Raw genomic sequence first — 72,089 nt, forward strand, 5'->3', positions numbered from 1 at the left:
GTGCCCCTCCTAGGCCTCCATCTTCTCATCTTTCAGACCGAAGAAATTGGTTTTTGGTGTCTCTCAGGCTTTGCATTCTAAATAGGGATAGAAGCCTTTTTTCTCCACACTAAACAAAAACAGCTACGTAGATACTTGATGCAGAAATGGTACGTGTCAAATATGTAAAACTCCAAGATTCAAAATATTGAGAAATTTCCCTTCAAGTTTTCTTGCACAAATGAGTAAAATCATGTAGATTTCGATATTTTGCTAATAATGATGCTCAGTGACTTGAATGTGTAAAGAGATTTTAAGAAATGCTCACAAACAACTGATAAAGGCTTTGCATCGCTGAGTGACTCAGTGAGCCTTTGTAGGACAGTGACGTTTCTATTGTTTTCCTGAACTCATTAGCAAAGGCGTATGGAAATTTTGTGTTCACAGAGTTCTGTCTTTTTTCTCCCTAAAACCATTGCATTTGTTTTAACTCTCTGTGTGACTAAATTTTGGAGATACAAAGCCCCTTTCAAAAGTGCGGGCCTTCTTGACTTGAGAACACTTGTAGATCCAGTCTTCACTTCATGACCAAGTAGAGGGGCAGAACCGTGGAAATGTTTTTTGCCCACTGGTATGGGCAATGCCAGGGGGAGAATCAGGAGAGGGGGCCGTGGGAGGGGTGTCGATGCTCACTGCTGAAGGTTTGGCCTTCCCATATCGACTCGGCCACCGTGTGGTTGAATAATTATGATGGCATCATTTTCCTGCATTCGGCAAAAATTGCACGCAGAGCAATCTGACAATGCACATTGGTCTAGACCATTTTTCTTTCTAAAAGCTACTGCCTTTGTCTCCTCGTACAAATGACTCTGTGACTCATTTCAGAGGCAGATAACTTACTTCTAAGGGACGGATGCTCCCCTTTTCAAAATCCTTGGGAAATTTCTCCTCAAGTTTTCCTTTCCTGCACCTAGCAAAGTGTCCTGCATATAACGGACAGTCAATAAATATCTGTTGTGGCTGATGATGATGGGGAGTGAAATCGAGGAAGCCTTTCATGTGTTTATAATGGCGATGCTGTGCAATAGATTGGTGTGAGGGGTTGCAGAAACATCCGGTGATTACTGCTACAGCCCCATCTCCCTGCACGGACTTGGTGAGCCTTTGATTGAATGGTGATAAAGGTATCATTTTGCTGCATTAGGAGGGAAAGGTATATGGAGATTTGACGTGCGTGGTGTTTCATAACTTTCGATAAAATAGCGACATTTGTCTTCTTTCATCTAAGGCAGAATCATTTCTGAAATGGAGACCTAAATTTTAAGGTATGGAACATTTCAAGTTAAGCATCCTTGAGAAAGCTTGCTTCATGTTTTTCTGCCCAAATGGGGAGTAAGACTATGGAAACCCGTTACCTTTTGATAATGGCAGTTCTGAGTCGGAGCATGGGGAGCGCCTCTGCAGACAGCTGCCTGGCGTTGCTGGCTTGTTATGCTTCTGTTTCATGTTAAGTGCTATATGTAGCTAAGTTGGTGGAAACTGCTGAGGGTGAATGGTAAATGGGGAGCCAGGGGGTGGTTTTGAGGAGTGAGGATAAAGGAAAATCCTCTTGGATATCCATCAAGTACCAGGCACTATACCAGGCAGTGGGGATCCAAAGGCGAATGTGGTCTCTGTCCCCAAGGAGCTCCTGGGTAAGTGAGGGAAATGACGACAAAGCAGGAGTTTGTAGCACAGAGAGGTCCAGGCTGAGACAGAGGGAGCGTGCTGGACACAGCGGAAGGACAGGGTATGGGGACCTCATCCAGCTCTGGGGAGTCAGGGCAGCTTCCCGGGGGAGGCGCTGTTTGCATTGGGTCCATGAGAGATGCTAGGAGTTAGCCGGGCAAAGGTGGTGTGGGGCTCGAAGGGGGTCTCAACAGAGAGAGAAGCATGTGTGGGGGATAGAGGCAGGAGAGGTCTTGGCAAAGGGATTTGGCATCTGGGAAGGAGAGGTCCTGAAGAGGAGAAGTTGGACGAGGAAGAAGTCAGATCTAGAAGTGAAATAGTAAATAGAATAGGTTGGGGCGCCTGGGAGACTCAATGGGTTAAGCGTCCGACTTCGGCTCAGGTCCTGATCTTACAGTTCGTGGGTTCGAGCCCCGCACTGGGCTCTCTGCTGTCAGTGCAGAGCCTGCTTCAGATCCTCTGTAACCCCCTCTCTCTGCCCCTCCCCCCCCAAATAAATAAACATTTAAAAAAGTAAAAAACAACCAGATAAATAGAAAAGGACAGCCTGTCTCAAATACTCCATTCTGCTGGCAGCTTAATGCCGTGCTGGTCTTCCACCCTCGTGCCCACATCCAGTCAGACACCTAGTCCTGTTGGTGTTTCCTCCACAATGTCTCTGCAGCCCGCCCCTCCCCCTCCTCCCCCTCCTCCCTGCCATGGCCTCGGACTCTTCCTTCTGGCCCACACCCTTCCAGTGGAGAGATCACAAATAACAACAGCGTAAACGTGAGAATTTATTTCTCTTTCACAAGTAGCAGTCTGAGCACGAGCGGTCCTGGGACAGCACTGCAACTCCGTGGTGTCAGGGATGCAGGTGTCTTCTGTTGCTGCTCTGTTGTTCTTATGGTGGCACCAACCATACATCTCACCAGCTCGTCTGCAGTCCAGCCAGTGGGAAGAGGCAGAGGAGGAAGGGAAGGCCTGCTCCTTCCTTTAAAACCATCACCCGGAAGTTGTTTCCATAGGCTCTGCTCACATCCCTTGGCCGTGGGTCACATCTGTCAGCAAGGAAGGCTGGGAAATGTAGCTTTTATTTAGAATGGCCAAGAACTAAGACAAAAACCAAGGGTCCTATTATCATAGAGGGAACGATCAGCCACCCCTAGTCTTACCCTCTTCACCCTCCGTCTGCAAATCTCTGCAAGTGTAGGTCATGCCACCTCCCGCTACTACAAAATCATGCTCCCAAAGCTTTGTTTTGGCCTGTCGGGAAACACTCTCATTCCTGAGTGTGCCAACACTTCCACGCCCTTACGTGTTGGCTCAACGCTCTGCCTTCTGCTGGAGAAGCAACAGAATACAGTGCAAGGGACATGAGACCAGGTTCAAATAGCCCTCCAGCTGGGGGAACTGGGGCAAACTACTCTAATGCTCTGAAGCTCTATCATCTGATAATAGTTTAACTTCAGGATAATAATTAAATTTCAGGGCTAGGATGAAGGTAGAAGGTAATGTAGGTCAAGACCGTGCTCAGTAGATGACAGCCATTGCCGCCAGCCTCCACACTGTTTTCCCTTGGGTGAAACGTCTCACCCATCGGCATAGACTGACTACTGTCCCCACAGAGCCTCCCTCTAGTGGCTTCCAGATTGCTGTCCCCATAAGGTCTTGGTTCAGAACCCCGAGTACTCTACTGTGGTGAGTAGACTTCTCTGTGGTTCCCATTGCTCCTGGCACGGTACCTGCTAAAGCTAAAGTCAGTATTGGTTAAAGTGGGTTGAACTGGGGCCAAGAAACAAGTCAAGCTGACCCAGAGGAGCAGAAGCTCAGAAACAGGCATCCCAGGGCCTTGAAGCTGGTGGTCACAGCTGGGCCTCTGGGGCCAGGTCAGCCCTTACCCAAGGTCAGAGCCTTCTTTGGGCGAGGAGATCATACTGACAGGCAGATGGCAGGGATGGTGTCTGGATAAGGAGACCGGGGAGAAGGGGTCACAGTGCAGTGGAGGCCCAGTAGCATCAGGGGCAGGGTGCCAGCCACATGGAAGGATCTGGACACGAAGCCAGGCAGTACTGAGTGCTGGGGTCAGAAAGGAGCCGGTCCTCATCTGTAGGAAGAGGTAAAAGGAGTGGGAGTTGGGAGCAGAGAGCAGATTCACCGGCCTTCATACAGACACAGCAGTCTGTGGGAAAAAGCAAAGGTCAGAGGGGGGTGGGAAGACAAGTGATTTCTGTATTTGGACCGAGCAGGGATGTGGTTGCACTGCTGCAGTCTGTCCACCAGAGGGAAGGAGAGGCCCGCGCATGAGGCTCGTAGTGGCACCGGTGGCAGAGCTTCCGGGAAGGTCGCTGGCCTTGGCTGGGGGCTGGGTGGTCAGGAAGATGCCGAGAGGATGGGGGAGGAAAGTCTAGGCTCTAGTCTTCTTGTTCTCCCTAAGATGGATTCTTTAGGTGGATGCTTCCCAGTCCCTGGGGTATACAGAACGATGCAGAAGTCGTGGTATGGGGTGACATTTAAAGGGTGACCCCAGGCAGCACCAGTGAGGACCTGGTTCTGGATGTCTGGTTCAGGCAGCCTCACCTGTCCAGTCTGCTTCTAGCCCGTTGCTCAGAAACAGGCATTATCTGTGCCCCCCCTTCCCAGTCTGGGGTGCTCTTTGGAGAGGACACATGGTTTGTGAGAAGCACTCATGTGGACAGAAAGCCCCACACCCTACAGCTGCATCCTCAGGCCTGAGGACCGCAACCAGTGGTCCTGTCCCTGTCTGGGGACTCATCAGACCCTACTCATGCCTGGGACCGGTGGAAGAACCTTGCCTTGCCATGCAGGGGTGGGTGGTAGAGTGCAAGAGCGTTGGGCAGAAGTCTTGGGGTCAGGCTCTGGTTGCTCAGTCTCATCTCTGTGAGACTGTTTCCTCCTCTGTGAAGCAGAGATTCGAAAGCCAGCTCTTACCCAGGGCCGTTAGATATCTGAAATGAGATAATTACATAAATACTCTTCTGCACAGTTCTGTGAGAAATGCGGCTTTTTGGTTATTGGTCAGCTCTTTCAAGCAGGGAGGTTTTGTGAAGGACAAGGGTGGGGGTCTTACCTCCCTGCCCCCATGGGGCTGAGCACAGTTTCAGCATGGAGGGTGGTCCCTGAGAGCAGGCAGGTGAGTCGGCACCACTGGGTCAGCACCGGCTCTCGCCGGACAGGTTGAGGAGGTGTGACAGAGGAGGCCATGAGGGACAGGGCTACCCGGCCTGACCTGCTCTGAGACTGCCTGCTCTGAGGCTGGGCGGTAATGACCCAGCATCCCTACAGAGGCAGCACCTCCTGGGAGGTTTTCTTGGAGGTTTGGCCCCTATGCAAGCTGCCATGACCCTACTCACCCTGAGGCGGCACGGAGGGTCAGGGATGGTCAGCAAGGACGGCGGCTGGAAGTGAGCCCCAGAGCAGCCAGGACTGAGGGCAGCAGTGGGCGGTGGGCTTCATCTTCTCCTCTGGTAGCTCCCCTTTCTAGCTGGGGAAAGCGTCTGATTGGAGCCCCTGCTTGGGTGCACATTTTATTTCCGGAGAGATTGCTCCATAGCTCACCAGGGGTCTTGGATTCCTTAACTTGTCTTTCTTCTTCCTTGAGAGCAGACATGTGTGGGGGCGTTCATAGGCTCCGACAAGTCCCATTTCCTTACTAATAAATATTCCTCCTCTCTTCTCTAAGCATTAAAAAAAATCCAGAGGAAGTACAAGTTGCCCATTTGTCACCTGCTCCTCGGTCCAGAGCAGGGGACGCATTTTGCTGTTGCCTGTGGCTGACTCAGAGAAGCAAGGATGAGGGATATGCTTGGAAGTTTAATCCTGCTTGGAAGGGCCAGTGGTGCCCTTGACCCTGGCTGTAGTCTGGGGGAGGGAAGGAGGGGGGCAGCACAGGGCAGTGGCTAGGGCAGTGGCTGTGGGAGACCAAAAAGAAACAGGGAGGATGGAGCAGAAGGTGGATAGTTTGGGGACACTGAGCCGGGCATAATCTGTCGCCAGCGGAGAAGAGGAACAAGGTTTCCAAACCACAGAGGATGTGGGCTTGTGGTGAGCTCAGAGCCTCCAACTGCCTTTATCTAAGGCCTTGGCTTCTCCTTGGTGATGGCCTTGCTGGTCACTTGCTGGAAGCAGCAGGGTCATGGTGTTAAGCAAACCAATCATATGAGCTGCAGCTGTGTGGTGGCTAGCCCAGCATGTAAGCATCCTGGGGACCGTCTACCTGTTGTGCTGGGAGGGGGGGCGGTCTCCATGTTCCCAGATGCTCTGTTTTCTCGGACCTCTGCTCATCTCTGTTTAGTGTGCTTTTCAGCCTATGACAGAGAACACAGATGGTGGCCAGACCCAGCCTCTCCCAGACCATGTCTGGCTGTTGCCAAACGACGGGTCAGGTCTAGGGTTGGGGGGCATGTGCTTTTTTCAGTACAAGGTCTTGTGATTGCAGACTTTGTGGGATGTCACAGGGGACCAGAAACACGTGTTTAACATTGTATGTCAGAGTCCTGGACAAGGAAGGCAGACCCTGTGTTGTGGGTCTTATTCCACGCCAGGCTGTGTGACTGTGGGCGAGGGACACCAACCCTTCGGGCCTCTACCTTTCTCTTCTGCAAAACGGAAGGAACCCATACCTTCCCTGCCATGCCTTTTGGGGTTGTCCTGTTTGACACGGTGTCCAGTGTGTTGGAGTGGGACAACTCTCTATCTTTGCAGGATAGAGAGAAGGATGGTGTAAACAGAAGGGGCTGTTGTTAAGGTCATCCCTCGGGAGGTTGGTGAGCTTCCTTCTTTCTGCTCTCCTCTTCCTCTCTCATCTTCTGTGCTGTTCTCCCTGCAAGCTGGCTGACTCTCCTGGGTGTGGCCAGTTTTATGGCCCCGTGGGAAGGGCCAATCCTGTGTGTCCCCCAGTGGAAGGATGAGTGCAAGGAGGGAGGATGCCCTTCTGGCCTGTTCGGCCTTCTCTTTGGCATCGGCCTGGAATATTTGGAAGCTGCCAGCAGAGGGCAGTAGCACCTCATGCCTCAATTTGTCCCTTGTGCTTCCTGGCCTTGGCCGGAAGGCCACCCTCAGTGAGCTGGTGGTGTAGGTGCGGCAGGCAGGTCGGGGATGTCTTAATGACCTGTGCTGTGTGCGGTGGGTTAACTGAGGGCCTGATGTGGCAGGGCCACCTTGAGAGCCAAACCTGGCTCAGCCAGTGCTGATTTGCTTCCGGGAGCCCAGGTGGAGGAGGGTGATGTTCGGGATCGATGCTGACTAATGCTGAGGATCCCGTCAGGGGCTGCTTGCATCCACCAAGCTTCCTGCACAGAGGGAGGGGCCACGGATGTGGCTCAGATGGGCACTGAGGGTGGGGTGGGGAGCAGGCAGGTGGCTCTTACCTGGCCAGGCCCTCTAGGGTACCCTGTTGAGCCCAGGTGGTGCAAACAGCAAGGGGGCACCATCCCAGTAGGTCCCCTGGCATGGACCCTTGCCCTCAGCCTCCACTCCTGGTATGAACCCTGGCCCCCTCCTGGCCCAGCTCCTGGAAGTGCCAGCTGCTTCCTACACTCAGCCATTCTCCATTTCTCTGGATTCCTGGGGACCACTGACCTGAGCCTGAAGGCGGGTACCAGCTTTCATTCACAGCAGTTATTCCCCCTTGCCCAGTGTTTGGGTGCATTGCAGGATGATGTTGCAGGATGAGCTTACTGATCACAAAGGACTGGCCCAGGGTTTCTAGGGAGTTAGAGCTCCCTGAGGAAAGACAGAATGACAAGAATCTTGTGTTCCTGTTGTGGTTTACCCAGAGGGAGTTTTGAGGGCACAGGGGACTTTAAGGCAGGTGGAGTCATTGCTCCCGCAGGGTCATCGTTCTCTCCCCCATCTGAAACAACTCAGGCTTCCCCTGGGTGATGGCATGACCTCTCTTGCAGGATCCCTCTCCCCAGAAAGTAGGAATCTTCCACACTGTGTGCTCATACCTGAGAAATACTCTGTGCTGCAGAATATTCTAGGATGAGTGGCACCTGGGTGGCTCAGTTGGTTGAGTGTCCGACTCTTGATCTTGGCTCAGGTCATGATCTCACAGTTTGTGGGATCAAGTCCCATGTTGGGCTCTGTGCTGACAGTGAGGGGCCTGCTTGGGATTCTCTCTCTCCTCTCTCTCTGCCCCTCCCCTGCTTGTACTTTCTCTCTCTCTCTCTCAAAATAAATACATAAAACCATTTAAAAACTTAAAAAAAGAAAAAGACTATGCTGGATTGAGGATGTCAGGTGTCCTCTCCACTCCTGTGCTTTCCAGTGTTATTGTTACCACATTACTTATTCAGTACTACTCATTCATGCACTCACTGGTTTATTGGTATTTACCGAGCACCTGTGATGTACCAGGTACATTTTTTAATGTTAGGAAGGGGGATTGACCTCCCATTTCAGTCCCCATGAATAGTCTCACCCCTCTCCCTCCTAATGAGAACCCGATGTGGCTCCAGATGTGGGATAGAGGAGTGAGCAGGATGGAGCCAGAGGACAGAGTAACAGCCCCAAAGACCGAGTAGGGGCACATAGCAAGGCAGAACTGAGTGGGAGAAGTGTTGTGACAGATCTGGGGGAGAAGAAGGACAGATCAGGTAGGAGGGAGTGCAGACTGGGGAAGGGGACAAGACAGATGGGCAGGCCTGGAGAGGGAAAGAGACAGGAGCAGGGAGGAGGACAGCAGGGGTCTTCATGGGGCAGAGGCAGGGAGAGATGCTGGACAGATGTGGGCTGGAGGGGTAGAGGGTGGTGAGAGGACAGGCTGGTCTTGGAGAGATTCTGCAGTTCAGATTTGGGACTGAAAGCCGTGGGGCAGGAAGTGATGAAGAACAACCTAGACAGAGGCCCCTGGGACCTGGAGGTCACAGCTGCAGCTGCAGAGCTGGCCTTGTGTGCCTAGCAGCACATGTGAGAGTGTGCCCACATGGGGGTGGGCGTGCACTCTTACAGACCAAGGAATAAAGTCATACAGACCAAGTCCCCGCCTTCCCGGAGCTGCCCTGAGTGGACAGAGCTTGCTGAAAGCAGGGTGAGTGGAAGATTGCGGGGATGAGGTTTGTCTTCTGGCCCCTCTCTGCTCCAAGCAGAGCTCCCTCCAGGGCTGCCAGGCCCCTTCCCTGTTGGTCTGCAGCCAGGTGGTTCCCTGCCTTTCTTTTGTTTAAGTTTCACAACATACCTGTTCTGTGTCCCTTTCCTGGGTATTTCACTGGTTGGCAGGAGCTCGTTTAATGAGTCATAGTGTTAAAGACCTAATGACTCAACAGATAATGTCTTGGGGGTAGCATTTATCCTCTGGAGCCATAAATGGCTTAACACAACATAATGCGTAAAACTGGACCCTGGGGACAGCCAGACAGGGCCAGTGTAGAAGATTATGTGGAAATTTGAACTCACGGGCATCAAAGTCCACCATACTGGTGGCCAAGCTTTTGCTTAGAAGACCAGCTCCTCCTTGTCCATGTGTTGGTATCCCGTGTTCTATGACCCCCAAGGAAATCTCTAGGGAAAGGGTTCTACTCCTCTCTCACTGGCTCCAAGATTCCCAATAGCCATGCAGACGCCCCCATGCCTAATCGGTCCTCCTGTCCCCAGCTGGGGTCAGGGTGGCGCCCCTTCCAGCCATGGACAATGGCTGAGTTTTCTCCTTACTTCCCGAAGGTTCCAAGCCTCTCAGCTTTTTCCTCCTCGAGTTCATAGAAAATCGGTTCCTTTAACCTTTCTCAAGCATCTTGCTTTTTAACTCTTTTTTTTTTTTTAATTTTTTTTTTTTCAACGTTTATTTATTTTTGGGACAGAGAGAGACAGAGCATGAACGGGGGAGGGGCAGAGAGAGAGGGAGACACAGAACCGGAAACAGGCTCCAGGCTCCGAGCCATCAGCCCAGAGCCTGACGCGGGGCTCGAACTCACGGACCGCGAGATCGTGACCTGGCTGAAGTCGGACGCTTAACCGACTGCGCCACCCAGGCGCCCCATCTTGCTTTTTAACTCTTAATGATTTTTACAATTTGTATCCTCTAAATCTTTTCCTATTCTTCTCAAGTGAAATCTTAAATCGGACGTGTTAGGAATTTGGGGACTTTAGTGGGATAACTGTTCTTTGCTTCCCATATGTTTTTTAATATTACAACATAATAATGATAAATAAAATGCTTTTCATTCTTTTTCCCTATGTTAGGTTCTGTTTTTAGGACTTCTTTTATTCATCTTAATTTAATCTTCTTAACAGCAAGTCTATGAGGAAGGCATTATTATTCCATTTCATATCCCTAAATTAGGCTTAGAGAAGGTAAGTAACTTGTCCAAAGCCACACAGTGGGTTATGAAAGAGCCAGGTAGGGGTGGGGGGAGGGTGCTATAGAGCTCTAAGTTGACTTTTTAAAAAAAAAATTAAAAAAAAATTTTAGAGAGCGAGAGTGAGCGCGCGAGAGAGCAAGTAGTGGAGAGGGGCAGGGGGCAAGAGAGTGAGAATGGGCATGGAACCTGATGTGTGGCTTGATCCCATGACCCTCTTAAATCAAGAGTTGGACACTCAGCAGAGTGAGCCATCCAGGTGCCCCTTTAAACTGACTTCTAAAATTTGGAAATTCCTATAAATATGGAAAAACCCACATTTGTTTTAGTATAAGAATAACACCTTTTATTTCTATGAACCTCAGGACAGAATCAGTGCTCTGGGGAGCCATGCCATATGTATGCTGGCTGTGGCCTCGGGTCTCCCAGGCACATCCTACATACTCCTAGGCGTCAAATACCCCAGTGGGAAAATTTCTGTGCTGAGTCATGAGATCTGTCTTCTGGCATTACCACATAGCTGTGTGGCTTTGGGGCCATCATTTCTTCTCCTGGAGCACCAGTTCCTCACCTTCTAAGATGGAATGACTTCTTTCTTAGAGTTGTTATGAAGATAATGTGAAATAATAGACCCAAAAGGGGCTGCAGAGTGCAAAAGCATGACGTCCTTGGTTAACAGTTACCTTTTGACATCAGGAGGCCATTTGAACCTCACTGAGCTTCTGATTTACTCTGGCCCCAGATTTATTTTACTGCATTTTGAAAGATTCATTTTACTTAGAGTGTCTAGCTTCTCAGGGTTTAATTGAAGTCTGGGTCTCCCTGACTCGATTTCTCTGTCTGATTAATGGAATTTCTCTTCAAGTGAGGAAGTGGTCGTGGTGGTTGCAGGGCAAGGGATGTCCCCGCCCATGAGAAGAGACAAGGCTGTGGCAGCCCTTGAAGTTGGAGCTTTCACAGACCACCCCCCCCCCCCCCCCCAAGCACCAGCACCTTTCAAGTACCCGAATGAAGGTGTGATGTAGGGATGCTGCTTCTAGAAATGAGGGCTAAATGGAATACTACTCGGTGATGAAAAAGAATGAAATCTTGCCTTTTGCAATAATGTGGATGGAACTGGAGAGTATTATGCTAAGCAAAATAAGTCAGAAAAAGATATCATATGATTTCACTCATATGTGGAATTTGAGAAACTTAACAGATGAACATAGGAGAAGGGAAGGTAAAATTAAGATGAAAAGAGACAGGGAGGCAAACCATAAGAGACTCTTAAATATAGGGAACAAACTGAGGGTTGATGGAAGTGGGTTAAGCAGGTGACAGGCATTAAGGAAGGAGGGCACTTGTTGCGTTGAATCACTGGGTTCTACTCCTGAAGACGGCTATACCGAAGTCTTGAAGTCAAGACTATGCAGTGTGTTAACTAACTTGAGAATAAAAAAACAAATGAGGGCTCATTCCAAGTTGATGCAACCATCAGTAGATATTTATGCGGTGCCTGCCCTGAGCCAGACCCTGATCTAGGGCTTTGGAGAGATCAGTGAGCCCAGCAGGCAAAGATTCTTGCCCTTGGGAGCTCGGATTCCAGGGGAATATATATACATATACATACATATATATATGTGTATATAAGAATGAGCAGATTATAGAGTCTGTTAGAGAAAAGTGATCTGTTACAAGCAAAGAGTGAGGGGCATCAGGAATGCTGAGCTGATGGTGTGTGGCAGCAGTAAAGGGGGGCTCAAGATAAGCCTTGCTGAAAAAGTGAGATTTGCACAAACTCCTTTAGGTCTCCATCTGGAGTCAGTCAAATGGATGTCTGAGGGAAGGGTGGTCTGGCAGAGGGACCAGATAGAGTAAGGGCATTAAGATGAGATTATCCCTGGCAAGTCCGAAGAATCAAAGCAGCCAGTGTGGCTGACGTATACAGGAAAAGAAAAGGTCAAAAAGGAAGGGAAGGCAAGATCTGTCCAGAGCTTTCTAGGCTTCTCCTTTAAATGAAACGGGAGCCGTTTTAGGGTTTTAGGTAGAGAAATGACATGGTGTGACTTTCTTCCAGTTTAGCCATTCCCCAAATTCCACACAAGTTCCTTGGCTGAGGCATGCAGGCTATGTGAGCCAGGGTGGGAGTTAGTTTTACTAGAACCACCTAGCCAGAGAACGGAGAACGAATCCTCAATTAGCTGGTGGTGGAAGTAGGACTTGGGCATAAATAACATTCCAATAAAAGACTCTGGGAGTTAAAAGAAGGATGAGACTAATACGAATTCTGAGGATTCGAGGTTTAATTATGGAAGATGCCATTTAATCTGAGACTTAGATAATAGGGTTTGGGCAGGTGAATATGGGAGTAGGGGTCCCCTGCATGCTGAAATACGGTCTGGGGTGGAAAAGTAGAGCAACAGTCAGTGAAAAGCAGGGTAACAAGCAATGGTAACTAGTTCTACTTTGCTGGATTGTGAGCGGAAGGGTAGGAAAGTTGAGACTGGTTCATGAGGTCCTCAGATACCATTTTGGATGCTATGAGGAAAGAAATATAGCAGTGTTATTCTCTGTTACAAGGATCAAGGTATAGGCTGCCTGGCTGGCTCAGCTGGAAGAGCATACAACTCTTGATCCTCAGGTTGTGAGTTCAAGCCCCACGTTGAATGTACAGATAACTTAAATAAAAGGAACAGGATGTAAACTTGTTAGAATTCTAGAAAAGTGTCACTTGGTAAGGAGGGAGAGGTTAAGAAAACTAAATTCAGCGGTGCCTGGCTGGCTCAGTTGGTGGAGCATGTGACTCTTGATCTCAGGGTTGTAAATTTGAGCCCCCATTGGGTGTAGAGATTACTTAAAAATAAAATCCTAAAAAAAAAAGAAAAATAAATTCAGAGAAGTGGGTGGAATTAAGGGCCTAGTTGGGAAATGATCACGCTATTATTAGGGTTCAGGTATGTGAGTTATCTCAGGAAACAAGACCACATGACCAAACATGGAGAAAAAAATCAGATAATAGAGATAAACTTGTAGAAGACACAGATGTTAGAAAGAGCATAACTGAGCTTTAAAACAAATAACGTATTCAGGAAGTTTCATGAGAACATGGAGGATTTCAACATAGAACTGGAATCTATAAACAAAAAAGAGGGAAATTCTAGAACCCACAAATCTACAACAGTAGATTTGACACACCTGAAGAGAATAGTGATCTGGAAGATAGAAGAAAATATCCAGGCTAAAGATGAAAATGTAAACTTCAAAAAAGAGTATAACAAAAAGCATGATGAAGAAGTCTAACTTACATGCATGGAGAATCCCAGAAGGCGAGAAGAGAGACAAGGGGACAAAAACAGTATTTGAAGAGACAACCAATGATTTTTTTTTTAAATTAAAAAAATTTTGGGGGCACCTGAGTGGCTCAGTCAGTTAAACATCCGACTTCAGCTCAGGTCATGATCTCACAGTTAGGGAGTTTGAGGCCTGTTTGGGCCGTGTGCTGACAGCTCAGAGCCTGGAGCCTGCTTCGGATTCTGTGTCTCCCTTTCTCTGCCTGCCCCCCACTTGCATGCTCTCTTGTTTTATTTATTTTTGAGAGAGAAAGAGAGCACATGCATGTGAGTGAGGGAGGGGCAGAGAGCGGGAGACAGAGTATTTGAAGCGGGCTCTGCGCTGACAGCAGAGAGCCTGATGCGGGGTTCAAACTCACAAACCATGAGATCATGACCTGAGCCAAAAGCCCAAAAGCCAAAAGCTTAACCTACTGAGCCACCCACGTGCCCCACAGAAATAACCAAGAATTTTATGAAAGTGATAAAGCACATCACACTATGGGTTCAAGACACACTTTGAACCTTAAGCAAGATAAATCCAAAGAAAACCATAAATCTAAGCTCATCATAGTAAAAAGGCCAGAAACAAAAGGCAGAAAAAACTTGTGAGGGCAGCCAAAGAGGAGAAAATGTACATTTCAAACAAATAGCAGTAAGATCAACAGCTGGCTTCTCACCAGAAATGATGGCAGCCAGAAGACAATGTGACGATATCTTCAAAGTGCTACAAGAAAATCTTTACTAATCTAGAATTCTACACCATTGACGATATCCTTCAAAAGTTAAGGTGAAAGAAAGCATCTTTGGGCATACAAAAACAGAGAGAATTCTTCACTAGCAGACCTATCCTAAAAGAAACACTAAAATAATTCTTTGGACTGAAGGAAAAGGATTCTCGATGGGAGTACAAGGGTGCAGGAAGGAGCAAGGAGTGAGAGTGACTGTGTGGCTGAATTGTCATAAATATTGATTGTATAAAACAATAACAAGAGTTATTTTTTATGAAGTGTGCATTACATTCCAGGCAATGTGCATGCATTTTTTAATTTGTTCTTCACAACAACCCTATGAGTTTGGTACCTTTATCAGTCCCATTTGGAGCACAAGGAGAGAGGCTTAGAGAGTAAAAGTGGCTTGCTGGAGGTCATTTAAGCAGCGAACTTCAGTTGGTCTTACTGCCAAGTCTGTGTTTCTTTCACTAAGTTGTGCTTTTCCTGAAGTGTCAGTGGCTGGTTCCCTCAAGTTCTAAGGAGGGCTAGTGAAGGGGGCATACATCTGGTCCAGCTGCGGTGGCTGCCATTTCCATGTGCTTCCCACTCATGGTGGAAGAGTACCCAATATAGTTCTGGATGTGGGTGTAACAGCTAGTTGGACTGCTCCTTCTCTCTGTGGGGCTGGCGAGTTCCTTCTACTTCAAACTCCTTCTGTACATCTCTCTACCCGCTGAGTCACCAGCCATTCTGCAAGACCCAGAAAATAATCTTGCCCTGGTCCATGAAGTCTTTCTTGACATATTCCTATGTGGTGGTCACTCCCCTTTTAACTTTCCCGCAAATGTAGACATCAGTACGTTATTGAAGAGTTCTCAGTTGTTTCTTATGTGATGACTTTCTCTCCTGCCGTTAGATTATAAGATCATGGAAAGGAGAGGCCATAACTGGTTTGAATTTTACCTACCAGTGTGCTTAGTATGGGTACTCAGGTGTTAAATACACATTGATTCATTACAGTTCATCCTATCCACCACTGGCAGTGAAGCCAGGAGCCAGTGTTTTGGCTATGAGTACCGTGTGAACACAGACAATTGTAGTGTTTCAAAAAAAATTTTTTTTTAATGTTTATTCATTTTTTGAGAGAAAGAGAGAGAGAGAGACAGAACACAAGCGGGGGAGCGCTAGAGAGGGAGGGAGCCACAGAATCTGAAGCAGGCTCCAGGCTCTGAGCTGTCAGCACAGAGCCCAACGCGGGGCTCGAACCCACAAACTGAGAGATCATGACCTGAGCTGAAGTTGGCCACTCAACCAACTGAGTCACCCAGGTGCCCCATTTGTAGAGTGTTTTAAATTGAACTCTGAATTTAGCAGAGTTACAGAATTCAGTCAGGTCCAAGATCACCACCTCTGGATTGAAGTATGAACAATGAAGTCTGCTGGGTTATATTTGGATTATCAACCAACCAAATTCCCAAGCACCACTAAGAGTGGTTGTTTAATGGAATTTAGCTTTCTCATAAGGTCTTGTGTCAGACTGACTTTTGAGTGGAACCACCGCCAAACCCCTCCAGCTGTCCCCCAGCCCCAACACTCTGGATCCCACTGCAGAGCTCTGTGCCCTTCCTGTTGATTCACCACTAATTTTTAATGTATTTTTCTCACTGTTGATGTTCATGGAAGTCTAGACACATCTGTGGGTAGAGAGGACACCCACAGGGTACCCATGGTGAATATTAATGAGTGTTCCATAATGAGACCGGGACACCTGTGTGCCAGTGGGAGCATAGAAGCAGAAAACAATGTTGAGGAAGATAGAAGAATAAACGGCATTCTTGGGTGGGCAGGATTCCTGCATGGGAAGAGTGCTGTGTGGATCTAAAACAACTTGAGTGGGTATTGGATTTCTCTTAGCTTGGCAGAGGCCAAGAGGAAAGTGATGCAGGATAGTGACTAGATTAAGAGTCAGTTCTGGAATTTTTTGAGAACCTTGTCTGTGCTCAGCATTGTGCTGAGAGGCAGCTGTGAGGGAGAGAAGTATCTCCTGTGTTGGCCTCAGGTGAGGGTGAAGGAAGAAAAGACAAAGTAAAAGTGTTCCTAGACACAAGATGTAACATATGGTGGTCCATATACCTCTTTGTTTCATGTGTAATTCTTTTATATTTCATATAAAGTGAGCTTAATTGAGGAGGAAGTAATTTTCAATCCCCCCCCCCCCCCCGACCATCATGAATAGCCAAGTATAACATTGGATTGTACTTCACTGAATTGAATTAAGGCCTTATCTTACACACATATACATACATGCACACACATATTCATTCTTTCAGTTGAAATCTATAAAAACTGGTTGACCTAAGAAATTTTTTAAAAGTGATCTCCACATCCAATGTCGGGCTGAAACTTGCAACCCTGAGATCAAGAGTTGCACGCTTTGCCCACTGTGCCAGCCAAGTGCTGCAGAAAATTTTAAAAATTATATAACATTGACAAAAATTCTTGTTGGGATTTTGCTAGGAATTTATTATACGTGTATATCAGTTTGGCAAGAATTGACATCTTTATTATGCTGAGTGTTCTAATCTATGAACACAGTGTGTCTTTCCACTTAATTAGATCTTCTTTGATTTCTTTCACTGGTGTTTTGTGGTTTTCAGCATACATGTCCTGTACATTTTTCTTAGATTTATATCTAAGTATTTCATTTATTTTTGAGTGACATTGTATTTAAAAATTTTTTTTAACATTTATTTATTTTTGAGAGAGAGAGAGAGAGAGAGAGAGAGAGAGAGAGAGAAAGACAGCATGAGTGGGGGAGGGGTAGAGAGAGAGGGAGACACAGAATCCAAAGCAGCTCCAGGCTCTAAGCTGTCAACACAGAGCCTGACGTGGGGCTTGAACCCACAAACCACGAGATCATGACCTGAGCTGAAGTTGGACGCTTAACTGATTGAACCAGGTACCCCTTGAATGGCATTGTATTTTAAATTTTGGTTTGCGTGTGTTCATTGCTGGTGTATAGAAATATGATTGATTTTCATATGTAGATCTTGTATCCTTTGACCTTGTTGGACTTACTTATTAGTTCTAGGAGTTTTGTTTTGTTTTTGTAGATTCTGGAATTTTCTGCCCAGATGAACATGTCATGAGCAGATAGGGACAGTTTAATTTCTTTCTTTCTGATCTGTGTATCTTTCCTTTCCTTCCTGTCCCTGCCCTTCCCCTCCCCTGCCCCTTCGCCTTCCCCTCCCCTTTCTCTTCCCTTCCCCTTCCCCTTTCCTTGCTGGAGTGTGCTTGCTAAAACTTCCAGTATTATGTTGGAGAGCAGTGGTGTGAATGGACAGCCTTGTTTTGTTCTCGTTCTGAGAGGGAAAGCATTTAATCCTTTAGTAAGACCGAAACTTTCAGACTTTAAGTAAGGCTGATGTTAGTTGTATCTTATTTGTAGATGTCTTTTATCAGGTTGAGGAGATTTCCTTCTCTTTCCAGTTTTGGCAAGAGTTTTTATTTTGTTTTTATTTATTTATTTATTTTATTTTGTGTTACGTTATGTTATGTTATTTTATTGTTTGAAATTTATTGTCAAATTGGTTTCCATACAACACCCAGTGCTCATCCCAAAAGGTGCCCTCCTCAATACCCGTCACCCACCCTTCCCTCCCTCCCACCCCCCATCAGCCCTCAGTTTGTAAGAGTCTCTTATGCTTTGGCTCTCTCCCACTCTAACCTCTTTTTTTTTGTTTTTTGTTTTCCTTTCCCTTCCCCCATGGGTTTCTGTTAAGTTTCTCAGGATCCACATAAGAGTGAAAACGTATGGTATCTGTCTTTCTCTGTATGGTGGCTTATTTCACTTAGCATCACACTCTCTAGTTCCATCCATGTTGCTACAAAGGGCCATATTTCATTCTTTCTCATTGCCGCGTAGTACTCCATTGTGTATATAAACCACAATTTCTTTATCCATTCATCAGTTGATGGACATTTAGGCTCTTTCCATAATTTGGCTATTGTTGAGAGTGCTGCTATAAACATTGGGGTACAAGTGCCCCTATGCATCAGTACTCCTGTATCCCTTGGGAAAATTCCTAGCAATGCTACTGCTGGGTCATAGGGTAGGTCTATTTTTAATTTTTTGAGGAACCTCCACACTGTTTTCCAGAGTGGTTGCACCAATTTGCATTCCCACCAACAGTTCAAGAGGGTTCCCATTTCTCCACATCCTCTCCAGCATCTATAGTCTCCTGATTTGTTCATTTTGGCCCCTCTGAGTGGCGTGAGGTGATATCTGAGTGTGGTTTTGATTTGTATTTCCCTGGTGAGGAGTGATGTTGAGCATCTTTTCATGTGCCCGTTGGCCATCTGGATGTCTTTAGAGAAGTGTCTGTTCATGTTTTCTGCCCATTTGTTCACTGGATTATTTGCTTTTTGGGTGTGGAGTTTGGTGAGCTCTTTATAGATTTTGGATACTAGCCCTTTGTCCGATATGTCATTTGCAAATATCTTTTCCCATTCCATTGGTTGCCTTTTAGTTTTGTTGGTTGTTTCCTTTGCTGTGCAGAAGCTTTTTATCTTCATGAGGTCCCAATAGTTCATTTTTGCTTTTAATTCCCTTGCCTTTGGGGATGTGTCAAGTAAGAAATTGCTACGACTGAGGTCAGAGAGGTCTTTTCCTCCTTTCTCCTCTAGGGTTTTGATGGTTTCCTGTCTCACATTCAGGTCCTTTATCCATTTTGAGTTTATTTTTGTGAATGGTGTGAGAAAGCGTTCTAGTTTCAACCTTCTGCATGTTGCTGTCCAGTTCTCCCAGCACCATTTGTTAAAGAGACTGTCTTTTTTCCATTGGATGTTCTTTCCTGCTTTATCAAAGATGAGTTGGCCATACGTTTGTGGGTCTAGTTCTGGGGTATCTATTCCATTCCATTGGTCTATGTGTCTGTTTTTGTGCCAATACCATGCTGTCTTGATGATGACAGCTTTGTAGTAGAGGCTAAAGTCTGGGATTGTGATGCCTCCTGCTTTGGTCTTCTTCTTCAAAATTACTTTGGCTATTCGGGCCTTTTGTGGTTCCATATGAATTTTAGGATTGCTTGTTCTAGCTTCAAGAAGAATGCTGGTGCAATTTTGATTGCGATTGCATTGAATGTGTAGATAGCTTTGGGTGGTATTGACATTTTGACAATATTTATTCTTCCAATCCATGAGCATGGAATGTTTTTCCATTTCTTTATATCTTCAGTTTCCTTCGTAAGCTTTCTATAGTTTTCAGCATACAGATCTTTTACATCTTTGGTTAGATTTATCCCTAGATATTTTATGCTTCTTGGTGCAATTGTGAATGGGATCAGTTTCTTTATTTGTCTTTCTGTTGCTTCATTATTAGTGTATAAGAATGCGAGAGTTTTTAATCATAAACGGGTATTGAATTGGTCAAATGCCTTTTCTGAATCAATTTATATGATCATATAATTTTTCTTCTTTAGCTTTTTAAAATACATATTTTTATTTTAGAGGGAGAAAGAGAGCAAGTCAGGGAGAGGGGCAAAGGGAGAGAGAGAGAGAATGTTAAGCAGGCTCCACGTTCAGCATAGAGTCTGACTCAGGGCTTTATCCCATGACCCTGGAATCATGACCTGACCTGAGCCGAAATCAAGAGTCGGATGCTCAACTGACTGATCTGCCCAGGTGCCCCTCTTCTTTAGCTTTTTGATGTATTTACTACATTGAATGATTTTTAAACATTGAACCATTTTGTATATATTGCGATTTACAGTTAATAGTGGTAGTAACCAAGGCAGTGTGCTGTTGGTAGAGGGATAGGCACGTAGATCAATGGAATAGAATAGAGAACCAAGAAATAGTCCCACGCAAATATGGCCAGCCGGGTTTTGACAAAAGTGCACAGATAATTCAATGGAGGAAGTATAGTGTTTTCAACAAATAGTGCTGTGCAATTGGATATCCATAGGCAAAAAAGCTCCCCCAAAACAAAATCAAAAAGAGCCTTGACTTAAACCTTACACCTATATAAAAATCAACTAAAGGGGCGCCTGGGTGGCGCAGTCGGTTAAGCGTCCGACTTCAGCCAGGTCACGATCTCGCGGTCCGTGAGTTCGAGCCCCGCGTCAGGCTCTGGGCTGATGGCTCGGAGCCTGGAGCCTGTTTCCGATTCTGTGTCTCCCTCTCTCTCTGCCCCTCCCCCGTTCATGCTGTCTCTCTCTGTCCCAAAAATAAATAAACGTTGAAAAAAAAATCAACTAAAAATGACTACAGATTTAGCATTGAATATTTTTCAAAAATTTTACATCATCTTTAATGGCGTTAAGTACTGTTTTATAATTTATCTATAAAGATCTTGTGCACCTATTATTAAATTTATTCTTAGATTCTTTATAGTTCTATTTGCCATTGTAAGTTGTAGTTTTGAAATTAAATATTCTAAATATTTGTTGTTGATGTATAGGACAGTTCGTATCTTTAAAGAAATATTTTATTTTTAAGTAATCTGTACACCCAGTGTGGGCCTCACAACTCCAAGATCGAGAGTCACAAGCTCTACCGACTGAGTCATCCAGGTGCCCCTTGGATAATTTATTTTTGTATAAAAATTTTGTATCTCACGACTTTGCTGAATTCCCTCATTAATTTTAATTATTTTAAAATAGTTTTGGGCCCTCTATATGGAAATCATATTATTTGTGAGTAATTACAGTTTTATACTTTTAATAAAATGCTCAGTAGAGGCAATAAAAGTGGTCCTCTTACTTGTCCCTGATTTTAAAAAGAAATACTTCTATTTCATCATAAAGTCCAATATTTGATAAAGTTTTTGGTGGCTATTAAGAAGATCCCTTCTATTTCCAGTTTGATAAAATTTTTAAAGTCCCTAATGCTTTTTTAATCAAAAGATTTTCTGTCTCTATTGAGTTGATTATGTAGTTTATCTCGCTTCTTCTTTTAATGTGATTTATTATGTTGGTAGATATTCCAGTATTGAACTTTCCTTGCTTTTGAGAGATAATCTTACATGGTTGTAATGTATTAAGATTTTAAACATTATTTGATTCAGTTTGTTAAAATTTTATTTAACATTTTTACATCTATTTTCATGAGTTTGGCCTGAAATGTTTCCTTCTTATAGAATCCTCATTTAATTTTGGAATCAGCATTTTAGAAGCCTCAGAAGTTGATGAGTTTTATTCTTTTTTCTCCTCTTCAAAGCAATTGGAGTAAGATTGAAATTATTTCTTTCTTTTTTAATGTTTATTTGTTTATTTTTGAGAGAGAGAGAGTGAGTGAGCAGAGGAGGGGCAGAGGGAGGGGGAGACAGAGAATCCGAAGCAGGATCCTCTCTGTCAGTGCAGAGCCTGACGTAGGGCTTGAACTCACGAACTGTGAGATCATATCCTGAGCTGAAGTGAGATGCTTAACCGACTGAGCCACCCAGGTGCCCCCAAATGAGTTTTAACCATTGATTTAGTTGCTCTAATGATTGGTGTATATTCTGTTTTTCTTGAGTCAGGTTTTGTAAGTTTTGTAAGAAAACTGTCCATTTTATTTGACTTTCAATTTTGTGGTTATAAAGTTTCCACCCTGTCTTCTTAGCTCATATATGCATTTAAAACTAGAACTATTCCTCTGGGTTAGTTTCCAGAAATTTTGACTTGTGGTGTTCTCATTGTCAAAATTCACTCATTTCACATTACTTTGTTTAAAAATATTTTCCTTTGGGGCGCCTGGGTGGCTCAGTCCGTTGAGCATCCAACTCTTGATTTCAGCTCAGGTCATGATTCTGGGGTCATGGGATTGAGCTCTGCGTCGGGCGCTGCACTGAGCGTGGAGCCTGCTTGAGATTCTCTTTTTCTAACTATGCCCCTCTTCTCCACTCGCTCTTTCTCTCACTCTCTCTTTCTCTCTCTAAATAAAAGGAAAAGAATTTCTTTTTTCAGATTTATTGAGGTACAATTGACAAATAAAATTGTAATATATTTAAAGTGCACAGTGTGATGATTTGATATGTGTATACATCATGAGAGAATGTACACATTTGATTTAATTAAGACCTCTGTGACCTCACATGTGTACTTTCTTTCTTTTTTTGGTGAGAACACTTTAGTTCTGTTCTCTTAGCAAATTTCAGTTACACAAGACAGTGTTCTTAGTTATAGTCTCGTGTTCTGCATGAGATCCTCAGGCTTATTCATCTTATACCTGAAAGTTTGTACCCTTTAATGGCCTCTCATTTCCCCGGCCTCCCGTACCCTGTGACCTCAACTCTCTGGGCTCAACAAAAATAGTCAGTTTTCACATTGCTTGGTGATTTTTTTTCTTGTAAGTGTGGGAATGAGCCTCTTTCCAACTTTCTATATTGTAAGCAGCAGCCTGAGGTCCTTCCATTTCTTTTTCCGTAAACTGTTGGTATCTCTGTCCCGTTTTTCCATGGAATTTCTTCCTTCCAAAACATCTACTTTACTAATTCTCTCTTCAGATTGTCTAAACTGCTGCTAAGTCCATCCACTGAAATTTTGATTCTAATTTATTTTTAATTGTAGAATTCTAATTTGGTTCTTTTTCAAATCTGCTTGGTCATTTGGAAAATAGTTTTCTGTTAGCCTGTAGACTTTTTCCAAGGTTGCTTTTTATTTATTTAAAGCATGTGTATTTCTTTTATAAATTAACCCTATAATTTAAATATCTGATGTCTTTACAGATCTGTTTCTGGAACTTGTTGTTTCTGCTCATTTTTATTCATGGAGCTTTCCTCTCTCGTGTGCCTGGTTATTTTTGACGATGAGATGCAAGTTTTTTACGGGTTCTTATTTGTGGTATTTTTTTGGGGATTAGATAGTAGACTCCTGAGTTTTAAAATTTAATGACTATATAAACTATTTATAGAAATTCCACACCATTCGTTTTTATTATCTTGTTCCTTTCTTGTTTTTGATTCTTTATTTTATATTATAAATGATTTGAGTTTTTGATTTTATAGTCTGTGTCAAATTATTTTATGAACTAAAACTCCTGTGGGTCATGTTCTGCTGTTTGTTGTTTCCGATGACTCCTGCTCACTTTGTCTTTGTTTTCTCACATGTTTTGTGATTTGGACTGATCAGTGTTTATTTAATGGAGCTTAACAGTGATATTCTGTGCATTGTGTAGAAGAGTGTCCTTTTTTTTTTTTTTTATTTTTTTTATTTTTTTTATTATTTTTTTTTTTGTTTGTTTTTTTCTTTTTCTTTTTTTTTTTTATGAAATTTATTGACAAATTGGTTTCCATACAACACCCAGTGCTCATCCCAAAAGGTGCCCTCCTCAATACCCATCACCCACCCTCCCCTCCCTCCCACCCCCCATCAACCCTCAGTTTGTTCTCAGTTTTTAACAGTCTCTTATGCTTTGGCTCTCTCCCACTCTAACCTCTTTTTTTTTTTTTCCTTCCCCTCCCCCATGGGTTCCTGTTAAGTTTCTCAGGATCCACATAAGAGTGAAACCATATGGTATCTGTCTTTCTCTGTATGGCTTATTTCACTTAGCATTACACTCTCCAGTTCCATCCACGTTGCTACAAAGGGCCATATTTCATTTTTTCTCATTGCCACATAGTATTCCATTGTGTATATAAACCACAATTTCTTTATCCATTCATCAGTTGATGGACATTTAGGCTCTTTCCATAATTTGGCTATTGTTGAGAGTGCTGCTATGAACATTGGGGTACAAGTGCCCCTATGCATCAGTACTCCTGTATCCCTTGGGTAAATTCCTAGCAGTGCTATTGCTGGGTCATAGGGTAGGTCTATTTTTAATTTTCTGAGGAACCTCCACACTGCTTTCCAGAGCGGCTGCACCAATTTGCCTTCCCACCAACAGTGCAAGAGGGTTCCCGTTTCTCCACATCCTCTCCAGCATCTATAGTCTCCTGATTTGTTCATTTTGGCCACTCTGACTGGCGTGAGGTGATACCTGAGTGTGGTTTTGATTTGTATTTCCCTGATAAGGAGCGACGCTGAACATCTTTTCATGTGCCTGTTGGCCATCTGGATGTCTTCTTTAGAGAAGTGTCTATTCATGTTTTCTGCCCATTTCTTCACTGGGTTATTTGTTTTTCGGGTGTGGAGTTTGGTGAGCTCTTTATAGATTTTAGATATTAGCCCTTTGTCCGATATGTCATTTGCAAATATCTTTTCCCATTCCGTTGGTTGCCTTTTAGTTTTGTTGGTTGTTTCCTTTGCCGTGCAGAAGCTTTTTATCTTCATAAGGTCCCAGTAATTCACTTTTGCTTTTAATTCCCTTGCCTTTGGGGATGTGTCGAGTAAGAGATTGCTACGGCTGAGGTCAGAGAGGTCTTTTCCTGCTTTCTCCTCTAAGGTTTTGATGGTTTCCTGTCTCACATTTAGGTCCTTTATCCATTTTGAGTTTATTTTTGTAAATGGTGTGAGAAAGTGGTCTAGTTTCAACCTTCTGCATGTTGCTGTCCAGTTCTCCCAGCACCATTTGTTAAAGAGGCTGTCTTTTTTCCATTGGATGTTCTTTCCTGCTTTGTCAAAGATGAGTTGGCCATACGTTTGTGGGTCTAGTTCTGGGGTTTCTATTCTATTCCATTGGTCTGTGTGTCTGTTTTTGTGCCAATACCATGCTGTCTTGATGATGACAGCTTTGTAGTAGAGGCTAAAGTCTGGGATTGTGATGCCTCCTGCTTTGGTCTTCTTCTTCAAAATTCCTTTGGCTATTCGGGGCCTTTTGTGGTTCCATATGAATTTTAGGATTGCTTGTTCTAATTTCGAGAAGAATGCTGGTGCAATTTTGATTGGGATTGCATTGAATGTGTAGATAGCTTTGGGTAGTATTGACATTTTGGCAATATTTATTTTTCCAATCCATGAGCAGGGAATGTCTTTCCATTTCTTTAAGTCTTCTTCAATTACCTTCATAAGCTTTCTATAGTTTTCAGCATACAGATCCTTTACATCTTTGGTTAGATTTATTCCTAGGTATTTTATGCTTCTTGGTGCAATTGTGAATGGGATCATTTTCTTTATTTGTCTTTCTGTTGCTTCATTGTTAGTGTATAAGAATGCAACTGATTTCTGGACATTGATTTTGTATCCTGCAACTTTGCTGAATTCATGTATCAGTTCTAGCAGACTTTTGGTGGAGTCTATCGGATTTTCCATGTATAATATCATGTCATCTGCAAAAAGCGAAAGCTTGACTTCATCTTTGCCAATTTTGATGCCTTTGATTTCCTTTTGTTGTCTGATTGCTGATGCTAGAACTTCCAGCACTATGTTAAACAACAGCGGTGAGAGTGGGCATCCCTGTCGTGTTCCTGATCTCAGGGAAAAAGCTCTCAGTTTTTCCCCGTTGAGGATGATGTTAGCTGTGGGCTTTTCATAAATGGCTTTTATGATCTTTAAGTATGTTCCTTCTATCCCGACTTTCTCAAGGGTTTTTATTAAGAAAGGGTGCTGGATTTTGTCAAAGGCCTTTTCTGCATTGATTGACAGGATCATATGGTTCTTCTCTTTTTTTTGTTAATGTGATGTATCACGTTGATTGATTTGCGAATGTTGAACCAGCCCTGCATCCCAGGAATGAATCCCACTTGATCATGGTGAATAATTCTTTTTATATGCTGTTGAATTCGATTTGCTAGTATCTTATTGAGAATTTTTGCATCCATATTCATCAGGGATATTGGCCTGTAGTTCTCTTTTTTTACTGGGTCTCTGTCTGGTTTAGGAATCAAAGTAATACTGGCTTCATAGAATGAGTCTGGAAGTTTTCCTTCCCTTTCTATTTCTTGGAATAGCTTGAGAAGGATAGGTATTATCTCTGCTTTAAATGTCTGGTAGAACTCCCCTGGGAAGCCATCTGGTCCTGGACTCTTATTTGTTGGGAGATTTTTGATAACCGATTCAATTTCTTCGCTGGTTATGGGTCTGTTCAAGCTTTCTATTTCCTCCTGATTGAGTTTTGGAAGAGTGTGGGTGTTCAGGAATGTGTCTTTCTTCCAGGTTGTCCAATTTGTTGGCATATAATTTTTCATAGTATTCCCTGATAATTGTTTGTATCTCTGAGGGATTGGTTGTAATAATTCCATTTTCATTCATGATTTTATCTATTTGGGTCATCTCCCTTTTCTTTTTGAGAAGCCTGGCTAGAGGTTTGTCAATTTTGTTTATTTTTTCAAAAAACCAACTCTTGGTTTCGTTGATCTGCTCTACAGTTTTTTTAGATTCTATATTGTTTATTTCTGCTCTGATCTTTATTATTTCTCTTCTTCTGCTGGGTTTAGGCTGCCTTTGCTGTTCTGCTTCTATTTCCTTTAGGTGTGCTGTTAGATTTTGTATTTGGGATTTTTCTTGTTTCTTGAGATAGGCCTGGATTGCAATGTATTTTCCTCTCAGGACTGCCTTCGCTGCTTCCCAAAGCGTTTGGATTGTTGTATTTTCATTTTCGTTTGTTTCCATATATTTTTTGATTTCTTCTCTAATTGCCTGGTTGACCCACTCATTCGTTAGTAGGGTGTTCTTTAACCTCCACGTTTTTGGAGGTTTTCCAGACTTTTTCCTGTGGTTGATTTCAAGCTTCATAGCATTGTGGTCTGAAAGTATGCATGGTATAATTTCAATTCTTGTAAACTTATGAAGGGCTGTTTTGTGACCCAGTATATGATCTATCTTGGAGAATGTTCCATGTGCACTCGAGAAGAAAGTATATTCTGTTGCTTTGGGATGCAGAGTTCTAAATATATCTGTCAAGTCCATCTGATCCAATGTCTCATTCAGGGCCCTTGTTTCTTTATTGACTGTGTGTCTAGATGATCTATCCATTTCTGTAAGTGGGGTGTTAAAGTCCCCTGCAATGACCACATTCTTATCAATAAGGTTGCTTCTGTTTATGAGTAATTGTTTTATATACTTGGGGGCTCCGGTATTCGGCGCATAGACATTTATAATTGTTAGCTCTTCCTGATGGATAGACCCTGTAACTATTATATAATGTCCTTCTTCATCTCTTGTTACAGCCTTTAATTTAAAGTCTAGTTTGTCTGATATAAGTATGGCTACTCCAGCTTTCTTTTGGTTTCCAGTAGCATGATAAATAGTTTTCCATCCCTTCACTCTGAATCTAAAGGTGTCCTCAGGTCTAAAATGAGTCTCTTGTAGACAGCAAATAGATGGGTCTTGTTTTTTTATCCATTCTGATACCCTGTGTCTTTTGGTTGGCGCATTTAATCCGTTTACATTCAGTGTTATTATAGAAAGATACGGGTTTAGAGTCATTGTGATGTCTGTATGTTTTATGCTTGTAGTGATGTCTCTGGTACTTTGTCTCACAGGGTCCCCCTTAGGATCTCTTGTAGGGCTGGTTTAGTGGTGACAAATTCCTTCAGTTTTTGTTTGTTTGGGAAGACCTTTATCTCTCCTTCTATTCTAAATGACAGACTTGCTGGATAAAGGATTCTCGGCTGCATATTTTTTCTGTCTAGCACACTGAAAATCTCGTGCCAATTCTTTCTGGCCTGCCAAGTTTCAAAAGAGAGATCAGTCACGAGTCTTATAGGTCTTCCTTTATATGTGAGGGCACGTTTACCCCTTGCTGCTTTCAGAATTTTCTCTTTATCCTTGTATTTTGCCAGTTTCACTATGATATGTCGTGCAGAAGATCGATTCAAGTTACGTCTGAAGGGAGTTCTCTGTGCCTCTTGGATTTCAATGCCTTTTTCCTTCCCCAGTTCAGGGAAGTTCTCAGCTATTATTTCTTCAAGTACCCCTTCAGCACCTTTCCCTCTCTCTTCCTCCTCTGGAATACCAATTATGCGTATATTATTTCTTTTTAGTGTATCACTTAGTTCTCTAATTTTCCCCTCATACTCCTGGATTTTTTTATCTCTCTTTTTCTCAGCTTCCTCTTTTTCCATAACTTTATCTTCTAGTTCACCTATTCTCTCCTCTGCCTCTTCCATCCGAGCTGTGGTGGTTTGCATTTTGTTTTGCATTTCATTTAAAGCGTTTTTCAGCTCCTCGTGACTGTTCCTTAGTCCCTTGATCTCTGTAGCAAGAGATTCTCTGCTGTCCTGTATACTGTTTTCCAGCCCAGCGATTAATTTTATGACTATTATTCTAAATTCACTTTCTGTTATATTATTTAAATCCTTTTTGATCAGCTCATTGGCTGTTGTTATTTCCTGGAGATTCTTCTGAGGGGAATTCTTCCGCTTGGTCATTTTGGATAGTCCCTGGTGTGGTGAGGACCTGCAGGGCACTTCCCCTGTGCTGTGGTGTATAACTGGAGTTGGTGGGCGGGGCCGCAGTCAGTCCTGATGTCTGCCCCCAGCCCACCGCTGGGGCCACAGTCAGACTGGTGTGTGCCTTCTCTTCCCCTCTCCTAGGGGCGGGATTCACTGTGGGGTGTCGTGGCCCGTCTGGGCTACTTGCACACTGCCAGGCTTGTGATGCTGGGGATCTAGCGCATTAGCTGGGGTGGGAAGGCAAGGTGCACGGCGGCAGGGGGGGCAGGCTTAGCTCGCTTCTCCTTAGGTGATCCACTTCAGGAGGGGCCCTGTGGCAGCCGGAGGGAGTCAGATCCGCTGCCGGAGGTTTGGCTCCGCAGAAGCACAGAGTTGGGTGTTTGCGCGGAGCGAGCAATTTCCCTGGCCGGAACCGGTTCCCTTTGGGATTTTGGCTGGGGGATGGGCGGGGGAGATGGCGCTGGCGAGCGCCTTTGTTCCCCGCCAAACTGAGCTCTGTCGTCCGGGGGCTCCGCAGCTCACCCTCCCTTTGTCCTCCAGCCTTCCCGCTTTCCGAGCAGAGCTGTTAACTTATGACCTCCCAGACGCTAAGTCGCGCTTGCTGTCGGAACACGGTCCGTCAGGCCCCTCCGCTTTTGCAAGCCGGACTCGGGGGCTCTGCTTGGCTGGCGAGCCGCCCCTCTGCCCCGGCTCCCTCCCGCCAGTCCGTGGAGCGCGCACCGCCTCGCCGCCCTTCCTACCCTCTTCCGTGGGCCTCTCGTCTGCACTTGGGTCCGGTGACTCCGTTCTGCTAATCCTCTGGCGGTTTTCTGGGTTATTTAGGCAGGTGTAGGTGGAATCTAAGTGATCAGCAGGACGCGCGGTGAGCCCAGCGTCCTCCTACGCCGCCATCTTCCTGCGCCTCCAAGAGTGTCCTTCTGAAGATGGTTTGCATTTGTTTCTATCCTGTGCTTGGAGCATTACAAACAGGCCACTTCCATGTGGCTTTCTCAGTCGGGAGGTTCTCAGACTGCAGACAGTAGAGGGCATATCTCTGGTTATGAGCTCTTAGGAAGACATTTTTTTGGCTACCTAGATCCTAGGCCCTGCTAGATAGGCTTCCGTGCCACCTCCCTCTGATAGTGGACAGAATCCATAGCCCTCCACGTATCATGAATTTTCAGAAGTACTCCCCATTTCATCCAGGCTCCTAGCTTTATCTGTTGTCCTTATATGGTTATTTGATTTAAAATTTAAAATTTAAAATTTAAAATTTTAATTAATTAATTAATTAATTATTTGGCTTTACGCCCATTGTGGAGCCCAATGCAGGGCTCTGAAATCAAGACCTGAGCTGAGATCGAGTCAAATGCTTAACCAGCTGAGCCACCCAGGGACCCCTCAAACCCAAGCTTTTTTCTTTTTCTTTTCATCAAGACCAGCAAATGCTCCAGGGGCAGCCACAGTCTGAGCACCACTTTACCACTCTAGTTTTCAACATCCTCTTCCCATTTTTTGGGGGGTGTCTAGGGATTTTTTGCTTTCTTATGAGATCATTCAGGCATTTAAAAGAAGTTTGCTCTATTTTATCCAGCATTTCTAAGTATTTGGTTACCAGGAGATTCTTCTGCTATCTCATCTGGTGCATTGCTGGAAATTGATATTAATTCATTTTTAGGGAGTACTTGGTATCCAATATCTGGTTTGAATACTTTTTAAAAAAGTTCTGACTGATGTTTTTGAAGATGAAAGTAGTGAAGGCAAGGACCTTACCATATTTATTTTTATATTTGTCATCCCTAGATATAAAGTACCAATAATTGTTAAAAAAATGAAGAACTAGGAAGTTTATCTAGAGCATATCATTTGCTATTCTCTCAAGACTGCACTGACTTCTAAACAATGATAAATAAAATGTCCCAGCTAATCTAAAAATTGTCCTCAAGCAGACAGATGATTAGAGTATCTTTGTTTGCCAGGAAAAGTTTCTCCTGACTTTGTGAGTATTAAGGCTTTCCCTACATTCAAACTAAGGTTGGCATATAGGATAAAAATCTGGTAGCTAGCAAGGCTGTGACTTATGTCCTGGGCCAAGTTTATATGTGGCATTTTTTTTAATTGTAATTTTTAAATTTTTATTTTTTTAAAGTTTATTTTTGAGAGAGAGAGAGCGTGTGCAAGCTGGGGAGGGGCAGAGAGAGGGAGACAGAGGATCAGAATCAGAGGCTCTGCACTGATAGCAGAGACCCCAATGAGAGGCTCGAACTCATGAGCCATGAGATCATGACCTGAGCTAAAGTCAGACGGTTAACAGATTGAGCCACCCAGGTGTCCCTGTGGCAGTTTTTAAAGTTTCTTTATTTATTTTGAGAAAGAGAGAGAGAGAGAGAGTGGGAGAGAGCAGGCCCTGTGCTGTCAGTGCAGAGCCTGACACGGGGCTCCATCCCACAAACCGCGAGATCGTGACCTGAGCTGAAATCAAGAGTCCGTTGCTGACCTACTGAGCCACCCAGGCGCCCTTACATGTGGCATTTTTATTCTGCAGTTGTTTATGGACTGGATGCCCCCCAATGCAGCATGATTACGTCACACAATATTGGTAACTGTTCAGTCCCCCCTCCCCTACTCGTGTGCCCACATGGAGGAACACATACACACCCAGAGGGTATATCAGAAGGGCATCACCCTCTGGGTGAATACTTATGGCTGCTGTTAGGAGTCTGCATGCCCAGAAGGAATGCATGGCTGGGTACTGTTAGCCTTGGGAAATGGGCACTCCAGTAACTTCCTGCCCTTCTGAAGCCCCTTCCTGTGGGGTTCGTACCCCCCACCAAACAGGTGCAGCTTTGTCCTCGAGCTGGCTCTGCTAGGCCTCACTGATGATTTGCTAACCAACGTGGGAGTTCGTCAGAGATTTCCAGGGCACTAGAGTGGAGGTTTGAGAGAAAACAGAGCGAGCAGCCACCAGACACGATCCTCTATCCACCTGTTCTCCCCAGGATGTCAGGAGATGAAGATTTGAAGGCGGCCTCTGAATGAGATGGTGTTGACCACACACCCTGTTGCTCAGGGCAACTCAAGAAGCAGCAAGTGGAGGGCAGAGAGATGGGAGGGGAGATGGTAGGGGAGGTGGGGGTGAGCCTTAGAGCTGAGAGTAGGAGCAGAGTGACACGGGGTTTACTCTATGGGTGGTGGTGGCAGCCAGCATGGGGAGGCTACTTCTCGCTCAGAGACAGACAGACTCCTGGGAGCTGTGGTTTATAGTGTCTGTATATTTGCTTTTTGTGCTTCAGAAGAGAGTTTTAACCAAGGCAAATGGATGTAGCATTGACTGTTGGACAATAAGAAACCACACACCCATTCCCCATTGTCTAGTTTTCTAATCGGAAGGGCAGACAGGCCAGACATACACCAGGCCTTATACTGCAAGCATTGGCTATAACTCCATGGAGGAGCTAGACAGACATCAAACTGTGACTTCCCTGCCATGTTCTTTACGGAAACATATGTTGACTGTTTAGCCCGTAAATATGCATTATTGGTTACTATGATTGGGATTTGGTCCTAAACCCTCTGTAGATCTCCAGGTCCCAGGAAATCATGTCAGTTCCCTTGTGTCCAAGCCCGAGCTTTCCTGCACATACCTCCTTTCTCTTGGCCCCACACTGGTTCCTGTTTAGTTTTCTTAGTAGGGCATGGGGAAAGGGGTTGGGGGGAAGCCCATTTCACTGCACCAGCCCTCCTGGAGGGCTGGAAGATGAGAAGGTGCAGATGACCATCTTAAAGGAAAAGCCAGGCACCCCAACACTTGCGTTCTCCAGCAAGGAGGGTCAGGATTTCAGGTGTAAGTCTTGCTTTTTCTGGCATCACCTCCTTCCCCATCCCCTTAGCCTCTTTGGTCTCAGTTTTGATTGTGGCTTTTTGAGACAGAGGCAGAAGGGGAGAGTTCGTTCCCTTCTGGGTTGGAGTAAGTCAGTATTAAAGTCACCTGGAGGGTTTCCTTAGGTGCTCTGGTCTCAGGTGGGCTAGTAAGTTTGTCTAAGACCTTTTCCTCTTCATGCTGCTTTCCTGCTTGTTGGGAATTACCTGAGCAGGCGTCCCATGCTGTGCCCTTTTCCCTAAAACATCCCAGATGTCCGCCTTGGATTTTCTTCCACTTACTGTTATTTGGACTTCTGCCAGAGGTTGTTGTGTCCCTGAGATCTGGAGCTTGCTCTCTGAACAGAACTCTCTCTCCTGGTCCCTAAAGCAATAGCACTTTCTCCAAATGGGGGCCTGTTCTGCCCCCCCATTAGATGGGGGTTAGTGTTAGATCCTGGACCCTCCCTGTTTGCCTGGCCATCTGCAAGTGATTCTTCCCTCCTGGGCAATTCCTGAGGTGTGACAGCCTTCATCTAGGGTCCTTCTGGCTGCTGGGTTGAGAGCTACTGTAGGGGCAGGACTGGAAGCAGAGAGAACATTTTGGAATCTCTTGCAATGACCCACGTGAGAGAAGGTGGTTCTCTCAGAATCCTTGTGGTAGAGTGTGGAGGAGTGGTGGAGGGGTGAATTCTGATTATATTCTGTGGGTAGAGCCACTGGGATTTCTTGACAAGCTGGGTTTGGGGTGTGAGAAGAACGAGTAGTCAAGGATGACTTCAAGGTCTTAGGCCTCAGCCACTGGAAGGGTTGTGTTGTCATGTATTGAGGTGGGGGATTTATGTGGGGAGCAAACTTGGGGTTGAGGGAAAGATTAGGAACTTAGCTTTAAATATGTTAAATTGAAATAAAGTTCTATATGTCCAAGTGGCAATATTGAGTAGACATTTGGATATAAGTCTGGATTCAGGGGAGACCTAGGCTGGAGATGTACGTAGGGGAGTCATCAATGGGTAGAGATGGAGAAGGTGAGAGGAGAGAAGACCGAGTCCCGGGGAATGAGCCCTAGGACACTCAAAGCCTAGGAGGCTGGGGAGATAAGATTTTGTTCACGTCTGTGCTTATTTTGTGTTTTCTGTCTCCCACTAGAATGTGAGCTCAGTGAGGGCAGTGACGTTTTCCATCACTGGCCCACACTCAATAATAACCTGCAGGATGGATGAATGTAGAGCTTTAAACCACTGGTGCCATCTCTGACGGTGAAGGGGGCTGTTGGCAAGCTTGTCTGCTTGGGTGCCACTGATCCAAGCCAAGTCAGCCCTGAGGTCACAAGTAGGTGTGCACGGTGAGGGGCGACTCTCGCACACCCCCACCCAGCCTCCCCACTGTACTTTGAAGCCGCTTCTTGGAGGCCGGAAGATGAAGGAGGGGCTGCTCAGAGGATCCAGGAGCCCTGTAGGATGACCACAGAGACCACAGCTTTGGAAGGCGGCTGCTCACATGTGCCCTGTGGGGTGTCTCTGGGGAAGGGGACCCTGAGGCTCCTTAGAGCCAGCGCCTGTGATCTCACGTTCCTGCTATGATTCTGTGTGTGTGTATGTTGAAGGCACAGGAGGTGCTGTAATCCTGTTATCCCTGTCCCTTCCCTCCCAGGAGTCCAAAATCCAATTCCCCGAGAATATCAGAAACATGATAGATGCAGACATGGGAGGAAATGCCAGAAGGCCTTGGATGTCTCTGCCAGCTCCCCGTGGAGCCCAGCTCAGATGAGGGCAGTCCTGATGGATGAACTTGAGAAAGGCTCAGCTCTGTCCCAGACCTTCACAACCCCATATTTTGCTTTCCTTTCTGTAATTGCTGTGTCCTCCGCCAGGCTCAGGCATACCCCACTCTTTTGTACGTGCCCCTTTAATCCTGTACCCCACTGCTCCCTTCCTAGACCCAGCATCCGCTCCTCCAGTGGGATTTCTTGAGATCAGTGCTTTACTTTCTTAGCCTTCTTGGTTCCTCCCTGTTCTCAGCAAGGCTTTCTTTTTTGGTGTGATGTCCACCTGCAGTCTTCCAGGTATAGCACTGGGCCCAGCTCCGAGAGTACTGACCAGATGACCCTGTGTTCAGCCAGCAGCCGCCTGTCTCCTGTGTGTCTGGAGCTGCTTCCTGCGGTCGCAGTCTGTGTCTGTCTGCTCCTCACTCTTTCCTAAGAAGTTATCAACAACATGCTTTCAGACTGGTCATTGAAAATGCAACAAGAGCCTTTAGGCTTGAGGATTTATAGCATACAGACTCTTAAGAATAATAAAGTAATTAAGGGGGGGAGGGCTGATGGGGAAGATACATAAAAATCATCCACAATTCTATGACCTAGGGATAACCACTGCAAGCACTTAGGTGTGTTTCCTTCCAGTTTTTTCCATGCGTTTTTATAAAACACTGCTGTGATCAGACCGTTGATTTCACTTTTCCCCCAGTCTGCTTCTGGGTGAGCATTACAGGTACATGAGAAAGAGGCACTATTCTTTAGGTCCTGTGCAGAGAGCCGTAGCTCCTGGAGCATTGTTCCAGCCCCATCCCAGACTCACCTCTGCAGCACTGAGAAATCTGTATTTTGGGTTTCATCAGCTTTAAGATCTTACCCAAGCTGAGCTCTCCCTGCACTCACTTGCTTCTTGAGAGGGGAGTAGTTACTCTGTTCCCTGTTTTTTTCTGAGTATAACAACATTGCATCCCACCCCCAGTTGGCTTTAGGCAGCAAGGACCTCCTGGATCCCCTGTTGCGGGGAGGAGAGGGAGGCAGCTGACCACCCCTTCCTGGTCTAGTGGATGCCCCACCCTTTCTTTGATCTGTTTTTCCATTTGGAATTCAGAGCACTTCCTGCTTTTCTCCTTGGCAGAAAGGGCCAGAGGCTGTTTACTCTCCCATTACCAGTGAGAGCTAGCAGAAGCAAGCAGCCACTTCCCATGGATTCCCAGGAAAGCAGCCGCCAGACACGCAATGTCACATGAGGGCACAGGTGGGCAGAGGCTTTTCTTTACAAAGTCAGAGTCTCTTCTCCAGCAGCGACTGAAGCCCTTGGAGGACAAGAAGGAAGGCTGCTCCTGCCCTTTGTGGCCCACCCCTAGGTCCCACAGTGCTTCCCAGCACAGGGCAGAACCTCACCCAAGTGAACCGATTGTGTCAGATCTGTTTATGTCTTCTCTCTTTGTACCCGCTGACCCCCTCTGAAATGTCTCTGAATTATCTCTGTCCACTTTGGCCCTCCAGGTCCTGCTCACCCATGCACATCCACTCAACTTCCCCCTCCTCCGAGTAGCCTCCTCCTGACTCTTTGCTCCAGTCCCTTCAGCACACTTGGACCCTTAGCACCACCCTTGGCACCAGAACTTGGCGCCTGGTTACGGCCCTGCTCTGGGCCTGTGCTTTGGAAGCCTTCTCTCTGGCCCTCCTCCCACCATACCCCTCCTCGAGGGTGTGGAAGTCCGTAGTCCTGGTCTAATGAGTCACCCTTTTTCTCACCTTTGGAGGCAGCCTGTGGACAGCTGGCTCTCAGAGGGCAGGACCTATTTTATTCCCGTGTTCCTTGTAGATTTTGAAAGATGACTGGGTACGTACGTAGTGGGGCTTCAAAAAATACTGGATGAGTGAATAAGAGAGTGATGCCACAGGGCATGATTCTTTCCAGGCAGAAGAACAGGGGGCACAGACTGGCCCAGGAAGTAGGTGAGGGATGGGAAGGGGTGCCATGGGAAGGCCCTTTATATTCCTTCCTAAAGGAATATAAAACAGGCCAGGGAGGAGCAGGCCTCAACATCAGTGAAAATGCTTTGGGCAGATTGCCTCGTAAATGCTGTAATCCAGAACTATATAAACTCAAGGGCACTTGGGCATCCCTGTGGGAAGGAAGCGTGGAGAATGAGTGCCCTGCAGGGTGGCTCTGGGATAGGGTGGCTTGTCCTAGGGGCTGGAGATCTCACCTCTGGGGTGGGGGTTGCAAGGCCAGGAACCCCAGATCGCTCGAGATGCTGGAGGTCCGATCTCTCTGGCTGGACACAGGTGTTGGAGTCCTGCTGTTTGCAGGGAATGGGGATAGAGTGGAAGAGGAATCCTTTCTGAGCCTACTGGCTGACTGGCTTTGGCCCCAGAGATGCTGTCGGGCTGTGTGTCCCAAGGAGCAGAGGATGGAACTACTAGAATTTAAAATGGCCGAGCGCTGGGGCGCCTGGGTGGCGCAGTCGGTTAAGCGTCCGACTTCAGCCAGGTCACGATCTCGCGGTCCGGGAGTTCGAGCCCCGCGTCAGGCTCCGGGCTGATGGCTCGGAGCCTGGAGCCTGTTTCCGATTCTGTGTCTCCCTCTCACTCTGCCCCTCCCCCGTTCATGCTCTGTCTCTCTCTGTCCCAAAAATAAATAAACATTGAAAAAAAAAAAAAAAAAAATTAAAAAAAAAAAAAAAAAAAATGGCCGAGCGCTGCAGCTGCGTCCTTAGGTTTTTTGGTGGCCCCTGCTCCCTTTTCCACTCCCTTTCTCTTAATCTAATGCACAAGACTAAATTCAGCTTAATTAGGAAGATTATATGTCTTATAAATTTAATATTTAATATTCAAGCAGAGGCTTTCCCCCCTCAGCATATTTATTAAAGGTGTCCCGGGGGGAATGTTAATGAGTCATGACGTCATAAATATTTGGAATGAAGGAGCTGGAAGCAGGAACGAGGGAAGAGGAGAGAGAGGAAAACAGATCATTTTAGGAACCAAAAGGGAATGAGATTTTCCTCTTGGATCGGGGCTTGTTGTGGAGGCAGCTTGGGCAGAAATACAATTTCAAGATTCAGAGCTGTGAGCTGTGTTCTTGTCCAAAGCCGAGGAGCGCTGGGGAGTGCCATGTGTGCTGGCTAAGTCAGCCTTGTTTTGCATCTGAGTGTGTGCTGTGCCTTCAGGAGGCCAAAGCACACATTTTAAAGAATAACGGAAGAAAATACCCCAGCCAGATGTTGCACCCATTCTGTCTTCTCTGTGGTTATTTGGAAGTGGTGTTGGTGTAGATTCAGCATTAGCATGACTGACCTTAGTGCTGCACTGTGATCCAGCTACTTAATAATTTATAATCAAAATAACACAGGGAGGGGAGCGATGGGGCAGAGAGGAAGAGGAGGAGCCTGGAAACTCGTCACCGGACCTTGGGAGGAACTCTTCTGTGGTTACACTCCCCGCCGGCCTTATTTGTCCAGACCCGCGTGAGGCACAAATTACGTTCTTTCCTGATAGATCTGGTATACTGAACAATCTGAATTGAGAGGGATACAAAGAAACCAGGACGAGTCTCCTCTCCCATCCCCTGATATCTGGCTTTCCAGCCCCTTAGGGAACTAAAAGGCAGCTTGGTCTCGTCCAATGTTTACCTCATCCCACTGTCCATCCAGGTCGGCCTCCCTCCCGTTCTCCTCTCAGAGCTGCTGCAGTGGCGCTGGGCACGGGCTGCTTTTCCAGGAATGGCATTAAGCAAATAAGAAACAAGATGTCTTTCAAATCTGCCCACTTTTCTCTGGTCTGTTTGCCACCAGCTCAGTCCAGGCCACCAACTACTGTCCCCCGGACTAGGCTGACGGCAGGCAGAACCAGAAAACTGTAGCAGCAGCCTGCGGACCAGCCCCCCCGGCACCAGGAGCGGCATTACGATCCCTTCTCCACCCACAGCCACTCTCTGTTTTGTAGCTGGTGAGAGGGTTTTATCTGCTCCTGCTAGACACCCTCTCGAAACCGCCTTTGTCCTGAGGACAAAGTCCCCTCCTGGGACCAGGCCCTTCGTGAGCAGGTTCTAGCCAACTCTCCAGTCTTACTTAGCCATCCCTTTGTCCCTCACCCCCACCCAACTCTGTGTGATCCAGTCACTCTGAACTTCCTGTAATTCCCCAAACATACTTGCCTCTGTCCTCTGGGCATTTGCATGTCCTATTCTCTTTGCCTAGATTTCTTATCCTCCTTTTCTAGCTAATCCCTATTCAACCTTCAGAGCTCACCTGAGGTACCACTTACTCTGGAGAGCCTTCCCTAATACCCCCACTAACTAAGCTGGGCGCCCCTCCATGCTCTCCTGTGCTGATCCTTCCCGTCTTTGAGGATATATCACATATATTAGCTGGTTTACCTCCCCACCTGACTGTAAGCTCCCTGAAGGCAGGGATGATTGTCTTTATTCACATCTGTGTCTCTAACACTGAGCCTCCCGAAGGGGACAGAGCGGAGGAATTCAATGTGTGACTGCTTGACAGACTGACTGACTGAATGACAGGACATGGAAATGGGGGGAAGCCTCTGCACGTGAGACTATTGGCACGTCATTTCAGTTACAGAAAGTTAATGTAAGAGTTTGCTGAGTGATATTTGTCCAGTTACCTCAGCTTGTAGAATCACAGGTAGGTCCTCAACCCCGAAAATAATAGGTACTCTCACTATGCTTCCAGAGGCTTCCAGAAGACCCCATCCGCAACTACAGTCACAGCCCCGTCCGCCTCCCTGATTTATTTAAGCAAAATACAAGAGAGAAGTCAAGATAATTTTCAGAGATACGGAGTTATAGGCCTGGAGGGAGAGTACCGTGGATTTCCCTCACCCCCCCTTCTCTGTGGAAAATGTGCCCCTGAATCTGAGTGAAGTGAAGGTGGCCCCAGAGGAATCAGTGCTGGAGACTGGAAGTGCCCATGTGAAGGGGGTGCTGGGGCTCATCCACCCCCGGGAGGAGGAGATGGGCTGGGTGTGCCCCGGTGTGTTTGGACATCGCTTACCCCTCTCCCCCACCTTCAGGGCACAGGCAGCAAGGGCACACTCAGCAGCAGGTAAAAAGTACGCAGCGGGGGCTGATAGACCCCATTTCTGTTCCAAAATGCTCCTTGGCTGTGGGTGGAGAAGGGATCGTAATGCCGCTCCTGGTGCCGGGGGGACTGGTCCGCAGGCTGCTGCCACAGTTTTCTGGTTCTGCCTGCCGTCAGCCTAGTCCGGGGGACAGTAGTTGGTGGCCTGGACTGAGCCGGTGCCAAACGGACCAGAGAAAAGTAGGCAGATTTGGAAAATGTCTTGTTTCTTACCTGCCTGTGTGGATTTTTTATTACAGGAATATTTTATTGGAGAAACCTCCTGCAGGGCCAGCACCAGCTCCATAGGTGCTCTCACCTCCATGTCCTGCCTATCTGGGAGCCTCAGTGGTGGCCAGCCCGAAGATTTGAAAGCACAAACCCTAGTCCCTTAGCTCTAGGGTCAAGGTGCATGTGATGGGGAAATGAGTTACTATGGCAACCCAGAGCAAGTTTGGGTTTTGCCTGGCAGATGGGAGGTAATCGGGGCAAAAATGCAGTGATGAGCAAAGGCATTTGGCTCAGATAATAGGCCTTTGTGACTCTGAGCCACCCTAACCCAGAGCAGAGGAAAAGGGAACTGTGCATGCTTAACAAAATGCACCCGTCGGGCTGGGGAGTGTGGCCCAGCAGCCCTGGGAGAAGGCAAGTTTGAGTTCTGACCTAGTGGAGCTTCTAGGAGAGGTTGTCATAACTATGGGAACCAGAAATGCATGAGGTCTTGAAAAACGGGCCTGGGCCCTGCCACACCTGTGCGATATACAAAGTGGCTTGTGATCTGAGATCTGCAGGGCAAGGAGGGCACTGAAGGTGCTGAGGGAGTTGCAGCAGGCAGGACAGAAGCAGATGAGGCATTGTCACTGGAGACCCGGAGAGAGTTTTCGTGGAGGGGCAGGGGAGGTTGTGGGAGCACCTTGGTACTGCCCACTGGTAGTGTCACTGCAGCACACTGGGCCCTCAGCTCCGTGAGGTCTTCTCATATCATCCAGGAAAACCTCCCCTTCCTGCCTTCTCCCTCCACACCCCCCACACCCCCCTGTACTCTGATCCATGACTCTGCTCTGCTCCGACAGTGCTAGTGAGTTCCAGCACATTGCTGCAGTTCTGCCGGTGGTTCTACTTCCCTTGTCCCCCTGTTGGTCCTCAGGCTCCTTGTAGGGCTTTGGTGACATGCTGGGGGGGAAGGCTTCCGATGTTTGGAAGCCTGGGAAAAAAGAAGCCGGCAGTGGCTAGAACCCCAAAAGGCTTCCACATCTCTTCCCCACTCCCTGCCCTTCTTTCCTTGGTTTTCTTTTGACATTTGAAGAGTAGGAGAGGGACTAGCTGAATATCTAATGCTACTTACTCGTAGCTGTCATTTGTTGAGTATTTGCCATTGCCAGGCACAGTGGCAGGCACCTGGAGTTACTGTTTTCGACACAATAGCTCATCACAGCCACCGAGTGAGATAGGTTCTGTGTTATCCCTGCTGGACAAATTGAGAAAATAGTGCCTGGAGAGTTGTGGTCTCATCCAGACCACCCAGTGAGTTAGTGGCAAAGCATTAGCTAAGTCCGATGGCCAGGACTTCTCCCTCATCATGGCTGATCAGCAGCAGTGGGCACCACTGACCACTGTCTCCTGTTTAAAACGGAGACAGTTTTGGGGCGCCTGGGTGGCTCCGTCGGTTAAGCGTCCGACTTCGGCTCAGGTCATGATCTCACGGTCTGTGAGTTCGAGCCCCGCGTCGGGCTCTGTGCTGACGGCTTGGAGCCTGCTTCAGATTCTGTGTCTCCCTCTCTCTCTGCCCCTCCCCCGTTCATGCTCTGTCTCGCTCTGTCTCAAAAATAAATAAACATTTAAAAAAAAATAAATAAAACGGAGACAGTTTTAACTTGGCTTCTGGACACCTCCTCCCTTAATGACTGCTCCTTCCAGACTCTTGTTGGTTTCTCCTTATCTTCTGGACTTCCAGCCATTGAAGGCTCTGTTCTGGGTCTCTTCTCTCCCTGTGCTCATTCCCTTGGTGACCTCGTTTAGTCTCCTGAAAGTGCCAGCTTTGTGCTGACCATTCCATATTGCGTCAGGTGTGTATTGTAATCCACTGGACTCTTTGATAACCCCGCTTAGATATCTACTAGGCATCCCAAAGTTACCGTGACAAACCTGAACTCCACATCTTCTGTTCCAAACCTGCTCCTCCTGCAATTTTCCCATCATAATAAATGACAACTCCATCTTTCTGATCGCTTAGGCCAAAAATCATTGAGTCTTCCTTGACTCCTTTTCTCTTTGTCCACATCCAGTCACCAGCTCTACCTTTAAAGAATATCTAGATACCCTTTTCACCCTTTCTTTCACCCGCCCTGGTCCAGGTCTCGTTCATCTCTTGACAGTTGCATAGTCCTCTGGCTTCCCCATCTCCCCCCCCACATCTGTTTCTTACACAAATGCCTGACCAATTTCTTTATATATGACCCAGGTCACATTACTTCTTAGTTCAAAACCTTGCAGTTCAAAACCTTTCTCCTCACTTAGGAGAGAGCCAGCAGCTTCACAGTGGTCTCTGAGGTGCAGCGTGAGGTGGTCCTGCCACTTCTCAGACCCTAACCTTTTATTGATCTCCCCAGACCTGTGACTGCAGCCACCCAGGCCTCTTTGCTGCGGTTTGGATATGCCAAACACCTTCCTGCCTCAGGGCCTTTGCTCTTGCTGTTCTCTTTGCCTGGAATGTTCTTCCCCCAGATAAGTGTATGGTTGTGCACTGCACAAGGGAACCTGCTTGGGGTTAAGGAAGGATTGAAACACAGCCTGCGTTCTGCTCACCAAGTGGTGCACCATGGGACTTTATCCACTCTTGGGGGGCACTGTTTTCTAATTTGCAGACAGGCTTGCTGTGGTCCAGCTGTTGTGTGGTCCCCTAAACTCTGTGGGCCTCAGAGACCCGTGGGGGTGCACTAGAGAGTGAATGCAGGCTACAGTGGTACGGGAAGGTACCCCTGACAGGGAGAGAGAGTGGGGATCCTGCCAAGATCTGCTCTAAAGTTGTTGATTGCCTTTGGAGGCTTGCCTGGTATCCTGGAAGTCTTATTGACAACAGGAGGATGTTGAGTGAATAGAGGTCTCTCACATGCTTCCTGGAGCAGGTTAACAGAGTTCACAGAGCTACCTAGTCACTTTCACATACCTGAGACTCTAAGAGGTCCCTTGGCAGGACCTGCATGGGGCTTGGCACGAAATGCGTTTTTGATCTCTCTCTTTCCAGAGTCCTACCTTTGTCCAAGTTTCTGGGTCCCAGAAGGCTCATTGTGTGCCAGGGACAGAGGTAGGACTGAAGCTAAGAGCATGGACTTTTGAGCCAGACTGCTGGGTTCAAATCCTGGTGTCTCCATCTATCAGCTGTGTGTGACCTTGGACTAGTTACCTAACTTCTCGTGCCTCTTTCTTAGCTATCAAATGGGAATAAGAATTGTACACATTAAATGAGTTGTGTATTTCACATAAAAAAAAATGGGGGCTGGAAAACCTGGTAGCCTAATTTACTCCTTGGGGAAACACAAAAGAATGTGCAGTTTGCTGCAGGAAGAGGGCGGGAAACTGCAGTTAACAGGGACCCCTCTATACAGAGAGCCCATTCCTGTAGCCTTGAGCTGCCTAGATAGGGGGCTTTGAGGGTTGGAAGAACCCAGTGTAGAAGGAGTCCTTTAGGTATCTGGCTGCAGCTTACACATGACTGGGGCAGCGGTGAGGACTCTGGGACTGTCTGGGGGCATTGGTGGTTCCAGGAAGGAAGCAGCTCTCAGGGTGGCCCTGTCTTTGGCTGATCGTGCATTTGAGTTACAGACAGGGGTAAAGCTGGAGGCAGAGGAACCCTGTGGGCAGTGGGCAGCTTGGGCAGAGGCAAAGAGGAGGCTCACCATTCACATATTCTATCTGCCTGGCTGGTGCCTGACTCAGAGCCGAGAGATTTCTCGAGAGAGGACAGGCTTGGTTCTGAGATGGCACTCATATCTCACACACTCCCTGAGAGCTTCCTTGGGGACAATGACTGACGTGAACTGTGCCAAAGCTGTTGGTTTATGTGTGGAAGGAGCTGGTATAGGCGGGCAGGAAGGTGGGACCCCCTGAGTGTGATGGGATCTTAGGTGCCTATCATTTTCTTAGAAAGGTGGCTAGGGTCAGTAGCCTTCTGATTCTGGCTCCCTGCCACGTTATGAAAAAGGTGCTTGGAGGCAGGCTCCTGAGAGGAGAGCATGAAAGAAGCTACTTTGGGTTTCTCCATTAGTCTTACAGAGGTGGGGGCTGAGCTGTGGCCTCTATACTGTGCTCCAGTAAAAAGTAAAAATCAACCAACCTACCAATTGGGACTAACATGAAGGAGCTGATTTCTTTTGTTAGTGGGCATTAAAACAATTTTTTTTAATGTTTATTATTTTTAGAGAGAGAGAGACAGAGAGCAAGCAGGGGAGAGGCAGAGAGGGTGGGAGACACAGAATCAGAAGCAGGCTCCAGACTCTGAGCTGCCAGCATAGAGACCGACACGAGGCTCAAACCCACAGACTGTGAGATCATGACCTGAGCTGAAGTCGGATGCTTAACTGACTGAGCCTCTCAAGCGCCCTGAGCATTTTTTTTTTAAAGTAAACTCTATAACCAATGTGGGGCTTGAACTCACATGCTCTACTGACAGAGCCAGCCAGGTACCCCTGTCAAATGAGAATTTAAAACAAGAAAAGGGGGGGCGCCTGGGTGGCTTAGATGGTTAAGTGTCTGACTTTCACTCCGGTCTTGATTCCAGGTTTATGGGTTTGAGCTCCGCATTGGGCTCCACACTGACAGTGTGGAGCCTGCTCGGGCTTCTTTCTCTCTCTCTCTCTCTCTCTCTCTCTCTCTCTCTCTCTCTGTGTGTCTCTCTCTCTGCCCCTCCCTCACTTGCACTCTCTCAGAATAAGTAAGTAAACTTAAAAAAAGAAAAACAAAACAAAAGGAACAGAAACATTGCCTTAAAGCAATAACAATAATAAAAACACCATTACTATTATTACCAATTCACAAAGGATATTTTAACATGAAAAAGGGACTGTTCTCAGGAGGGGAATAATCCCAGAGTAAAAAGGTCATTCTGAAAGGACAGTTGGCAACAACCACACACGTACACACACACATACACACACGCACATCCTGCATTATCCTTATTTTAGTTTTCTCATTTTGATAAAGTCTGATGAAAGTGTTCCCCTGAGTAGGCCTGGTCTATAGATTGGCCTTGAAGACAAAGGACTCTGGGTCTCACCGAACTGTGGGGTCTGGAGAAGGATAGGGGAGGGCTGGAGTAGGAAGTTACCCTTTGGGCTGAGAGATGGCCTGCCCCAGCTCCAGGGGCTGGTAGAGCTGGGGAATTTTCTTGAAGCAGGCCAGGTTGATTCTTCTAGTGCAACACTTCTTAGAAAAGGAGAACTGGAGGAGGAAGAGAATAATAATGGACTACTCCCTGGTGGGATCTCCTTCCATTTCCCCTCTTCCACATGCTCTACCCCTGTTTGCTGTTCCAGTGGTCACTGTTCTCTCTCTAGGGTGGATTGAGTTTCCATTCTTGGAAGGAAGCTCAGTTCAAGACAAAGACTTGGCCACAGCTTCCTAAAGTCCAAGGGGGATCCCTGCTGAAAACCTACATCCAGTGCCTGGGGACCAGTCTATGGGAACCCTGTCTAAGTTTGACTTTGGCTGGTAGATCTCTCCCCTGGGCCCCAGGTGACAGGCTGTTAAGAGTTTCCCCAGAGAGACATGTCTTTTACCTGCGTCACCTTCAGAGACTTTTTTCATTGGTTCAGCTTTTTTATTTGTTGTTCTCAGCTGCTGACTTACATTGTCTTTATCTGCTCTTACCGTGAGTTTTGACCATCTCTCAAGTGGGAAAATGCCTAGCAAAACATCAATTTCCTCTGAACAGAGATTCTGAATTGTCCATGAAATGAAAGCTTGTTCCCTGAAAGAACTTTAATAGAGTCACAGCACAAAGGTTGATGCTGAGCCACTTGGACCTTTGGTGGCTGCAGGAACCAAGCACCTCCATACAGGCATGTTCTGCGTTAATGTGTGCCAGCACACATACAGCTCTGCCTGTGTGTTTACACACGCCCTCACGTGCACACACACACCACTGATGGGGGCTGGAGGGCAGGGCTTGGGGGAGCAAGGAAAGGGAGTTTGAAGGAGACAGCCACTTTTCTCTTCACCTGCCACTGAAATGAACTTTGGATTAGAGTAGAAGCTTGAATCCAGTCCCTGCTCTGTCTCTAGGTGCTGTAGGACCTTGGAGAAGTCACTTCACTTCTCTGAGCTTTATTTGCAAAATGGATATGAAGACCTCTAGAGACCCTGTGTCAGTCAGCATTTGAGGCAGGAAACAGAAACCATTGTAGATATTTCAAGCAGAAAGGAATTTTATGAGAGAATTAGGACTTTACAAAATCACTGGAAGAGCTAGGAGAATGAAGTCAAGGCCAGGGTCAGAAAGCTCCTGCCATTGTGCTTGCCTTTGCTGTCACTGTCACTGTCACAGCTTCCCCACACCCTTGACGCTGGTGATGTGACTGTGGACCCTGGAGTCCAGCCTCCACCAACAGTTGCGTCTGCCTGGCCCTGCTTGTCTGAGCTCTGCAGAGACATGGTTTCCCGTGGGCCCCACTCTCCAAATGCAACAGAAATGCATCAAATCGGCAGAACCTAAGCTGAGCTATGAGACCGTCTGGGAGGTGTAATTTTTAGCTTTGCAAGCCCTGGAGATGGGAGAAATGGAAATTGAGACTCAAGAGGAGCATCTGGCACAGTCTTCTTGTTCCAGAGTTCCATGATTCTGCTGGGGATATTAGCCCTGGGGAGTTTCAGCAGAAACACCAGATTTTGAAAGTTGTTGGTCTTGCTGCACTTTCCCCAGGCTCCTGTGTGCCCCACACGCCCAAAGGGTGAGGTGCCTTGCCTGCCGGTGCAGTGGGCACGGAAGACCCTTGAGTTCTACTTTCGGCCTCCACTCTCTGTGGCGAAGAAATCTGCCAATTGCCTTCTCTTCCCTGGGTCCATTTTGCCCCAGCTCCTGTCCTCAGGTGAGAACAAAGTTCGGAGGACAAAGTTCGGGAGGAACTTTAGGAGTTCTCCTAAACCAAGAGTTCTCCTCTGGAGTCACATGGCCGAGGCCTGAGCCCTGAGCCCTATCACCTAAGCACAGATGGTGCCCTTCTCTGCTGGGAGGGGCCTGGGAAGAGTCTGAGTTCAGTGGGACTGTGACATGGAGCAGGGATGGAGGGAACAGGCTCAATTTCCTTCCTCTTCCCTGCTTTCCTGACATGGCAACTTGGGATCATGACCAGAATGGAGGCTGGGAGGCTGGCTGCTGCTGCTGGGGTACCAGGAACAGGAGACAGAAAGGAAGGACAGAATTTTATACATTGTTCAATGAGAGACTTCCCCCATGCCCGCATCCCTCCTCTATATTGGGGTCAATTGCATCCCTCATCCATTCATCTCAGTAGAGCAGCAGGGAGGGGAGATGCCACAGAGTGGGAAGATGCCCCTCCTTCAAAAGCTGGGCTCCAGATCCAAGAGACAGTAGTGGTGACAGTGCATGGGGAAAGCAGGAGAGGGTGGCAGGGTCGATCTGGTGGAGACCTGCGGATGCCCACAGGGCTCCAATCTCTTTCCCCTGGTGCATCCTTAGGACTTTGTCCCATGGAAACTGCCTGGGAAAGGCCTGGGAAACAGTAAACAGTTTTTTGAGGCAGTGGCATCCAAAGGTAGGTGGACAAATAGTTTTGAGCACTTGGGTGGCACCATAACTACCCTGGTCCCCTTGGAGCAGGCGTGTGACTTATGGGCGGGCACAGCTGGTCATCAGTGTTCTACTTGGGAAGGCTTCCAGAGACCAATCCCCTTTCCTGATGGGGAAATTTATGGGCTAAAAAAAAGAGTCCATGGGTCCTTTTGGGTATGGGCCCCTCTAGTGGCAAGAGCACTGCGTATGTCAGTGGGAAGTTCTCCAGTCCAGTTGGGCAGGAGGTCTGGCCTTGTCTCGGCCCCATCACTTCACCTCTGGGGGCCAGCGCTGTCAGGGGACATAATAGCCATGTCTGCTGAGGGCTCTCTTGGCTCTGATGGTCTGTGATTCCAGATCTCCTGCTCACCTGTTCCCTCACCTTTCCTGCAGGCTGTGTGTTCCTGCTCCTACTTGCCTCAGAGTGAAGCGGAGTCGCCCCCACACTCTTTTCTCGGGCAGGTGGAGGGGCGGTCTTGCATGTCCAAAAGACCCCCTTTGGCTTTTGGGAAAGAGCCGGATGTGCGCTGAATACAACCCCCGATGTTGTTATTCAGCAGGAAGAAAGACTAGAAAGAAAAGCAAAGGGAGAAGATATTGTTTGGGTACAATCTGTGTTTGCAATTTTCCACATCGGTTCTTTTTATGAACGCTCCAAAAACAAGACAACAGCGGCGGCTGATTCAATATGCACCATGCAGGAAAACAATAAGGAAAAAAATAAGGGTTTTTAATAAGCACTTGGAAAGGCTGTAATTAAATCTCGGGCTCTGTTTGGAAAACAAGAATCTCATTTAGTGCTTTTGCCCCAGCGCTCCCTAACATCTGCACCCGTGTTTTCTGCTGGGCAATTACTGCGTCCTCTGCGGCTTGATTAACAAATACAGGTGCAGGGATGCCTCGGGAGGGGGATCCCAGGATGGAGGGAGGGGCAGGTGCGGGAGAAGACTTGGCACTCACCCCAACAGGTGTCGGGGACCTGAGGGAGGAGGATGCCTGGCTCTGCCCAGAGTCTCAGGGCGGGGAAGGAGGAGTGAAGGAAAGGAGAGTCCCCCTGCCTCTCCTGCCTGCTTTGCTTAGGGCCTGATTTCACCAAGGAGCCCAGGGGTTATGGGAACACTGGAGGCCCTGTGGCCTAGGATTCAAGGACTTTAAAAGAGGTGACCCGAGAGAGAAGGCGCATTCAGGAAGAGAATGGGAAGCCCAAATCGGTGGGGGTTGTGTGCCCACAAATATTATTTCTTTTTAGGAAATTTGCTAAATGTATAGGAAGAATGGTTGTCCCCTATGCCTTCTGCAGTTCAAAACCTCCTCCTCCTTGACCATGGTCCTCTTCCTGTCCCGTGGAAATGACCCTTTCCCCCAATAGTGTACTATTACTGTACTGCTGCAAGGGGCCAGACATCTGTTGGGCACTGCCCTGTGCTCTCACTTGAGTGGCTCAACCTTGCCGGGGCATCAGTGCTGGCTGTTAGTATCTGTTTTCTGGAAGGGGAGGTTAAGGCACAGACGTTAGATAATGCAACACAAGTACATAGCTGGTAGGAATGGAGCTAGTTCTTTTTTTTTTTTTTTTTAAAGCTTATTTATTTATTTTGAGAGAGAGAGAGACAGTGAGGGAGGGAAGGGCAGAGAGTGAGGGAGGAGAGAATCTCAAACAGGCTCTGCACTGCCAGCGCAGAGCCCAATGTGGGGCTTGAACTCATGAAAAACGTGAGATCGTGACCTGAGCTGAAACCAAGAGTCAGATGCTTACCTGACTGAGTCACCCAGGCACCCTTGGAGCTAGTTCTTGAACCCAGGATGTCTGGTTCCAGAGGTCACTATTAACCCCTCCCTGCCTCAGTTCCCCTGCTATTTACCAGAGACACTTTCACACTTCTCTGTCCTACAGATGTTTTAGCAGAGTGCCTGCTGGGAGAGGGGAAGAGGGCATCTTGGTCAGGTCTGAGGTAGGGGAGCAGCTGAGATTCCTTTCCTGGAGCCCAGGGTTTCAGGGATGTGATGTTGGGGAAAGGTATGCAAGAACAGCCAGGTCCAAAGAGATGTTGGGGCTTGTACCAATAGGCGATGTTTCAGTGGGAAGCGGGGTCTGCAATCGTGGGCAAAGCTACCAATACATAACACCTTTTCTAGAAGGCTTTTCCAAATCTCATGCATTATCCAAATGTTATGTACTATGAAGATAATGTACTACTTACAAATATTTTTTAATGTTTGTTTACTTTTGAGAGAGAGAGAGAGAGTGAGAGTGAGTGCACACGCGTGCGTGCAAGAGAGAGAGAGGGAGACACAGAATCTGAAGCAGGCTCTAGGCTCTGAGCTGTCAGCACAGAGCCTGACACAGGGCTCGAACTCACAAGCTGTGAGATCATAACCTGAGCCAAAGTCGGATGCTTAGCTGACTGAGCCACCCAGGTGCCCCTGAAGATATGTAATACTGATTGGGTGCTTTGTCCAGAAGCATGGTTCAGGTTGGCTCAACCCAGAGGGCTGAGCGAATCTGTTTACTTTTGGTGTTTTGTGTTTATTTGCTGGCTGTCTCGGTTTTCAGTTCTCTGAAGCAGAGACCAAGTCCTTTGGAAAAGTTTGGCTTTTCCTTTCTATCACCATGTGACCTTCAGGAAAGGATTCTCCCTCCCTGAGTCTCAAGGACAGATGGATTTCCTTGTTAGAGACTGGGTCCAACTCCATGGTGCTACCTTATGGCTTTGAGATCCCCCACTCTTGTCATGGCTACGTCTCAGCTCTAGCCAGAAGCTGGCTCTGGCCCCTTCCTTCCCAGCTCCTCCCAACAGTGCTGAGGGTACTACTCTCAGTGCCAGCTGGAAGTTGCCCTGTTGGTGTGTGTATTCATGGCAACTCCTATTCCCAGTGCCAGGCTCCTGGAGGAGAGCTGAGATTCTACAGCAGCCAGCCCCCTCCCCATCAGTTGGCATTGCTTCTCTCACTCTTTGAAATGAAGAGAAGGGAAAGCTTCTGATGCTCTGCTCACCGCTGCCTCTTCTGCTACTGAGGCTGCTGTTGCTTGCTGCTGCTGTAGCTGTTGGGGCTACAACTGCTGAGGTGGTGCTGGTATCATCTTGACCGAGAAGGGCAGGGGAGAGGGGAGGGGGGAAAGATTGAGAGAGATCGAGAGAGGTGAGCAAGTGAGCATTACCAAACAGGGAAGTCAGTCTATATCCTTGGGACCAACTGACTTAGCAATATCTCCTGCCATCAGGCAGCCAATGCAAATACTGCAAATCCAGATGAAGATGAAAGCAGGCTGTTCCTTTAATTCCAGAACATTCTGCGTGACATAGTTTTGAAGAGAGGAAATGGTTAGCCAGTACCCATTAATACTAATTCCAAACTTTAGAAGGCACCTGAGTATGTCATTGGCAACACAGCCTTGCATACATATCACACTCTCTTCAGAGAGCTCTGATGATAGTAGTAAAGACATGATTTCATTTATCCTCACTGCCAAGCCCCCCCATTTTTCAGATTCAGATAGAGGCCAGGGAGAACACAGCATGTTAATGGCTAAATTAGGTGTCTAGTTCCAAGCCATTGCTCCTTCATTGAAATTCCTTAATTCAATAGGATACTGAATATAATCCTCTTTCAAGACACCCTGTGTCACCAAGACTTCTTAGCATGCTCAACAAATTGGTTCTTATTCATGGTGTTTGCTGAACTGGTGACTGTGCTGGTTGGTGTCTGTGAGGGTGGTTGAAGCAACTGTGGTGGCCCAGTCTTTCTTCCATATGGCACAGGTGAGAAATTGGTCTAAGCTGTGGCTTGTACATTTTTTGTCAAGCCTGATTGGCAAGTTCTGCAGCTTAGTTCTTGCATGTTGTCTTCATTGATTATTTGTAAAGGATCCAACCATGGCCTAAATAGACACGGTTGATGCACCTAAACAGACATGGCGCTGCCCTTGACGAGTGGGTGCTCTGAATGAACAAAAGAGCACATGACTTGGGTGTCAGACATATCTGCAGTGATGAAGGTCAAGGTTGAAGAGAAGACTACGCTTTGATCTTTGACCATTCCCTTTCCATGCTCCTACAAGCGTAGGAGCAGTGACTTTCTGTGACACCCATGGTCCCTGATGGTAGTTAGAGGTGATGAGCTGAATTCAGAACTGACTCCACTTCTACTATTAGTGCTTTTTGGGTAGCAAAGTTTGAAAGCATGATTGAAGGACATCAAAATAGTTGAGGGAATATAACATGCTTCCACTATTCCCTGGGGGAAGCTGGTCTTCCAGTCTTTTAGGTCCTTCCTGGGTAAGTGGAGGCAGCTCTGCTAGCCATTTAGGTGCCAGACTTTGGGTGTACCAGGTTCTCACTGTTGATATGGATCAACAACCTTTTTGGTGCTAAGTAGTGCAGATGGGTGCATGCCTTTTTTGTATGAATCTGAGCAGACCTCATGGTTACTAGGGGAGGAGAAGACAACAGAGAAATGAAGGACAGGACCGTATTGGGTGGGGCCTGAGTTGGATAACCTCTAAAATTCCTTCTGCATGTGAGTGTCTGTGATTCTGTAAATAGTTGAATAGAAGGAGGTAAATATGAATGTGATAAATGTGGTGAGAGGTAGGAGCGGGTCAGAACCAGTTTCTCCGGGTGACCTGGCCCCTCCCTCTTACCCACCTGCTGCCCCCACAGTGCCCTGAAGATGAGCTCCTGTCTGATGCAAAATCCAAGGTCTGATAACTTACCAATTTTTTTTTTTTTTTTTTTTTTTTTTTTTTAAATTTTTTTTCCACGTTTATTTATTTTTGGGACAGAGAGAGACAGAGCATGAACGGGGGAGGGGCAGAGAGAGAGGGAGACACAGAATCAGAAACAGGCTCCAGGCTCCGAGCCATCAGCCCAGAGCCTGACGCGGGGCTCGAACTCCCGGACCGCGAGATCGTGACCTGGCTGAAGTCGGACGCTTAACCGACTGCGCCACCCAGGCGCCCCTAACTTACCAATTTCTAATTCTAGAGGCAGCTCTCCTGAACTAAGCAACGGCTTCTTCTTTTGCCCTAATTCATGAAGCTTCTCAGCTGATGCATCCAGCCTTCCCTGGGATCTACTCCCTACCATTATATGGATAGGAGGCCACACAAGTCATCCGCACCCCGCAAAACTGCATATGCCAATAATAAGGTCAGCTGCTAGTGCAGAGTCCAGAGCATGGAAGGCTTCATGAAAGGTTTGCTGGAGTGGTTTGAATTGTTCTGCATCAACAGAACAATTTATGGCAATGCTTACAGAACTCAGTGTGGATGAGAATCATCTGGACAGGATGTTAAAATGCACATTCCTAGGCCCATCCCCAGAGATTCTCATTCACCAAACTCTCTAGTTGGTGCTATACAAATAATAGCCTGCCATTCTTTTGTGTGATGTAGAGCCAATGGCTTTCGGACCGTGGAGGTTCTCCTTTGACTTCTTCATTAGTGGAAGGTGGTCCTTTGTGCCTGGCATGGGAATAGGGACCTGGGTTGTGACTCTGTCTTCCTGCTCCTTACAAGACTGAGTTTTACTGGATTGAGTCTGGTTTGAAAGGCTCTCCCATAGCATAGCCAGTGCTTCCTGTCACTTACCTATTTCTTAACTTGTCCTGTTTCTTTTTAAAAACCTTTATTTAATTAATTAGTTGATTAATTAATTTAGAATGTGAGCCTGACACAGGGCTTGATCTCATGAGCCTTGAGACCATGACATGAGCTAAAATTAGGAATTGGACGCTTAACCACCTGAGCCACCCAGGCACCCCCAAACTTGTCTTGTTCTGATGTTCTTATATCATTCCCAGACTCAGTGTTCAGAAAAACTAACTGCTCAGATTGGCTTTAGCAGCTCACATTTGGAATTTTCTGTCCCTAGCAAGCTCCTTCTTCACTAGGACAATCATGGTGCAGGAGTTTTCATGTGACCTCATCCTGAGATCAGGCTTGTCTTCTTTTGTGCTCATCTGTCCCTCAGCTTGGCTCTGAGACAAGAACTTACATAAAAAGGATAGATTGAGGATTCTGGCCATTTCAGAAGCAAGCTCCTTTGCAGGAGATTCAGAATGATGCATACTCTGTGCCCTTCATGTTGATAATCTGCTGGCTAAAGAAGGAACATTAGTCTCACATTCACTGACTCTCCCTAGAGGACAGAAGGGCAACAACAAGGTTCATGAGCAGAATGGTTCATGGAAACACTGTTTGCTGTAAAAGAGGTAAGCCTTGACTTATTGGAACTCTGGAGGACAGACTTCTCCATGCTGAGCCCTGTCTAGCTAGTTTTAGCCAGGTGCCATGTCAAGGTCTGGAGCCAGACAGGACCATGAGAAGTGGGATTCTTAAGTGTGTCCCCCCCCTCTCCCCCCAGGACAGGACGTCTTAAAGCTTTGCCAGCCTTCAGCAGTCTCCCCAGAGCCCCAGGCTAGCCTCTGGGTGGGAATGCAAAAGATGAAAACTTACGCAATGATTCTCCCTGAGCTGTGGGGACCTCCTTCTCAGGCTGTGTCTGAATAGCACATCAGTTTATGAGCTATTCTAGTGAAATGGATTGAAAGGTTGTTTTTCAATTCATTATTCTCTGGACATCTAGTGACTTACATTTTACATGTAGGCCACATTCTTTTAATGTCTCAGTTTGGTCCTGTATGAAATAGAAAAAAAAATTCTGAATAATCATCTTGATAATAATAATGCATTTGATAAGTAGTTTTGAGCGTTAATGATATGCCAGGTACTGTTGAATGGCTCTGGGGATATAAAAGTGAACAAAATCTGTAATCTCATGGAGCCTATATTCTAAAAAGGGAAAGAGAAAGTAAAAACATAAAGATCCTCTTTGGTACTTCAGAATGTGGTATATTTTAGAAAGAGAAGGCAGGAGTGGAGGTAGGGCATAGTAGAGAGGGAAGTATTATTTTATGGAGTGTGGCCAGGGAAGGCCTCATTGATAACCTGAAGGAAGTGACAAAGTAAGCCATGTGGATATTTGGGGAGAAAGCTTCTAAGCATAGGAAATAGCCAATGAAAAGGCTCTGAGGCAGCAGTATACCCAACCAACAGTGTGGCCAGATAACAGTAATGAGAGTAACAATAATAACAGCAAAACACTTTATGGAGTAATTTCTATGTTCCTAACACTGTGCTTGTATACAGTGGCGTGTAGACATCCTATTTTTAGTTCTTATTGATCCAGTAAGGTGATAGTATTATCATCTCCATTTTGCAGATGAGGGATCTGAAGTTTAGGGAGGTTATGTAACTCGCCCAAGGTTACAGAGCCACTATGTGGGGGAACTTGGTCCAGACAGCTCAACTCCAGAGCCTGCTCTCTTAGTCACCAAACGGCAGAGGGTGGGAAGGAGTTTGCAGTTGTTGTCAAACACAGTCAGCTTCTTAGAGAGGGGAAAGGAGCTATGAATATATGTAGTGCAGGGATTGGAGTGCTTTCCCTTCTCCTTCCCTACCGGTTAATCCGTAAATATGTTAGCAGACCACAGCCAATCTTTATGGTCACCTGGACACAGTGGTCCTGAGTGGACTCTGGGGAAGAAGCATCAGAGACAGGAGAAAGAATCAGGAGGCCCCATGGTTAACCAGGTAGAGAATGATTCCATTTTCCTGGCTGCCCTTTCTGCTGCCTCAGGCGCTGGCCATGGTGCTGAATGCTGATGTGCTGAATGCTGGGAGAAGTCATCTGTGGCTGGTGATTTTAGCTGGTGCAGCAGTCAGTGTAGGCGGTGTTTGTGTGCTTGATACAGGATATTGATATGGACAGGTGGTGAGAGCTAAAAGGAAGAAGGTGTGGCAGGAGTGACGGTTGGAGAGCCCATTTCTGATTCTAAGATTGGTCCACGGTGAACTAAATATAATGGTCTTAGTGGTCCCTTACTGGGATGATGCTAGGTGGCTGTGCCGGGATAGCAGTTGGGAGCACCTACCAGCCTCCTACTGCCCAGTAGTGATTGCTGTTTACACCAGCAAGGCTGCCTTTTCTGGGATCCCAGACCATGTACATTTCCACATTTCTACCTTTGTGCTTTTCTTTTTTCTACCAATTTTCCTAGCCCCATTTGTGGAATTCAGATCTGTGGTGTCACTTCTGTTGCAGTATACATGGGTGTATTCTACTTTTGTGCTTTGATTGTTTCTCCATTCAGTAATGTTTAAAACCCGACTTAAATCATTATTGACTTTCTGAAACCACATTCCCTATTTCTTTATGTGTGGCTTATTTCACATGATCCAACAGTCATTGATTCTTATTCTATTGTCTAATCAACATTTCTTGAAGTTATTCTTCACAGAAGTTATTCTTCATTTCTTTTGTACTTTTCACTGCATGTTTCTGGGCACATGATAGAGTCACAAAAAATATCAGATCTTTTTGGGTCTTGGTGCTTTTCAAAAGCTCCTTGTACCTTTCCTGGATTCTTTTGCACAACAGTCATGCCAGGCTTTGTGGCTAAAATGTCATTAAAATTTTTTTAAATGTTTATTTATTTTTGAGAGAGAGAGAGAATGTGAGAGTGGGGGGTGGTAGAGAGAGAGGAGGACAGAGGATCTGAAGCAGGCTCTGCACTGCTAACAGCGAGCCCGAAATGGGGCTTGAACTCACAAACTGTGAGATCATGACCTGAGCCGAAGTTGGATGCCTAACTGACTGTGCCACCCAGGTGCCCCTAACATTTTATTTGTTAAGCCAGTTGATTTTTAAAAAAGTAAGAGAGCCATGCATGTACTGGGCATTGTAGAGGAGGGCTAGGGAAATGTGACTGAATGATGAAGGGTCAAGGGTGGGTAAAATAAAAAAAGAGATACTATTGATGCTTCTTAGCAAGGAGAGTAACTGTGTTGCATTTTGTGGGTTAATTATGAAAACTACGGATTACTTTGGCTTCTTTCAAACTGCTGCCCCAGATGGCAGCCTGCCAGGTTATTGGTCTTATATGGATGCATAGATTAAGCACTTGAGTTACTGGCATTTAGCCATATGTATTTTTAAGTAGATATTACCTCATTGTTCTAGTCTTTGGCCTGCATATTTGAGTAGTACCAGTAAGCACTATCCTGCCTTGTAAGAATCTAGATTTATATTCTCCTGGAGTCAGAGAGAAAGGAGCAGAATGGAAGAAGCACCACTGATCAGCATGACCCCTTCCCCACCAGATCTGCCCCACATGGTCACCCAGGTAAATGCTGCCAATATCTTTCTCCACCATCTTTTTCAGGGGCTTGGCAGCTGCTTTTGTAACTTGGACAGCAACGGCATCCTAAGTAATAGAACTTTTTCTTAGCTCTGGGAGAAACTTGGAGATGTTTGATGACTGTGGGGATATCTCAGAAAAAGCATTAAACTTTCCAACACGGCTGGGCCAAATATTAATCATCTGTCAGCCAGGAATCACAGTGAGCAGGAAGGAGAGAATGAGTTGGCGGGGGTGGGGGAGAGGCTGAGAGATAGCACTTCAAGTGCTAGGTAGGATGAGGAGTGGAAGGTGGGGGAGGAAGGAGGAATGCTGAGAAGATAGCCAAGTGGGAAGAAAAGGAGATGAATTTGAGAGGAAAGTGAAAGAAATGAAAGGTGTATGGAGAAAACAAAAGGGAAGGGGAGAAAAAGCAAGATGGATGTGAAAATTCTTTGAATAGGGTAAGGGTCTGGACAAGTGCAGCATCATTACAGGCAGAGGTATGGGAGAGGAGATGGCAGAGAGAGGTAGAAGAAGAAGGAAAGCGTGGACGTGGAGATAGACTGAGAACAGACAGGCAGAGGCGGACACACACAGACAAAAAAGGAAATGAATATTCCAGGGCCATAAGAAACCAGGGACTACAGATATTGTGACATCAACAGAAGGCAAAGACTGCAAGACAAAAGACAACTTAAGCCATTTTCTGGTCTGTTAAGTCACCCACGGCAGCACAATGTGCTGGGAAATGATGTCTGCCTGTGATCATTGTTTACTTAGAAAGCCGACTGACATGAGATGAAATTAACACAATAGGATGGAAAATTGCTAATAAAACAAAAATCCCCGCCATTAGATTTCATAGCCTAATTATTCAGCATGTTACTCACTAATGGCACGAGACATTACCATGCTAATGTGCAGTCTGCATATGTCAGAGGAGGAAGAATTGGAGGGACTTTTACTCTCTGTAAATGGAAAAATTCCTTATTCCCAGATGGAAGATGGATGACTGGGGCACTGGTGGCCAGGGAAGGGAAGCAGCTATGTACTTTTCTAGACCTGGGCAGGAATTAGAGCCCTAAGGCTTGTTTCTCTCTACTAATCAAAGCACCATGAGCCCTTCTAATCCAAGATGCTCTTTGCCTCCACCATGTGTCCCTCTCATTTGAGGATCACATTACTGATAGTGATTAAGATTTGAGCACAAATGACAAGAAGCAAACGCTGTCTCTAAGTGAACTCTGTAACTGTGAAAACCTGACTTTCTTTATGTAGTTACTTGGCGTCCTCTGATCACTATTGGGTTTAAATCATACGGAGTTAATTTATACTTGTTGCTGCTTTTATTTGTAAATCTGTTATGTTCTGTTATGTTAAAAGGCATTCTAAGTAAAAAGATCCTAGAGTCAGAGACATGCTTTTTTTTTTTTTAATTTTAAAAGTTTTTTTTTTTAGTGTTTACTTATTGTTGGGAGAGAGAGAGACAGAGCACAAGTAGGGGAGGGGCAGAGAGAGAGGGAGACACAGAATCTGAAGCAGGCTCCAGGCTCTGAGCTGTCGGCACAGAGCCCGACGCAGGGCTCGAACCCAGGAACCATGAGATCATGACCTGAGCTGAAGTCGGAAGTTTGACCGATGAGCCACCCAGGTGCCCCCATGTCTTCTATTTTCTTAAAAACTCCTTATTCTGTCTATCCACGGATCCATAGACCCAGGCATCCATTCAGTGCTGGTTGAATGACTATTTCTGGGCCATGTGATGGAATGCAAAGAAAAACACAGACTAATGTTTTCTTCAAGGTGCGCATGGGGCTTTTGGTGGGCATGGGGTTCATATGCATACTATAAATGGGTTCAACCAAGGGGAAGCTGAGTGTCCACAGTTTGTCCCATCTTCATGGGGGATGGGAGCAGGGCTGCAGCTTTGGAGGAATGATTCTATCATCTTCAGCCTTAGAAGATCCTGGAACCATAACATATATTCAAGATGGGCAATTTGGGGATGGAAGGACTGTTTGAATGTGTGTGTGTTCATGTGTGTGTGTTTGCATGAGCCTCTTCCCTCATTTCTATAGACTCTGATAGTGATAGTGTTAGTCTCTTCCCTTCTTCTTTCCTATGGAAACAAATCCCTTTTCTAACAAGAAGCCTGTTCCATGTGGATCCAGTGAGATCAGAATACAGTGACCATGGCGATTGGTCCGAGGATGGTCATGTGACATAGGCTGGATCAATCAACATCCATCAGGTACTTTTATTGGAACCAGTGACAGAAGTATTCTCTGTCTCTGACTCCTTTCCTGTAAGAACTAACAGTCTGGGATAGTTTAAACTCACTGAGTTTAGAGGTGCGAGTGGCCAGTTTTGTAGCATATGGGGGAAAATTACCTGAGAATGAAACCAACACAGAAAAGCAAAGTCAATCAACCAGGATGGAGTTTGAGGGTGCGCAGGGGGTGGGGGGAAGAGAGAGAGAGGAAGGGAGAAAGAGAGAATCTGGTGACATTGTTTAAATCAATCCCCGAATCTAGACATTTCTGAGATGAATCCTGCCCTTTGGACTTCCTGTTTATACAGACAAGCTCATTCTTTTTTTGTTTAAGCTGGTTAGAGTGGAAAAAAAATGTTTTTAAGTAGTCTGTCTGCCCAACATGGGGCCTGAACTCACAACCCCCAGATCAAGAGTCACATGCTCTACCGACTGAGCCAGCCAGGTGCCCCTGGTTAGAGTCAAATTTTTGTCACATGTTCATCACGTAGTCTATACCACCTTTTCTTCACTGATCTCAGCTTTAGAATACTTAAGGCATTCTTGGCTACCATGAGCAGAACAAAAGTTTACAGTTCTTTACCATTAATGTGTCCTTTTGTAGCCTGCCATCCACTTTTGTGACAGCAGGTGCAGAGACGGGTCAAGTAGCTTGCAGAGCAATACTGGGTGGAGTGAAATCTGGTCCTGAGGTCCTTGATCTTCTTACCTACAAAGGCTTTTGGAAACACACAGTTTTCTCAGCCTTGCTTCTGTCTCTCTTTAGACTCCCTTGTGTAAATTGATCCTGAGAGTGTGAAGCCAGGGGAGATCTTCATAAAAGAGCTAGGTTTTTCAGGGGGGATTTCAGAGTGAAGAAGCAATTAAGCAGGTGGAACTTGCTTGAGGTACAGAAATGCCACTAGTAGGGATTAGTGGGCTTGCAGAGCCTCTGTCTCAGAGCAGCCACTGTTTCCTTACACTGGCCCTGAAATTCCTTGTGCACAAGTGTCTTGCCCTGTGTCCTTGTGAAGATGCTGAGCCAGGGGGATGGAACTAGCAATAGTTCCAAGTAGTCCAAAGAAAGCAGTAGGAGCCTTTAGGACTAATGATGACTAGCATTCTGATTTTTCTTCTTGTGGGCATGTGTTAAGAGTTCATTACCCACCCCGTGAAGGGAATTGTGGCTATATGACTTGCTCACAGTGAAGTATGAGCAGAAGTGATGCACTCCTGGGAAGAAAGCTTTAAGAGCTATTGCATGATTTTCTATTTTATTTCTGCCATGGTGCCTGGTGATATTAAAGATGGGGAGGCCCCATCAAATAGGCTGTCCCTGATGAGGAAAATGCAGCCGACCTGCCATGGACGTGAAGTGGGAGTAAGAAAGAAACCACTATTGTTTTAAGCCACCAAGTATTTTATTTTATTTTGTTTTAAAGTTTTTAAAATTTATTTTGAGAGAGAGAGAGAGAGAGAGAGAGAGAGCAAGTGAGTGAGCGAGGGAGAGGCAGAGAGAGAGGGAGAGAGAGAATCCCAGTCAGGCTCTGCACTGTCAATGCAGGGAGCTCAATGTGGGGCTCGAACTCACAAACCATGAGATTGTGATCTGAACCAAAATCAAGAATCAGTTGTGTAACTGACTGAGCCACCCAGGTATTTTAAAGAAAATCAATTGGTTTTATTTTTTAGCACAGTTTCAGACTTACAGAATTGAGAAGATAGTTCAGAGAATTCCATATACCTCCCTTCTCCCAGGTTCGTCTATTATTAACATCATGCAGTAGTGTGGTGTATTTATTATAATTAATGAACCAATATTGATATGTTATTTTTTTAATGTTTATTTACCTTTGAGAGCAAGAGAGACAGAGCACGAGCTGGGTAAGGGCAGAGAGAGAGGGAGACACAGAATCCGAAGCAGTCTCTAAGGCTCCGAGCTGTCAGCACAGGGCCCGATTCGGGGCTCAAATTCAAAAACTGTGGAATCATGACCTGAGCTGAAGTCAGACGCTTAACTGAGTGAGCTACCCAGGCACCCCAGATATATTATTGTCAACCAAAGTCCACAGTTTACATTAGATTTACCCTTTGCATCGTATCATTTTATGGGCTTGACAAATGGATGTCATATGTCCATCCATACAGAATAGTTTCACTGACCTAAAAATCCTGTGCTTCAACTATTAATTTCTCCCCTTTGTCCTGAACTCTTGGTGATCATTGGTATTTTTAATGTCTCTGTGGTTTTTCCTTGTCTAGAATGTCATGTCATTGGAATCCTTGCAGCGTTTAGCCTTTTTATAGTAGGTTCTTTTCACTTAGCAGTATGCATTTTAGTTTCCTCTGTGTCTTCTCACGGCGTTATAGCTGACTTATTTTTATCACTGAATAATATTCCATTATATGGAATGCAAGTTGCTTATCCATTCACCTGTTTTCTAAAAAAATATTTATTTAAGTAATCGCTACACCCAACGTAAGGCTCGAACTCATGACCCTGAGATCAAGAGCCGAATGCTCTTCCAACTGAGCCAGCCAGGCTCCCCTCCATTCACCTATTAAAGGACATCTTGATTGCTTTCAGTTTTTGGAAATTGTAAATAAGGCTGCTGTAATCATTCTTGTGCAGGTTTTATGTTGATGTCAGTTTTCGTTTCAATTGGGTAAATACATAGGAGTGCATTTGCTGGAGAGTATGGTAAAACTATATTTAGCTTTGTGTGAAGCTGCCAAGCTGTCTCCCAAAGTGGCTGTACCATTTTGCATTCCCACCAGCAATGAATGAGAGTTCTGGTTGCTCCACATCCTCTCCAACATTTGGTGTTGTCAAGTTTCTTTTAGACAGCCATTCTTACAGGTATGTAGTGGTATCTCGTTGTTTTTACTTGCATTTCCTAGTGACATATAATGTTCAACGTCTGTTTATATGCTTGTTTGTCATCTGTGTATCTTCTTTGGTGAGATGTCTGTTTAGAGCTTTCTTAAGTATTTTTTTAAATTAAGCTTGTTACTTTAATTCCGGTATAGTTAACATACAGTGTTATATTAGTTTAGGTATACAAGATAGTGATTCAGCAATTCCGTACATGACTCAATGCTCTTCGTGACAAGTGCACTCCTTAATCCTCATCACCTATTTCACCCATTCTCTCACCACCTCCCCTCTGGTAACCATCAGTTTGTTCTCTGTAGTTAGGAGTCTTTTCCTTGGTTTCTCTCTCTCTCTTTCCTTTGTTTGGTTTCTTAAATTCCACATATGAGTGACATCATATGATATTTGCCTTTCTCTGACCGATCCTCCCCAACACTTGTTATTTCTGATGTTTTTGATTTTAGCCATTCTGACTGGTGTGAGGTGATATCTCATTGCAGTTGTTTTTAAAGTAAGGTTTATGCCCTATGTGGGGCTTGAACTCACGACCCCAAAATCAAGAGTTGCATACTCTACTGACTGAGCCAGCAGGCACCCCTTGTAGTTTAGATTTGCGTTTTCATGATGATGAGTAATGTTGAGCATATTTTCATGTGTCTGTTGACCATCTGGATGTCTTCTTTGGAGAAATGTCTGCTCAGGTTTTCTGCCCATTTAAAAAATTTTTTTTAATGTTTGTTTATTTTTGAGAGAGACAGAGAGGGAGAGAGAGCGCAAGTATGAGTGGGGGAGGGGCAGAGAGAGAGAGGGAGACACAGAATCTGAAGCAGGCTCCAAGCTTTGAGCTGTCAGCACAGAGTGTGATATGGGGCTTGAACTCATAAACCGTGAGATCATGATATGAGCTGAAGTTGTACACTTAACCGATTGAGCCACCCAGGTGCCCCTCTGCCCATTTTTTAAAAACCATTAAAAAAATTTTTTTTTAATGTTTATTTTTGAGAGAGAGAGAGAGAGAGAGAGAGAGAGAGAGTGTGAGGGAGAGTCAGAGAAAGAGAGGGAGGCACAGAATCTGAAGCAGGCTCCAGGCTCTGAGCTGTCAGCAGAGCCTGATGTGGGGCTTGAACTCACGGACCTCGAGATCATGACCTGAGCTGAAGTTGGATGCCTAACTGACTGAGCCACTCAGGCGCACCGTCCCCCCCTCCCCCACCCCCCACCCAGTTTTTAAATTAGACTATTTGTTTTTTTTGGTGTTGAGTTGTATAAGTTCTTTATATATTTTGGATACTAACCCTTTATCACATATGTCATCTGCAGATACCTTCTCCAGTTCAGTAGGCTGTCTTTTAGTTTTGTTGGTTGTTTCCTTTGCTGTCAATAAGCTTTTTATTTTTTATTTTTTATTTATTTTATTTATTTTTTTTTTCAACGTTTATTTATTTTTTTTGGGACAGAGAGAGACAGAGCATGAACGGGGGAGGGGCAGAGAGAGAGGGAGACACAGAATCGGAAACAGGCTCCAGGCTCCGAGCCATCAGCCCAGAGCCCGACGCGGGGCTCGAACTCACGGACCGCGAGATCGTGACCTGGCTGAAGTCGGACGCTTAACCGACTGCGCCACCCAGGCGCCCCAAGCTTTTTATTTTTATGTAGTCCCAGTAGCTTATTTTTATTTTTATTTCCCTTGCCTTAGGAGACATATCTAGAAAAATATTGTTACAGCCAGTGTTAGAGAAATTACTGCCTGTGCTCTCTTCTAGCATTTTTATGGTTTCAAGTCTTGCACTTAGGCCCTTAATCCATTTTGAGTTTATGTTGGTGCCTGGTGTAAGAAAGTGGTCCTGTTTCATTCTTTTGCACGTAGCTGTAGTTTTCCCAACAGTTTTTGTTGAAGAGACTTTTTCCCATTGTATATTCTTGCCTCTTTTGTCAAAGATTAATTGGCCATATAATCATGGGTTTGTTTCTGGACTTTCTATCCTGTTCTGTTGATCTATGTGTCTGTTTTTGTGCCAATACCATACTGTTTTGATTACTACAGCTTTGTAATACAACTTGAAATCTGGGTTTATGATACCTCCAGCTTTGTTTTTCTTTTTCAAGATTGTTTTGGCTCTTCAGGAGTCTTTTGTGGTTGCATATCCATTTTAGGATTATTTATTCTAGTTCTGTGAAAATTGCTGTTATTATTTTTAATAATTTTTTTAAATGTTTATTTATTTTTGGGAGATAGAAAGACAGAGTGGGGGAGGGGCAGAGAGAGAGGGAGACACAGAATCTGAAGCAGGTTTCAGGCTCTGAGCCTGTCAGCACAGAGTCCGACCTGGGGCTTGAACCCATGAAGCATGGGATCATGACCTGGGCTGAAGTCAGACGCTCAACCGACTGAGCCACCCAAGTGCCCCTCTTTCACCCATTTTTAAATCAGGTTGTTTATTACTGTTGAGTTTTAAGAGCTCTTTTTCTATTTGGGATACGAGAGCTCTATCAGATGGTGTTTTGCAAATGTATTCTCCCTGGCTGTGGTTTGTCTTTTTATTTCTTAACAGTATCTTTTCCAGACGTTCTTAATTTTGATAAAGTACAGTTTATCATTTTTTTCCTTTCATGAATTGCCCTTTTGGTGTTGTATGAGAAAACTCATTTCCAAATCCAAGGTAGATTTTTCTTCTGTGGTATTTTCTAGAAGTTTTATAGGTTTGCCCTTATGTTTATGTTTTATGATCCATTTTGAATTAATTTTTGTGAAAGGTGGAAAGTCTATATTTAGATTAAATTTTTGCATAAGGATGTTCAGTTGTTCCAGTACCATTTGTTGAAAAGACTGTTGTTTCTTCACTGGATTTCCTTTATTCTTTTGTCAAACACCAGTGGCTTATATTTGTGTGGGTCTGTTTCTGGACTCTGTTATATTCCATTGATCTATTTGTCTGTTTTTTTCTGTTGTATCAAGCTGTCTTCATTACTGTACCTTTAGAGTAACCTTGAAGTCAGGTCACGTCAGTCTTTAGACTTTGTTTTTCTTTAGTATTGTGTTGACTATTCTGTGTCTTTGGCCTTTTGGTATATACTTTAGAATCACTTTGTTGATAATCACCTTGTTGATATTCACAAAATAACTTAGCTGGGATTTTGATTAGGATTGTGTCAAATCTATGATCAAATTGATCATAGATAAAATTGACACCTTAACAATATTGAGTCTTTCTATCCAGGAACATAGACTATTTTACCATTTATTTGGATCTTTGTTTTACTTCAGCAGAATTATGTAGTTTTCCTCATATAGTTTCTGTACTTTCTTTGTTAGATTTATATCTAAGTATTTCAGTTTTTTTGGTGCTTATGTGGGTAATACTGTGTTTTTAACATCAAAGTCCAATTGTGCATTGCTGCTATATAGAAAAACAATCAACTTCTATATACTAACCTGGTATCCTGAAACCTTTCTATAGTTGTTGATTAGTTCCTGAGTAGAGGTTTTTGGGGTAGTCAATTCTTTGGGATTTTAGACATCATGGACAATCAGGTCACCTGCAAACTAAAATAGTTTTATTTCTTCCTCTCTTATCTATATAAATTTGATGTCTTTCGTTAGCTAGGACATTCAGTATGAAGTTGGTAAGAGGAGACATTGTTTCCTTGTTACTGATTATAGTGGGAAAGCATCTAGTTTCTCATTATAATATTAGCTGGAAGGGTTTGTAGGTTTTTTTTAAGTTAAGAAAGTTGTCCTCTATTCTTAGCTTGCTTGCGGTTTCTATTCTGAGTGGGTACTGGGGGGAGGTTTTTGCAAATGCTTTTTTCCCATCTATTGATATGATCATATAGTTTTTCTTCTTTTTTTATTTTTATTTTTTACATTTATTTATTTTGAGAGAGAGAGAGGACACAAGTGGAGGAGGGGCAGAAAGAGGGGGAGAGAGAGAATCCCAAGTAGGCTCTGCATTGTCAGCACAGAGCCTGACACGGGGCCTGATCCCATGAACTGCGAGATCATGATCTGAGCCGAAACCAAGAGTTTGGATGGTTAACCGACTGAGCCATCCAGGTGCCTCTAATTTTTCTTCTTTAGCTTGTTGATGTTATAATAGTTGATTATATTAATTGGTTTTTGAATGATGAAGCTTTGCATATCTGGAATAAATCTCATTTAACTATGGTGTATAATTATATTTATCTATCTTTTTATTTACTTATTTTTAAATGTTTATTTATTTTGTGGGGGGAGGGGCAGAGAGAGAAAGAGAATCCGAAGCAGACTCCAGGCTCTGAGCTATCAGCACAGAGCCCTATGTAGGGCTTGAACTCAGGCACTGAGATCATGACCTGAGCCGAAGTCGGGTGCTTAACCATTGAGCCACCCAGGTGCCCCATGGTGTATAATTTTTTAAATACATTGTTGGATTTGATTTTCTAATATTTTGTTCAATATTTTTGCATCTGTATTAATGAGGAATATTTATCTGCAGTTTTCCTTTCTTGGAATTAAGATTTTTTTTTTTATTTTTAAGTAATCTCTACACCCAATATGGGCACGAACTCATAACCCCAAGATCAAGAGTTGTATGCTCTACTGACTAAGCCAGCCAGGCACTCCTCTTGGAATGTTTTTGTTTGGTTTTGGTGTTAGGGCAAGGCTGACCTTGCAGAAAGAGTTAGGAAATATTCCCTTTGCTTTTATTTTCTGGAAGAAACGATAGAGAATTAGTATTTCTCTATGAAATATTTGGTAAAATTCACCAGTGAAACCATCTGGATTTAGTGCTTTCTTTTTCTTTTGAAGGTTATTAATTATTCATTCAATTTCTTTGGTTATATAGGACTATCCATATTATCTATTTCTCCTTGTATGAGCTTTCGTAGCTTATGTCTTTGAAGGAATTAACCCATTTTATGTAAGTTGTCAAATTTGTATGAAATAGAGTTGTTCATAATAATCCTTTATTATGGTTTTATATCCATGGGATCAGTAGAGGTAATCCCTATTTCATTTTTGATGTTAATATTGTGTCTTCTTTCTCTTTTTCTTGGTTAGCCTGACTAGAGGCTTATCAATATTACTGATCTTTGAAAGAACAAGCTTTTGGTTTTGTTGACTTTTCCCTATTGATTTCCTGTTTTCAATTTCATTGATTTCTGCTCTAGTTTGATTATTTCTCTTATTCTGCTTCTTTAGGTTTATGTTGTCTCTTTTCTTTTATTTCCTAAGGTGGAAGCTTGGTAATTGACTTTAGGTTGTTCTTGTTTTCTAATATATACACTCAGTGTTACAAATCTCCTTTTAAATCATGCTTTTGCTGCATCCCACAAATTTTGGTAAGTTAGTGTATTTTCATTCAGTTCCAAATATTTTTAAGTTTCTCTAGGAAAAATCCCTCCAACCTGATGCACAAGAAGTGTGATCCAGATAGAAACCATTGTTGTTTTGAGCCACTAAGGAGTTTTTTTTTTTTTTTTTTTCAACTGTAGAAAGACTAGCCTGTCCTGTAGGTAAATGGAGACAAAGGACCAGCAGTTATAGTTCTTAGTTTTAGGCAACAGAGGTCAAATACAGTTAATTTAAATTTTTTTTTTCAACGTTTATTTTTGGGACAGAGAGAGACAGAGCACGAACGGGGGAGGGGCAGAGAGAGAGGGAGACACAGAATCGGAAACAGGCTCCAGGCTCCGAGCCATCAGCCCAGAGCCCGACGCGGGGCTCGAACTCGCGGACCGCGAGATCGTGACCTGGCTGAAGTCGGACGCTCAACCGACTGCGCCACCCAGGCGCCCCAAATACAGTTAATTTAAACAGAAAGAGAATTTATTAAAAGGAGCATTGGGGAGTTCAAAATAACTTCAGGAGGGGGTCATCTGGATTGTAGGTTACACACCTGGGAACACTGTTCCAAAACACACACCGAAACTAAGGCAGCAAAGACACCATGTTGCTGCCATGGGCACTGACACTGTAGATTGCCCTGAAGTCACCACCAACGCTGGATGCTGTCTTGGTTAACTAGAAACAGCCGCCACACATGGGCAGAATGGATTCTCTCAGCTCCTGCCTCTTCTCCGTCCTTGCTTCCAGTATAAAGTCAGGGAGAGCTCCTATAGGGTAGTTCCACAGAGTGACAGCACCTGCTGTATTAAGTAAGAAAGGGATATAACTGGAAGACCACTAGACAAGCAGATGACTTGGGTCAGAGCATAGACTTCCAGTGAGGTGAGCCTGAGCAGGCCCCTTTAGCTTTGTGAACTTGTTGGGTGGTGTGAGGATGAAAGGAGCTTCCTGCTTTGGGAGTCATAAAACTCTCTATAGAGTGTGTTATTGTGTGTTTGTGTGGCCAGATATGGTAAGCATAGAGCCCAGCAACTAATCCAGCACTAGGCACAGACTGGTTACTCAATATGCAGGGCAAATAAAGGGTCTAGATTTGTATAGGTTAAAGACCTTGGCCTCTCAGTATACATCTGTCTCCTCCACTGGAATGTCTGCTTTGTTCAAGGACGTAACCCCAGCAACTAGAGCAGACCTAGAAGAGTGAGTCCTCGCTGAGTGTTGGTTGAATGAGTAAATGAGGAAGTGAATGAATGAACATCTCTGTTCTGTCATCTGAGACCAGAATTTTCCCAACTGAGACTTACACTTCTGTGTTTATCTGAAAAGCTTCTTCCTCACGTGGTTCCACCTTTCTTCAGCTTTAGCAAAGGGACGTCACAAAAGCATCCAGCTGTATAAACCACCAGCTTCTGTCATCGTTTCTCCAAGTCTTGTGATAAGGATCTGATGGCCGCTTGGAAGGAAGCTGGCGCCAGTCTCCACAATCCCATTTTTAGCCCACCACCCAATTATTTCTTTTCTTTTTCAACCATACTTTTTTTTCCTTTCTGGTCTCTGTTCTCATTTTCCCATTGCTCAATTGGGCCCCAGCAAAACTAGTCTAACTAGATCATTTGCTACCTCTTAATGACAGTAATCAGCCCATCAAAGAACTGTCACTTGACTTATCTCAGTGACATACATAAAAGTCATAAAGAATACAAGGTAATGACTGTTGGAGCTAAAAAGAATTTAAGAAACCATCTGAGCTTGCTCCTTTGGGGCAGCCTTGGCATTTTTTTGTTTCTTCTGCCTGTACGGCATCTCCCCTTGATCTTTCTGTGACTGGCTTCTTGTCGTTGGAGGCCTCATTATAAAAATCACCTCCTCACATGGGTCTTCCCTGAACACTCAATCTAAAGTGGTCTCCCAGTACTTCTCCATCATGAGACTGCATTTTAATTATCTGCTTATTACCCCTACTTCACATATGTATTTATTAATTTTTTGATCATGCAAGCAGATGAACAGTACCTGGTACAAAACAAAAGCTTGATAACATTTGTTGGATAGATGAATTTAGTTCAAATCCCTCTGGAAACTGAGAAGTAAAGTGACCTTAAAAAGGTCACAAAGCTTGGGGTGCCTAGGTGGCTCAATCAGTCAAGCATTCAACTCTTGATTTCAGCTCAGGTCGTAATCTCACAGTTTGTGGGATTGAGCCCCACGTTGGGCTGAGTGTGGAGCCTGCTTGAGATTTTCTCTCTCCCTCTGTCCCTCTCTCCTACCTGTGTGCTCTCTCTCTAAAAAAAAAAAAAAAAAAAAGATCACATAGCTCATTAATGGATGGGCAGGATCTAGAATCCATGGCCCTTATTCTTGTCCGGTACTTTTCCTACTGTACCTTCATGATGATAAAGGTAAAAAGAATGAACATTTCCTGAGTCCCCCCCCCCCCCCAACCCGCCATGTGTCAGTCTCTGTGTTAGTTGTTCTCTACATATCAGTCAGTCAGTCCATCCTTAATAACAACACTGCAAATTTGATAGAATTCATATTTTTATAAATAAGGGTACACAGTCTTTGGGATTCTAAGTAATTTGCCAGGTATCACACTGCGATATAGAGAGCTGGGATCTGAACCCAGCTTGGTCTGATTCTCACGTTTTTGAACCACCTCGGTTGCATGACTCCCTTCAGATAAAATTTGTGCTTTATTAGTATTTCTGTTTAGTAAACCTGAGCAGTGAAAAATAACAGGGAAATTTCGGGCACTGTGGCAGGGTGGCAACAGGCATGGGTGAGGAGGCTATGCAGCTTTCCCCTCGCCCTTCACATCTCACTGTGGAGATGCGATATCTGTCTGTTTTTCTCACACGTGAGGCCCATCCGCTCTAGAGTCCTGGGACGGAGCTGTCACACTGCAGAAGCAGCTCCCAAAGGTATGTAGTGCAAATGGAAACTGCCCGGCTCAATTCCACTTTGTCCTTGGGTGGACAAAGATGGGATGTATATAAATGGGGCCCAAATGGCTAGAAATAATAAACTGTCCCATCACTGATTTCTGTATTTCCAAATGTAAAACTCTTGGACCAAATGCTAACAGAGATCACAAGCCCCTGGTTTCTCCCCACTCTGCTTGCAGCCCGGACTCTGTGTTTATTCTGGCTCCACCCACTTCTTGTCCTCTTGAGCCTGTGCTGCACTTGTCTGGTTGACTCTTGACCTTGGACAAACTCAGTTATCCCATTTCTCTTGCTCTTCCTCCAGGTGGCAGAGTATTTCTGGAGAAATCACAAAGCTCTCCTGTCTGGCCTCTGTACAGTCTGTGTCCTCTTGCCCCAGCCAGGCCTGTGATGCAGCTCCATGATCCTTTCGCTCTGCTCTGGTTGCTTTGCTCTGCTCAGCCCTTTCCCATCCTCACTGATGTAGTAAAGCCATCCATGATGCATTTAAAACTGCCAGTCCGAATGCACATGCCTGGTTTGACCACATAGAGGGGGCTGTAGCTCTGGGGTAAGGTAGTCTCAGCACCTATAATGGCTTCTCAGGTAGTGACAGTCATGGAGGTACTGGCAGCCACCTGGGCTTTTACAGAAATGAAAAAATTGTCTTTGTGCTCAGATGCTTGCCCCTGCACCTCTGATCAAGGGTTTGAAGGTCACCGTATTACACAGTATGGTCTTCATGTTTCCTTTTTTCTTCCTTGCTATCTCACCTCCTTTCTTTCTTTCAACAAGAACCAAGCACCTACTGTGTGCCAAGCGCTGGTCCAGGCTCTGTAGAAGGAGGGCTGAAACCTTTGATATCCTGGAACTGCCATGTAAGCAGTAGTTGGCTTCCATGACATATCTTCCAAGGGTAAAGTGCCTCCCGGGCAACCTCCATCCCTATGCACTTCTATTGGTCTTTCCTCCATGTGTGGAGGAAATGTGTCTACATGCTTATTAAACTTAGTTCTATTCATGGGCTGAAGCAACCTCTTGGGGCTCAAGTCCAGCTCACTAGATTTCTCTTTCTGAGACAGGGAAGAACAAAGGCAAAGGCAATAAGGAGAAGATACACCTGTTCAAGACGGAGACCCTCAAAGCAGCTCTTGTAGCAAACCATACATTAAAAGTAATTTTGGTTGAGCCGAGATCTCCCTGAACTCAAAAGCACAGGTGTAGGGAGATGAGAGGGAAGAATTATCTTGGAGATACAGTAATAAGCCAATACAGCATGCATGACAACTTAGGGACCGAGGATTCATAAATATATTCATGTTTTCTCCCTAGTAAGATTGATTAAATGCCCAAGCACAAAGTTAGAGTAAAAGAGAGATTGAAAGAGCAAGAGTGAGAAAGGGGGAGTGAGCTCCAGAAGATCTGCTAAAACACATCAACTCCGGACAAAGAATACTTCATCAAACACATAAACAGCCACTGCCTGGTACATTAGAATCTGGAAGTATCATAAATTAACCTGCCAAGAAACTTTGCAAAAGGTCATATTTAACATTAATCAGGCTCTGGAAAGCAGTGTGTATTTTCATGGCTAGGAGAAAAAAAAAAGACCGCTCTCTTTGCATTGCATTTTCAAAATCACTTCCAAATTATTCAGCAGGAGAGGAAAAAACCATTTCTAGCTGATTTAGGGACAGAGAATCGATTCCGTTGTCACCTAGGCATCCCTCGAATGTGGTGTCGGGGCATATAAATGGGAGGGAACATTACCTGGACCTGACCAGCCTTTCTCTGGCTTTCAACGGCATGGTGGACTTATTTTGAAAAGTGACCTCCCAGAGGTGAAAGGTACTTGTGAGAGCCACACAATAACACAGCAGCTCCAGAGGAGGGACAGAAAGTTTTAGGTGGAACAAAATGAGCAATTACCCCAGTGGCAGCTCGTTTGAAGAATAAGCCTGCTTTCTTTTAGGCTATAGACCCTAAGTCTGGGCTAAGTTTTGAATCATTTTTAGTAAGACCATGTGAGATACTAGACTCACCATTGCTGGTAATTAGTTTCCCTGTCCACTGAATGGGTATGCTGACCCTCGTCTGCAGAATCGCTAGAGAATGTATTTACTCATCTAGCTAGGAAGGGTATAACATGAATCTAGGTCGTTAATTTTCCGTGTCTTCTCTCAGAAGGCCCGTTTCCTTGATCTGACTTAATGTGGATGCTTCTGTCTTGCTGGTTACGCCAGATTCTTATCTATTCCTTTCCTGTCAACTGCCTTTCCTAATTGGCAATTCTAATTTGCCCCAAGACAGAGCTACATTAATATATACATTTCTTCAACAAATATTTATGAGGCATTTGCTGTGTGTGTCAGGCTCTGTGCTAGGTGCTGAGGGTGTAGCTGTGAACACAACAGACCCAAATCCCTGCCCTCAAAACACATAAATAAATAAAGATGAGAAGTGAATAAATTGCATGGCAGTATGCCAAGCATAATGAATAAATGTAATAAAGAACTAAAGGGTATGGTAGGTTAGACGATGAGGAGTACTCCGGGAAGGCGGAAGAGGGTGACAGTGTTGGGGGTGCCATGGTTACAATTTTAAAGAGAGTAGTCCATGTAGGCCTCGCTGAGAAGGTGATATTTATTTATTTATTTAGATTTATTTAAAAACACTTTTTTAAATGTTTTTATTTATTTTTGAAGGAGAGAGAGATAGGGCATGAGCGGGGGAGGAGCAGAGAGAGAGGGGGAGACACAGAATCCGAAGCAGGTTCCAG

This window comes from Lynx canadensis, chromosome A2, assembly GCF_007474595.2.
Source record: "Lynx canadensis isolate LIC74 chromosome A2, mLynCan4.pri.v2, whole genome shotgun sequence".
In the NCBI taxonomy this organism is placed as follows: domain Eukaryota; kingdom Metazoa; phylum Chordata; class Mammalia; order Carnivora; family Felidae; genus Lynx; species Lynx canadensis.